The following is a 72,089-nucleotide window of genomic DNA, read 5'->3' on the forward strand; positions in this document are numbered from 1 at the left end:
TTTGTCAGAACTCTTCACTATGACCCATCCATCTTGGGTGACCCTGTACAGCAGGGCTCATAGCTTCATTGAACCACACAAGCTCCTTTTCCATGATAAGGCTGTGATTCATGAATGGGTCAAAATGGGATAAAACTCCAAACAGCTCTCCTATGCCTTACTCCCTCAGTCTTTCTCTTATTATTCAATAAAATTATCATCAATGAGGGCTAATTTCCACGACCTTCCTAACTGCCCATAGACCCTTAAAGGACCCTTTGTCTGGTCTAGTTATGAGGGAAGAGGAGGCAAGGACCAGTTTCTGGGAGGCCTTGCTTTCTTGGAAAAGGATTCATGTGTCTAAGTAGTCAGCACAACTAGCTCAGAGGCTCCCTCTCTTCTTAACTTCTAGCACTTTGCAAAGCTATAGAGAGGGGATTCAGTGTGGAAAGGAGTGGGACAGGGGTAGCAAATATCCTGCAATTAAGAGTAAGGGAGCTCACAAGGTAGCACCCAGGGAAAGGAAAAGTGAAGAACATGCCTAAAAATCTGACCACAAACCTCAGTGAGGTGGACTTGTCCTATATATGCCTCTCAACAACTGTTGCCTTTACCTTCTTCCTCATCTCCCCTGGCCCCAGCTGAGGGATTCCCTATATCTTCAAGAGAGCTTTTAGTCATCCAGCAGCCTCCACCTCTCAGTACCATATTTTTAGTGGGCTCTAAATTCCCAGATCCTGATAAATCCTAGCCTAAGCCTTTCCTTCGGAGAAGGCAATGGCAAGCCACTCCAGCACTCTTGCCTAGAAAATCCCATGGACGGAGGAGCCTGGTAGGCTGCAGTCCATGGGGTCGCTATGAGTCAGACATGACTGAGTGACTTCACTTTCACTTTTCACTTTGACACATTGGAGAAGGAAATGGCAACCCACTCCAGTGTTCTTGCCTGGAGAATCCCAGGGACGGGAGAGCCTGGTGGGCTTTCGTCTATGGGGTCACACAGAGTCGGACATGACTGAAGTGACTTAGCAGCAGCAGCAGCAAGCCTTTCCTTCAAGGTAAATAGCTTCAAGTGTCCAAATCAGATCCCTCCAAGGTTAGGACTCACCTGTCAACCACAATGTCTGGGCCTGGAAATCAGAGAGAGGCAAGTTTCATGGAAAGTCAAGTTCTAGGCAAAGCTAGTTCCAGTTCAGTAGCTGTGTACATAGTTGTAACTAGTAAACTTCAGAAGCACCTTAAACATTATAATGATAGAACACAGGAGCTATAAACAAACTTACCTTAAGTCCCTATTTCTTGTCAACCAAGAACGTTCTTCACAATCCTTGGTCAACACAGTTAAGGACTGTTCTACCATGAGGAAATCAAAGACCCAAAGATCAGAAGTGAAATGGTGGAGAGCTTCTGATCTAGTAATTTTCATACTGTACTCTGTGACTCTTTGGGGGATTTACAGAGGTACCTCAGAGACTACTACAATTTCTTGGTCTGTTTTTCCCTATTCCTCCAGTGAAGAACAGCTTAATTGCTTGGTATTATACATTAAAAAGGGCTTCCCTGGTGGCTCAGTTGATAAAGAATCTTCCTGCAATGCTGAAGGCCTGGGTTCAATCCCTGGCTTTGGAAGATCCCCTGGAGCAGGGCATGGCAACACACTCCAGTATTCTTCCCTGGATAATCCCCATGGAAAGAGAAGCCTGGCGGGCTACAGTCCATGAAGTCACAAAGAGTTGGACACGACTGAGCAACTAAGCACAGCACATATATAAATAAAACCTAAGATGACTCTGAAAGTTGGAGAGAAGAACACAGACCAGGAAGGAGTGAAGAATCTGAGGCAGAACCTGAGGGGTGATTCACTTGAAGTGAGTGCCGCAGGTTTCTGTTTTGCCTTAATATCTCAGAGTTGGTGATGGAGAAGCTGCTGCTGCTGCTGCTGCTGCTAAGTCACTTCAGTCGTGTCCTACTCTGTGTGACCCCATAGACAGAAGACTACCAGGCTACCCCTTCCCTGGGATTCTCCAGGCAAGAACACTGGAGTGGGTTGCCATTGATGGAGAAGCTAGAAACCCATAAATGGCAATGGGCATGACATAAAAAGCCCAATGAAATCTTTTTTTTTTCCTCTATAGCCAAAGAATCAGGAAAGCAACAGTCTAGAAAGATAGAAAAATTTTATATAATGACTGTTCTGCTACAGTCAAACACCACGGGAAAAATTGTGGCCCCACCACAGCCAGAAAAGGCAAAGTGGAGAGTCTAGATTTCCACCCTTATCATGCTATAACAAAGCACCACTCCTTTCTATCACCATGGTGGTGTCACAGAAAGTCAAATATAGAGTCCAGGTTTTCATCCCAGTCATGCAGAAAAATGTGGGAAATAGTAATGAGGCATCCCTGTCCCTTGAAGCCATGCAGATATCAGAGGAAGTCTAGTGGGTGCCTGAAATGAACTCATAAAAGCAGTAATGATAAGCCCTTCACCATCTGCATATCAATGAAGGCCCAGTGGAAACCTGGACTTCTGTTAATACGTCAACTTGACAGTAATGATGCAGTGTACCCTTTCTCTCACTGGCACACTGTCAGAGGAGGCCTGCTGAAACTACAACAAAGATCTAATATTCATGTAACCAGAATTCCAGAAGGAGAAGAGAAAGTAAGTGGGGCTGAAAAAGTTTTCAAAGTCATTACTTAATGACTGAAGACTCCCCAAATTGAGTAAAGGACATATTCTTACAGATTCAAGAAACTGAACAAACCCCAACAGGAGTAACTCAAAGAAATCTATGCTAAAATACATGTCAAATGTGAAAACTAAACACAAGCAAAAAACAGATCTTGAAAGCAGTGAGAGAAAAATGACACCATAATTATAGGAGAAAAAACAATTAGAATGACAGTATATTTCTCATCCGAAACTATGGTGGGGAGAAAGAAGAATTCATAAATTTTTTTCAAGTACTGAAAGAAAAAGAACTATCAACTCAGAAAAAAAAAAATCTTGAGTAATTAAAAAGAACTCAAGACATTCTCAGATGACAGAAAACTAAGAAAATTTGTTGCCAGCAGAACTACCCTAAAAGAATTGTCAAGGAAACTCTTCCAGTAGAAAAGAAGTGACAAAAGAAGAAATGTGAAATGTCAGGAAAGAAGGAAGTACAATGAAAAGAGCAAAAAATAAGTAAATACACAGGTTCCTCATATCATCTTCAGGTTTTCTAAATTATGTTTTAAAAAATAAAATAAATTATTTAACAATTGAAGCAAAAATTATAATAATATCTGATATGGCTCTCAGTGTATGTAGAGAAATTATTTAACAATATTATAAATGGGAGAGAGTGAAAAGACAAAAAAGGAGGTAAGGTTTCTACACTTCACTGAAACTGGTAAAATACTGATGCCAATTGGCTGTGATAAGTTATGCATATATAATGTAATTCTCACATCAACCATTAAAGAAGCAATACAAATAGATATTCTCAAAAATCAAATAGAATTCTAACCCACAGGAAGGCAGGAATAAATGTAATAAATAAAAAACAGAGGGAAAAAACAGAAAACAAACTATATATGTCAGACCTATGCCATAATATATAAATAATTATATGAAATATAAATGGTGTAAATACATCAACTCTAGAGATTAGCAGAGAAGGAAATGGCAACCCACTTCGGTATTCTTGCCTGGAGAGTCCTGTGGACAGAGGAGCCTGTTGGGCTACTGTCCATGGGGTCGCATAGAGTCGGACACGACTGAAGTGACCTAGCATGCATGCATGCATGTATTGGAGAAGGAAATGGTAACCCACTTCAATATTCTAGCCTGGAGAATCCCAGGGACGGAGGAGCCTGGTGGGCTGCCATCTATGGGGCTGCACAGAGCCAGACACGACTGAAGCAATTTAGCAGCAGCAGCCTAGAAATTAGCAGACTGGATTTCTTAGCACCGTGCTCTAACCAACTGAGCTAACCAGCTAGCAGATTAGAGTTATTTTTTAAGTGACACAACTATATGTTGTCTGCAGGAAACTCACCTCAAATATATAATGATAGGTAGGTTGAAAGTAAAAGGATGGGAAAAAGTATATCAGTAGATGCCAGTCCAAGTAAAATTATCAAAAGAGTAAAAGACGAAACATAATGATAAAAGGGTTAGTCTACCAAGAAGATATCAGTTCAGTTCAGTTCAGTCACTCAGTCGTGTCCGACTCTCCGCGACCCCATGAATCACAGCACGCCAGGCCTCCCTGTCCATCACCAACTCCCGGAGTACACTCAAACTCATGTCCACAGAGTCGGTGATGCCATCCAGCCATCTCATTCTCGGTCGTCCCCTTCTCCTCCCGCCCCCAACCCTTCCCAGCATCAGAGTCTTTTCCAGTGAGTCAACTCGTCGCATGAGGTGGCCAAAGTATTGCAGTTTCAGCTTTAGCAACAGTCCTTCCAATGAACACCCAGGATCGATCTCCCTTAGAATGGACTGGTTGGATCTCCTTGCGGTATAAGGGACTCTCAAGAGTCTTCTCCAACACCACAGTTCAAAAGCATCAATTCTTCGGCAATCAGCTTTCTTCACAGTCCAAATCTCACATCCATACGTGACCACGGGAAAAACCATAGCCTTGACTAGACGGACCTTGGTTGGCAAAGTAATGTCTCTGCTTTTTAATATATTATCAAGGTTGATCATAACTTTCTTTCCAAGGAGTAAGCGTCTTTTAATTTCATGGCTGCAATCACCAAGAAGATATAGCAAGCCTAAACTGTTGGAGCAAAAGCTGAGAAAATAAAAAGGAAATAAATATTATAGTTGGAAACTCCAACACTGTATCTCAAAAATTGATAGGAAAAACTAGACAGAAAAATCAGTAAGGACATAGAAGAACTAAAAATACTGTCAACCAGTAAGATCTAATCAACTTTAAAAAGCACTCTACGTCACAACAGCAGAATACACATTCTTTTCAAGCACTCATGGAACATATACCAAAATAGACAATATTCAAGCCATAAAACCAAATTCAACAAATTTAAAATAATTGAAATCATACATAATGTGTTTTCCCAGTGTAATGGAATCAAAGTAGAAATCATAATCAGAAAGACAACAGGAAAATCTCTAAACAAGTAGAAAGTAAACAATTTAGAAAGATGGTAATGATAACCCTGTATGCGAGATAGCAAAAGAGACACAGATGTATAGAACAGTCTTTGGGACTCTGTGGGAGAGGGCGAGGGTGGGATGATTTGGGAGAATGACATTGAAACATGTATATTATCATATGTGAAACGAATTGCCAGTCCAGGTTCGATGCATGATACAGGGTGCTTGGGGCTGGTGCACTGGGATGACCCAGAGGGATGGGATGGGGAGGGTGGTGGGAGGGGGGTTCAAGATGGGAAACACATGTACACCCAGGGCAGATTCATGTCAATGGATGGCAAAACCAATACAATATTGTAAAGTAATTAACCTTCAATTAAAATAAATAAATAAAAACAGTAAAAAAAAATAAGCAATGTACTTCTTAACAATGCATAGATCAAAGAGGAAGTCTCAAAGAAAATTTTAAAAAATACAGACAACTGAATGAAAATTAAAATAAAACACATCAAAATACACGGGACAGAGCTCAAGCAGTATTGAGAGGGAAGTTTATAGCACTGATTGCTTATCTTATAAATTAGGAATGGTCTCAAATCAATAATCTAAATTCCTACCTCAAGAAACTAGAAAAAGAAGTGCAAAATAAACTCAAAGAAAGCAGAAGGAAGGAAAAAAACACAGAAACCAATAAAGTTGAAAAATAGGAAAACAATAGATAAAAGCAATAAAACAGAAAGTTAGCTCTTTGAACACATCAATAATATTTATAAACTTCTAGTAAGATTGAATACAAAGAGAGACAATCTAAATCACCAATATCTGAGATGAAACAGGATATTACAGACCACACAGCTGTTAAAAAGGTAATAATAGAATACTTGAACAACTTTCCACTTATAACTTCAATAACTAGAATAATTGGACAATCTCCTCAAGCCCGACAAGAACTCAATCAAGAATTCAATCAAAACAGAACAAAAAATAGAATTCAATCAAAAGGAAATATATTACTTGAATAATCCTATAAATAATCCTATTAAAGAAATTGAATTTGTAATTTAAACACTCCTCTAAGAGAAAATTCTATATGGATTCATTGGAAAATTTTGCCAAACACCCAAACAAGAATTAACAGCAATTTTACACATTCTCTTCCAGAAAACTTAAGATGAAAAACACTCCCCAACTGATTTTAAGAGGCCAGCATTACCCTGATAATAAAACCAAAGATAATAACCAAAAATGAAAGCTATATACCAGTTTCCCTTATGAATATAGATGCAAAATTCCTCAACAAAATATTAGCAAGCCAAATCCAATAATATAAAGAATTGTACACCCTGCCCAAATGGGATTTATTCCACAAATGTAATGCTATTCCCATTTTTGAAATTCAATCAATATAATGTACCATATCAATAAATTAAAGATGAAAAATCATGATAATATTGGTTGGTGCAGAAAAAGCATTTGACAAAATCCAACAGTAATTCATGATTATGAGCTCTCCAAAAGTTAAGAATGGAAGGGAACTAATTCAATTTGATGATGATCATCTACACTCAACATCAAACTTATGAGGAAATATTCTATGCCTTCCTGCTAATATCAGGATAAAGGTAAAGATGCCCATTCTCACCACTGCTATTTAACATAGTACTGGAAATTCTAGCCACTGCAATAAAACAAGGAAAAAAATGTATACAGATTGGAAAGAAAGAAACAAAATTGTATTTGCTGATAACAGGATTGTCTACATAGAAAATCCTAAGGAATCTATGAAAATCTTACAAAACTAATATGTACAGCAACATCACGGTAGATAAGACCAACATACATAAATCAATCACATTTCTATATATTAATACTATCAATGAAGATGCAGACATTGAACTTGAAAGCAGTAGTATTTACAATCATTACAAAGAAAACAGGGGGGAAAGCTGGCTTAAAACTCAACATTCAAAAAACTAAGATCATGGCATCTGGTCCCATTACTTCATGTCAAATATATGGGGAAAAGTCAAAACGGTGACAGATTTTATTTTCTTGGGCTCAAAAATCACTACAGACGGTGACTGCAGCCATGAAACTAAAAGACACTTGCTCCTTGGAAGAAAAGCTATGACAAACCTAGACACTGCATTTAAAAGCAGAGGCACCACTTTGTTGATAAAGGTCTGTATAGTCAAAGCTATGATTTTTCCAGTAGTCATGTATGGATGTGAGAGTTGGATCATAAAGAAGGCTGAACATTGAAGAATTGATACATTTGAATTGTGGTGCTGGAGAAGACTCTTGAGAGTCCCTTGGACTGCAAGGAGATCAAACTAGTCAATCTTAAAGGAAATCAACCCTGAATATTCATGGAAAGTTTGATGCTGAAGCTCCATACTTTGGTAACACATGCTAAAAACTGACTCATTGGAAAAGACCCTGATGCCAGGAAAGACTGAAAGCAGGAGGAGAAGTGGGTGACAGAGGATGAGATGGCTGGATGGCATCACTGACTCAATGGACATGAGTCTGAGCAAACTCCAGGAGATAGTGAAGGACAGGGAAGCCTGGCGTACTGCAGTCCATGGGGTTGCAAAGAGTCCGACACAACTTAGAACAGAACAACAACAAAGAAAATTAAATACTTAGGTATACATTTAATGAAACATGTACTGTATCTGTATGCTGAAAATGTCAAAATGCTGTTGAAAGAAGAGCTAAAAAAAAATCAAAAGGCATAGTCTGTTCATGGATTGGAAGACTCAATACAGTAAAGATGTCTATTTTCCCCAAACTGATAGTTTTAACTCAATTCCAATCAAAATCCTAAGATTACTTTTTGGAAAAATGGACAAGATTATTCTAAAATGTACATGGAAAGGTAAAGGAATTAAAATAACTTCTTTGAAAAACAATAACAAAGTGAGAAGAATCACTTCCTCTGATTTCAAGACATTATATAGCTATAGTAATCACAGTGTGTAGTAGTAGCTATGTAGGTTAGTTATATAGATCAATTGAATAGAATAGAAAACCTTGACATAGTTCCACACAGGTGTGATCAACTGATTTTTGACAAAGGTGCAAAAGCAATTTATAATCTGTTTAACAAATAATGTCAGAGCAATTGGACATCTATAGGCAAAAAAAAAAAAAACCCTACTAAATATCTGGATCATAGATTTAAATGTAAACTTCAAAACTATAACACTTTTAGAAGAAAACATGGGAGAAAATCTTCAGGACCGAGAACTTGGAGAGGAGTTTCTTACACATGACATAAAATTTACAATCCAGAGGGAAAAATTGATAACTTGGACTTTATGAAAAGTAAAAACTTGCTCTGCAGAAGACTCTTAAGAGGATGAAGAGACAAGCTACACACTGGGAGAAAAAATTTACAAACCACACAGCTAACAAAGGGCTCATATCCAGAATATATAAATAAAACTCAATAGAAAAAATTTCTAATTGAAAATAGGCAAAAAGTGTGAAGAGATATTTCATCAAAGAGGATATACATTTGGCAAATAGTCACATGAAAAGATTTTTAACATTTCTTGCATTAGGGAAATACAAACTAAGATCATAATGAGATATCATTATATACTTATTCGATGTCATGTGTTCTCAGTCATATCCAACTCTTTGCAACCCTGTGAACTGTAGCCTGCCAGTCTCCTCTGTCCAGGGGATTCTCCAGATAAGAATACTGGACTGGGTTGCCATTTCCTTCTCCAGGGGATGTTCCTGACCCTTTTACAACTGTAGCAAAGATTTCTTTTTTAGTATCACACAGCACATGTGGAATCCTTGTTGACTCACACGGAAATTTTAAAAGAAGAACACAAGTTTTGCCACTTATCCTATTTTATCAGCCGAGTTTTTTTTTTTTGCTGCTCTGCCCTTGGTTTCGGAGAAGGCAATGGCAAGCCACTCCAGTACTATTGCCTAGAAAATCCCATGGATGGAGGAGCCTGGTAGGCTGCAGTCCGTGGGGTCGCTAAGGGTCGGACACGACTGAGTGACTTCACTTTCACTTTTCACTTTCACACGTTGGAGAAGGAAATGGCAACCCACTCCAGTGTTCTTGCCTGGAGAATCCCAGGGACGGGGGAGCCTGGTGGGCTTCCATCTATGGGGTCACACAGAGTCGGACACGACTGAAGTGACTTAGCAGCAGCAGCAGCAGCAGCAGCAGCCCTTGGTTTGCAGGATTTTACATCCCTGACAAGGAATTGAACCTGTGCCCTTCCACAGTGAGAGCACAGAGTCCTAACCACTAGGACCACTAGGGAACTCCCTGGTTGTTATTTTAGCTTGTGGGGTTTTATTGTTCATTAGTTTTGCACCTGGGGTATCTAATTATTTGCCTATCCAGACGCTGCTGTAGCCTGTAAATAGTGGCTAGGTGGTGAATAAGCAAAAATAAGAATTTGCCATAGCAACAAATCTCTAGCCATTGACTTGTTGCTTCCCAGGCAATTAGGGGTAATCCTGGTTTACCTGGTACCTGTAACATGGGCTTTTTTCCCCCTGAAAGTTAAAGTTAAAGTGGCTCAGTTGTGTCTGTCCATGGGGATTCTCCAGGCAAGAATACTGGAGTGGGTTGCCATGCTCTCCTCCAGGGGATCTTCCAGACCCAGGAATCGAACCAGGGTCTCCTGCATTGCAGTCAGATTCTTTACCAACTGAGCTACCAGGGAAGCCTTTATCCCCCTAGTGTCTCACAGTGGACAGGCCCCATCTCATTCTAAAACAACTGTATCTGTCCCCTGCCCGTCTCTTTCACACACACCTAGATTTTTTTTTTTTTTTTAGCATCCAAAGAATATTGGGCAAATGCATTCCTCCTTATTGAAGTTGTTTTCCAGGCCACAAGCTCAACATTTTCTAAATGTCTCAAAATTTCACAGTCATTGGAGGTTGGCTCAGCCACCTCTCCCGTACTATTATTAACTCAATAGAATGTCTCTCCTATTAAAGTACTAGGGAATTTACCTATGTGATTGTTAAGCTTCCCAACAAAGTTAGGCATCATTATCCCTGCTTTGCAGAAAGGAAGATTGAGACTCAGAGAAGATGTGTCATCTAAAAGCACACAGCTTGCAAGAGGCATATGAATCTAACTGGCTCTTAAACATGCGTTTTTTTCACTACACCTTTAAGTCCTCAAATCACCTCTCTCTTTGGCCATTTGCTCAATAGGAGCATTGCTGTTCATTATCGGTAAGGGCCTGAACACTTGTATTGCCTTTTAAATTTCCTAGGGCCATGTGTATTTATCCAGACATAATTCTTATCATTCAGTTGGATCTCCAGGTGAATAAATTCTTCTGAAGGAGCCAAGATAGAGGGAAATTTCAGTGGGGCAAAAGCTGCCGGGAGGTAAAATTCCTAGAGTGTCTTTCTTGCACAGGACTAGGGTCCATGTCAAATATGCTATTTGCAGTGTCCTTTGTCACACAAACTTATGTCAAGGTTAGAACCAGAAATTAAACTAGGGCCTCTTCCCAAAACTTGTTGCTTAATCTGAGGAGATACCTCTGCAAATGAGCAGGGCTCCATGTGCACTCACCTACAGCCCTAAACATCTCTGGACTTGGCTGGGTCCAGGAGGAATATGGCTATGAAGTCACCATTAGATCCATCCCAACAATTAGTGATGGCATGGAAGAGAGATGAGGTAGTAGGACTACAACATGGACCTACCAACTAGACTAATGAAGCAATGTGTGTCACCATAACGAGTAGAAAAATACCCAATTTCTGTGTATTTTGGCTTGTTTCCTATGCTATAGCCCAGAACTTCCTTTCCTTTGGCTTCTATATCTGAAACCGAGAAGATGAACTAGTAACTTGGACACTGAGGTTGGGACCCCTTTTCTCATGGTTAGGTTAGGGCCCTATGTCTAATAAATAACTGGAATCTTTCAATCCAGAGTCCCCAATTTTTAAGCTACCAATTCTTTTGGGATGGTTTAAATTTAGACCTGCCTAGAGGCAGACAGCTGAACTGAGAGACTGTCAATCGTAATATGCCAAGGCATATTAGCTAATCCATAAACGTATGTTAAATTTACTAGATTCACCTGAGCTTGTTGAATTTAGCCTACACAAAAATTTAAAACTCAGATGTCTCTTTGGCTTATTATATGGACAACCCTGCCCCCTACAGGTACTAGCAAAGAAAAACAGAGCAATGCTAGCCTAGTTTTCAGCGAGAAGAGCTTGTTACACTATATTTGTGGCATTGGATTCTATTACTTGAGAATTTCTCAGTGATGGCAGAAAACAGTCATTTGAATCAGATTAGAATAAAATAACATAAAATCCACATTGTTAGGAAAACAAAGAAACCTAGAAAGAGAAATCAAAAGCTTAATGTATTTCAGCAGGGTAGTATGGACTTAGTTTTCCAGCACTTACACTTGGAAGTAAAGGGGCAGGGAAGAGAGAGTTTTATGTGGTATTATGGAACACGCAGCCAAGATAGAGTCAGGTCTGTCTTTGATTTTGCCACTTAGGAGTTAAAATCAGAACACTTCACTCCCATGATCAAGACTCCAACAGCTTCTCATCTCAGAATAAAATCCTATCTCTCTTCCCTGGGCTATGAAATCCTCAAGAATTGGCCCTTACTCATCTGTTAAGGGTTTCCATACTCCAATATTGCTCCTTTTCCTCCCTCCAAATAATGAGCAGAGCTCATTTTCTGGGACTGAAATAACCCTAATCCTCTTCATTCACGTATTGGTTTGTATCACCTCCTCAGAGAGGTCTTCTCCAACCACCCTATTCCATCTCAGTCACAATCACATCATACAACTTAATTTTTCCCCAGCATTTAGTCATTGTCTTCATTTATATTTTTGAATGTATCTGCCCCTCCCTACTAAAATGTAAGCTCCATGAAGGCAAGGGCCTTTGTCTTGTTCACCATTGTATCCTCTACACTTGGAATGGTACTTGGGCTATAGATACCAATAAAAAAATTTTTTTGATGATCAGTACTATCAGTGGGACCTGGAGCAAATTATATTATTTAACCCATGATCCTATTTCAGTTATAAAATGCAAGCATTCAATTGCCCCCCAACTGTTGTATCAAATAAGAGGGGAAGTGTAGGGAAAAAAAAAGCTTAGCTCAATGGCCAATAAAGAGGTAGGTATTCAACACATTTAGGCTTCAGCAATACGTGAACTGTTCTTCAATCCATATCCATCTCTCCTTCCCTTTCCCTTTCAGGCCTATGCTATACTGGTGATTGGAGGGTGCGTGCTATAAGTCACGGTGTGCCTTTAAGTGGGTTCCCCAGTACCTCTCTGTAACAGTTGTGTGTAGATATTTCAGGTCATCCAAAGATGTTAGGGTCAGAAATCTTGCCCACTCAAGTTTCTAGGCTGATTTATAAACTGGCATTTTAAACAGAAAATAAGGTCTAAGCCAGGCATAGTTAATATATGCTGGACAGTTAACTTATAAGGTATTCAAAATCAAATGTGCCAGTAGTGTGAACTGAAGGGAACATTTTGGGGTGGGATGGAGAGAAAGAACAAGAATGGCTTCTCCATCTTTTTCCCCAGGTGATTTTGACCTGACTTAAAAAATAACAGAGAAAGGGCCTAGTCAGTGCCTATATCTGTACAATGCTGCTGTGCTGTGCTCAGTCATGTCTGACTCTTTCCCCGTGGACTCTGTCAGGCTCCTCTGTCCATGGGATTCTCCAGGCAAGAATACTGGAGCAGGTTGGCATTTCCTCCATTAGGGGATCTTCCCGACCCAGGGATCATCCTGCATTGGCAGGCAGATTCTTTCCCACTGCACCACCTGCGAAGTCAATATCTGTACAAGGGCTGTTAGATAACAGCACTAAAATGAATCTTGGAATATATTCCTATTTAGTAGATTAAGCTGAATGATTTTCCGGTTTAAAAATGTAGATGCTACTGGTCCTCACATGTGGAGAAAAGGGATTTACTCAGATGCTAGAGAAGATAGTATTATTAGGGATGTTTTCTTTTCAATTTGAGCAGGAGGGCAGAATTTGGGCTTAGTTGCCAAGTTGGTCTCTCCTTAGGAATAATTCTGTACTTTTGTATTAACAGAGCCTCAGACACTCTTCCATTCTTTTCCTTCTCCCAGGAAAGGGCAGGGCCAAGACAAAACAGAGTCTCTTCCTTAATTTTCATGTTTAATCTAGAGGGGCTACACCCAAGATTCTGAAAGAAGCTGAATGATATGCTCCTCTGGCTTCTTCCAAGAAAGCAGTCTGATTCAAGAGCTGTAGATAGGTTTGTCACCCATGCAGATGACACAGCAACTTCTTGGAAATTATTTGTATTACTTTAACATAACTGAACTAAGAGAATCTACATTAAACTTTGGGTGCTTATTCTACAATAAGTAAATGTAACAACTACTGTTTATTAGCTGCTACCTAATACTACAGTTGTGATGGGCCTAACTTTTAATCATAAGAGCTCTCAATCAGGTAAGGTCTTTTGCTAATTGCTTCAATATTTTATTTCAAACTTTTTTCCTTATTGCACGGCATGTGGGATGCATGATCTTAGTTCCCCACCAAGGACTGAACCCATGCCCCCTGCAGTAGAAGCTCAAGTCTTAACCACTGGACCACCAGGGGAAGTCCATTTTGCTAATTATTAATGTCCAAGCTTTCGAAGGCAGTGTATTCTTTTAACCTCAGAAGGGGAGGAGAAAGACGGTAGTTCTGTAAGCTTGGATAGACATTCTAAGCCACAGTTTTGATACACAATTAGCAGCATAATGTCTGTTTAGTTCCCAGGTAGTGTAGGTGAGCAGATGAAGTGTGCATATCTACAGGCACACTTTTAAAACAACACCATTTCCACTTTAATCAATCTCTAACACTCACTTTAATCAATCTCTCACATATTGTTCTAGAACTGTACTGTTCAATACGGTAGCCACTAGCCACTTGTTGCTGTTGAGCATTTGGAATGTGCCTTGTCCAAAATGAGACATATTTACACTATAAGTGTAAAATACCAGACTTTCAAGACTCACTATGAAAAAAAACCCAATGTAAGTATCTCAATTTTTATGTGGATCACATTTAAATATTTTTATTTAATGGGTGAAATAAAAGTATTAACATTAATTGCAACTATTATCTTTATTCCTTTTGTAACATGGCTGCTAGAGCTTCCTAGGTGGCTCAGTGGTAAAGAATCTGCCTGATGATGCAGGAGATATAGGTTCAATCCCTGGGTCAGGAAGATCCCCTAGAGAGGGAAATGGCAACCCACTCTAGTATTCCTGCCTGAGAAATCTCATGGGCAGAGGAGTTGGGCAGGCTACAGTGCATGGGGTCAGAGCTGGACACGACTTAGCAACAACAACAATGTAGCTGCTAGAGATTTTTAAATTACATGTGACTTGCATTTTATTCCCACTAGACAGCACTATTGTAGAACATTTGGTATAGATAGGGGAAACTGCATTTTTTTTCTATCAGTCAGCAACACTATCCACTGAGAAATTCAAGAATATTTCAGAGGCTTTGGGTCCACCAAAAACAAGGGGAAGAGAAACCTCGGACCAGCACAATGTGGGAGCACATTACATAGTACATTACACATTACACAGTACATAGTGGGAGCACAACATACATTTATCTATTAGCTGAGGAAACAAACTCAAAATTCAGATGGGCCCTTGTTCACTCCATTACTCCTCAATGCTCCCCTCTAATACCATGGATAATTACACTATGTGAATCTTTTAAGGTTTTTGTAATACTTGACGTTTCCCCATTGAAATACCTGCTTCTTATGAGTAGGGATCCTATTTCTCCACATTTAAATGTTGAATGAGACGTGATCATCATTTTAAAGCACTCACCTTGGCAGCAATTGACTTATTCTAAATCTAGTACTTGAAATGCCATGTTCTTGGTTGCTTTCAGAGTAGAAGTGAGAAATAGATTCAAGGGATTAGATCTGATAGGTGCCTGAAGAACTATGTACAGAGGTTCCTGACATTGTATAGGAGGCAGTGATCAAGACCATCCCCAAGGAAAAGAAATGCAAAAAGGCAAAATGGTTGTCTGAGGAGGACTTACAAATAGCTGTGAAAAGAAGAGCAGTGAAAGGCAAAGGAGAAAAGGAAAGATATACCCATTGGAATGCAGAGTTCCAAAGAATAGCAAGGAGAGACAAGAAAGCCTTTCTCAGTGATCAATGCAAAGAGGAAAACAATAGAATGGGAAAGACTAGAGAGCTCTTCAAGAAAATTAGAGATACTAAGGGAACATTTCATGCAAAGATGGGTACAATAAAGGACAGAAATTGTATGGACCTAACAGAAGCAGAAGATATTAAGAGGTGGCAAGAATAAACAGAAAAACTATACAAAAAAGATATTCATCACCCAGACAATCATGATGGTGTGATCACTCACCTAGAGCCAGACATCCTGGAATGCGAAATCAAGTGGGCCTTAGGAAGCATCACTATGAACAAAGCTAGTGGAGGTGATAGAATCCCAGTTGAGCTATTTCAAATCCTAAAAGATGATGCTGTGAACGTGCTGCACTAAATATGCCAGCAAATTTGGAACACTTAGCAGTGGCCACAGGACTGGAAAAGATCAGTTTTCATTCCAGTCCCAAAGAAAGACAATGCCAAAGAATGCTCAAGCTACTGCACAATTGCACTAATTTCACACTCTAGCAAAGTAATGCTCAAAATTCTCCAAGCCAGGCATCAACAGTACATGAGCCGTGAACTTCCAGATATTCAAGTTGGATTTAGAAAAGGCAGAGGAACCAGAGATCAAATTGCAAACACCCATTGGATCATTGAAAAAGCAAGAGAATTCCAGAAGAACATCAATTTCTGCTTTATTGACTATGTCAAAGCCTTTGACTGTGTGGATCACAAGAAACTGTGGAAAATTCTGAAAGAGATGGGAATATCAGACCACCTGACCTGCCTCTTGAGAAATCTGTATGCAGGTCAGGAAGCAACAGTCAGAACTGTACATGGAACAACAGACTGGTTCCAAATCGGGAAAGGAGTATGTCAAGGCTGCATATTGTCACCCTGCTTATTTAAATTATATGCAGAGTACACCATCCAAAATCCCAGGCTGGATGAAGCACAAGCTGGCATCAAGATTGCCAGGAGAAATACCATTAACCTCAGATAAGCAGATGACACCACTCTTATGGCAGAAAGCAAAGAATGAAAGAGCCTCTTGATGAAAGTGAGAGGAGAGTGAAAAAGTTGGCTTAAAACTCAACGATCAGAAAACTAAGATCATGGCATCTGGTCCTATTACTCTATGGCAAATAGATGGGGAAACAGTGGAAACAGTGACAGACTTTGAGGGGGCTCCAAAATCACTGCAGATGGTGACTGCACCCATGAAATTAAAAGACGCTTGCTCACTGGAAGAAAAGTTATGACCAACCTAGACAGCATAATAAAAAGCAGAGACATTACTTTGCCAACAAATGTCCGTCTAGTCAAGGCTATGGTTTTTCCAGTGGTCATGTATGGATGTGAGTTGGACTATAAAGAAAGCTGAGCGCTGAAGAATTGATGCTTTTGATCTGTGTGTTGGAGAAGATTCTTGAGAGTCCCTTGGACTGCAAGGAGATCCAACCAATCCATTCTAAAGGAGATCAGTCCTGGGTGTTCATTGGAAGGAGTGATGTTGAAGCTGAAACTCCAATACCTTGACCACCTGATGTGAAGAGCTGACTCATTTGAAAAGACCCTGATGCTGGGAAAGATTGAAGGTGGGAGGAGAAGGGGACGACACAGGATGAGATGGTTGGATGGCATCACCGACTCGATGGACATGAGTTTTGAGTAAATTCTGGGAGTTGGTGATGGACAGTGAGGCCTGGCGTGCTGCAGTCCATGGGGTCACAAAGAGTTGGACACAACTGAGTGACTGAACTGTGAGTAGGGATCCTATTTCTCCATGTTTAAATGTTGAGTGAGACGTGATCACCATTTTAAAGCACTCACCTCTGCAGCAATTTACTTATTCTAAATCTAGTACTTGAAATGCCATGTTTTGGTTGCTTTCAGACTACATAGTATTCTTCTGAATATGCTTATTGGTGGCAAATCTCCATGGAGAAAAAGAATTCTTCAAAACAGCCAAGATTCATCTCAAGGATACAAATAACATGAACGAACCTGAATAATGGCTGCTTCTCTCAGTTGCTCAAAAGTTCCAAATATCTTCTGAGCAACAATGACACTCTTTGAATGCCTGTGGTTGCCCAAAGCAACTTTAAAGGGCATTGACTTGGACGCCAATCAAGTAGTTGGCATACTAAGAGAAAAGGCTGCAATTTTTTTCCAGTCATTTCATATTTCAAATCGTTGTAACTAGGGCCAAGAGCACATTTAATGAGACTAAGATGACCATTAACATTACAGATTTGTAAAACGCATTCCTGCCTCCTTCCAAACTTTTGGAAATGAAATCCCTTGATACTCATAGTGCCCAAAGTGATTAACAAAATTTACACTATGTGATCTTTAATCCTCCTCAGATTTGCCCTTTAAATTTTCCTTGGCAAACTCCCCCAATGTTTATTCTAAGAAATGATACCTTGTAAGTAATTACTCTAGGACTTGTTGTTGTTGTTCAGTCGCTCAGTCGTGTCCGACTCTCCGCGACCCCATGAATCACAGCACTCCAGGCCTCCCTGTCCATCACCAACCCCCGGAGTACACTCAAACTCATGTCCACAGAGTCGGTGATGCCCTCCAGCCATCTCATTCTCTGTCATCCCCTTCTCCTCCCGCCCCCAACCTTTCCCAGCATCACAGTCTTTTCCAGTGAGTCAACTCGTCGCATGAGGTGGCCAAAGTATTGCAGTTTCAGCTTTAGCATCAGTCCCTCCAATGAACATCCAGGGTTGATCTCCTTTAGAATGGACTGGTTGGATCTCCTTGCAGTATAAGGGACTCTCAAGAGTCTTCTCCAACACCACAGTTCAAAAGCATCGATTCTTCGGCGATCAGCTTTCTTCACAGTCCAACTCTCACATCCATACATGACCACGGGAAAAACCATAGCCTTGACTAGACGGACCTTGGTTGGCAAAGTAATGTCTCTGCTTTTTAATATACTATCAAGGTTGGTCATAACTTTCCTTCCAAGGAGCAAGCGTCTTTTAATTTCATGGCTGCAATCAGCATCTGCAGTGATTTTGGAGCCCAAAAAAATAAAGTCTGACACTGTTTCCACTGTTTTTCCATCTATTTCCCATGAAGTGATGGGACCAGATGCCATGATCTTTGTTTTCTGAATGTTGAGCTTCAAGCCAACCTTTTGAGACAAGTATTAAAAAAAAAAAACAATTAGGGACTGTATTATGGTAGCAGAATTAAGAGCACAATGTGAAAACAAGCTCTCAAATCAGATCTGACTTGGAAATACTCTGCCACTCACTATGTGACCTTGGGCAAATTATCAAATAGAGTGGCAATAATATACCTCAGAATCAATGGAAGGATTAATTTATAACAATAAAATACCTGACAGCAATCAGAAAATATCATAGCTATTAGTAAACCATTGTACCATCTGATTTAAACATTGAATGAATTTAAAGACGTCAAAGAAACTGGACCCTAGCTTTCCTGTTTTTTAAATGATCATTAACAATATGAAAGTTAAAGTCACTCAGTTGTGTCCAACTCTTTGTGATCCCATGGACTATACAGTCCATGGAATTCTCCAGGCCAGAATACTAGAGTGGGTAGCCTTTCCCTTCTCCAGGGGATTTTCCCAACCCAGGGATCGAATCCAGGTCTCCCGCATTGCAGGCAGATTCTTTACCAGCTGAGCCACAAGGGAAGCCCAAGAATACTGGAGTGGATAGCCTATCCCTTCTCCAGCAGATCTTCCCGACCCAGGAATCAAAACAGAGTCTCCTGCATTGCAGGTGGATTCTCTACTGAGCTATGAAGGAAACCCTCATAACAATATAGTTTATAATCCACTCTGATGTACCAGGTTCTCTGTTCTAGGTAATGGTCCTTTTCACTAAATTTCCCTCAATAAGATGCCAGTGTACTGGCTTACTTTGTTATCTAGAATATGAACTTTTCAGTGGCATTCTTGAGCTACAAACAGAATCATGAAAAACACTAAAACCCTGGAAGGGTATGAGGCAAAGAAGCATTGAACACTCCAAAATTATTCTGAGGAACCATGTTCCTATGCCAATGATAGGGTTCTGTAGTTAGGCACTAGAGGAAATGAAGCTATGATAAAATTAGTTAAACGAATACCAGTATCAAGGGGAAGTCAAATCCACATATCAGAATATGATGACTTACTTAGAAACAAAGACTCTTAGGGGTTTAAGCAACATGTGTGAAAAGTTGGAAGTAGGAATGGAAGACAAAAGCTGTCTGAGTACACATGCACACCTAGACAAGTCTTTATACTTACAGAGGTCAGGCAAGGGAATCATCAGGTCAATAGTAATACAAGAAACACCAAAGATGCACCTACTTAAAATGTCATTTACACAAATGTTTCCAGGATTCTTATATACGAATAGACTTTAATCTTTTATTTTACCACTGAAAAATTAAGCCATTACATGATACAGGACGCAAGTTATATTTCATAAACCAGTACCTGCCCACACTCAAACAGTGAGGGGAATCAAAATCAAGGTTGCACTGTAATTCTACATGATTTTTAAAACCATGTCTATCTGGCATTGGTGTGAAGCAACAGAATCTTTATCAGATTCCTCTTTTAAAAGAAAAACCCAAGGAGAGATGATCAAGCACAAATGATCACTTCATGCATTTTATTGATAGTCTATATTTTAAATCTGCAGTATGACATCTTACATAGGGAAAAAGCTTCTTCCTAAAAGATAACTATTAATAATCAAACCAGCTTTAATATGACTGACCTTTCAAGGTCTTGTTTTGCTTTAAACAAGTTAATTTTTAGCAGGTGTAAAGAAAGCACTGTACAAAAAAAAAAAAAAAAAGGAATCTGGGTACATTCTCAAAATTTAATACAGGGCTTCCCAACCAGGAGTCTGCTGGATAGATATTGGAAAAGGGTGTTATGTTCAGCTTTAAATTCAAAGAAAATGAGAAACCAGATAAAGTAAGACAACCAAATTCACTTCACTTTTGTGCTCCTTTCTGCTTTTCTGAAAGTCTCTCCCAGAGGTCAGGAAGCCCTGGTATAACAATCACTATAGTCTTTACAGAACATACATTTATGTGCTTCATGTTCAAAGACATAAAGGCAGCCTTTATTACTGTTCCCCCTCCAAATCCCTTTAGATTCTTATAGGCTATGGAAAGCTTTCCAAAACCGCTGCCCAGTTCTTTATCCGAATCTAAGTAAACATCTATACCAAAGCAGCTCTTCTTGGGAGAAGACAAAACAGGCACAGATACATAATCAGGCCAATTGCGTACCTACTCAACTTGATACCGGATCACATGGCCCTATATCTTTAAAAGCAGCACCAGGAACAAATGGAGTTATAAAGAGGTAAAATCCAAACATTGGACAGTTAAAGCACATACAAATCACTCAGTTCAAATAATGTTAGCCAATGGGCATTGAAAAGAGTTAAGGCTGGGCAGCCGGTTCAGCCATATCTTGGTATTAAGAAAAATCTGCAATATGAGGAACTGATAGAGGAACCCTGAAATAACTAGGCACAGTCATACATTATGGGGGTTCACTTTCACTGCATGTCTTTAAGATATCAGTCTAAGCTTGGGGGTCTTTAGTAAACAAATCCTAACCAGATAAGTATTTTGGTGATTTTGAGACTGTTGGAGGGTGTGCCTATTTTCTTGAAATTTGAACTCCTATGTAGACATGAAAATAATAAAACTGATATAAACTGTTGTTATTCCTTGAACATTCCATCAGCTCAAATATACTGCATTTTAGATACAAAATGGAGTTACTCAAATCAGATTGCTTACTTGTTCCAATATTCCTATTTTAGTAATGTTCCAGTTAAGCACTCTTTTCAGAATGCTAAAATGTAAAGGGTAGGTATATAACTCACAGCTGTTTCTTAGCTGCTTTCTAAAAATCTAATTTGAAAATAAATGAAATACTAGTTACTTGGACCTTGCATTTTAACTTTCCAAATGAAGTGTAAGTTGATTTACATTTTCAAATGTTTTTTCCCAAAGTGAACAATTTACTCGCTAATGAATTACAAATTACTGAATATTGCTGAATAATAATTATTGAATAATCCATGGGATTTTCCAGCTAAGAATACTGGAGTGGGTTGCCATTGCCTTCTCCAGGGATCTTCCCCACCCAGGGATCAAACCTGGGTCTCCTGCATTGTAGGTGGATTCATTATCAACAGAGCTACCAGGGAAGCAATTATTGAATATTACACATACTAAAGAATTAAGGGAAAATAAATGCCTTATATTTGAACATGTGCCTTATCAATCTCTTGCATTACTAAGGTACAGTATACTTTAGTAAGTAGCAATCAGCATAGTCTTATAAGACAAAAGTGCCCGCAAATGTGGCTTCTATGTATTTAGTATTGGTAATATATTTGACAGGGAAGCCGGTAAAACTTAAAAACTCAAATAAGGCAGATTATAAATATTTCTTGTTCACAAACAGCAAAGAAAAGGGGTAGAGTAAAGTGGGAAATAAAAATATCCTCCATCTTTAAAAGTATCAAAAACAACCACAAGGTGCCACTGTATTCTAGCAAGCTGTAAAAATGGCTTTTTAAAAAGCATTTTGCAACATTCACTTCCCTATTATGTGGGTATTTTGAGAACTGCTGAAAAGTTAGGGCTGATGCTGCCCCATTTCATGTCATGGACATCTGAGAAGCAGGTGATTAAATACAAAGCATATTAAGTGATAACCCTTCATAAAAATAATCTGAGACACTGACATTAAGAGACAATACTTGGCAGGTAAAAAAACATGTTGTGGGGGGGGATTACTTGAGGTAACACTGGTAACAGTTTCCTAACCTTAAATTTTGGATGAACTCCCATGACCATGTTTTTAGAGATTTCATGTATACACACATACACACAATCCTGGTACTAAATGTTTTTTTGTAATTGTTTATACAAACACTAACATGAACACTTTTCTCAATCCCCACCCTCCATTAACACCACTAAGGTATAACTAATTTGTTCTTTTTAGAGCAAATATTTCAAATTAACAGTTTGGCTCATCTTCTAGTGTTGCTAAAGTCTGCAAACTTTAAAGCTAACTTGTTCAATTTTGTTTTTAGTACTAATAAATCTCAATCATGTCAGCTGCTTGCAGTTAAACACCTCAAACGTTTCAGACTAGTAAATGAATTTTTTAAAATAATCTGAAATATTCAAGAAAATTCAGTTTTTAGTACTTTTTCCCTATGCATTGAACAATGTAATGCCCCAACATTGTTTTTTCTTGTTCCTATTATTGCATGAAGTTCAAACTAGGTCCTCAAGACAGAACCTTTCTGTAATAAAGAAAAAGTGCAAAGGTACAAAATGAAATGTAAAGTCTTTTGCAAGAAAATGCTCCCTCAAGAGAACAGTTGTTTGGATGCAGGTGGGAAAAAAGATTTTTGTTCTCCACTGTACATCTGACACCTACAAATGACCTTGTCTTCAATGTCCATACTAGTAAGTACATATTGGTCATGAACCTTGCAAAAAAAAATAATCAAGTAGCAAATTCCACTAAAATATTTGAATCCATTCTACACAGTCCAATGGAAATTAATGAGTGCTACTGAAAAAGGTTTTCACATGCACATGTCCAATATGTGCATTGAAGGCTAAAAAGTTAAAATTCTATTTCCAGTGTTTATGAATAGCTTCAGTATCTACATTCATAACCAGCATTCTGCATGAGTTAATCTTAATACTTCACAAATGAGTAATAATACATCTTGGGAGGTTAGGAAGGTACCTGTTAATAACTTTCTTTTATGCTTAGAATGTGATACAGTTGTTTTTAAACTATTTAAAATGAACACCCCTATTATAATGGGACATTTTATACCAAGAGGAAAATGAGTTTGTTTTTAGCCAATCAGGACTACCCTGCAGATCTGAAAACCGTAGATTACACCCTTAGTAAAGGATACAAGGAGGCTCACAAATATAAACGAATCCTGACTTTTACATGGACAATTTTTTTAGAAAGATAAAATGTATTACATAAGCGCCATAAACAGTAAAATCTGCTTATATTAAAAAAAAATAAGTGAAGCTTTGTTTGGACATTATTTTCTTGCAAGAGCAGTACATATCTTTAGTAAACAACTACCATATTTACAATTTCCTTGATACTTAGGTAGGATTGAAAGCCAGAGGAAAACATAAAAGAAAGAGCTTTGAAATAATCTTTACAGCTGGGTTGGTAACAGTTAAGGTAGCCAGATAATTTCTAAAGCAGACTTGTTTATTGTGTAGAGCATCTGACTACGTACACCTGGGTAATCAGCTCACTTTGTTAAGAGCCAAGGATGTGTTCAATCCCTCTTTGGGCCCACTAGCATTTTCCAGAAAAAGACAGTCCTCCACAGTCAGACTAATCCTAACCCCAACCAGCCTCAAGAGAAAGTCGGCAAGAGTACTGGGGTTCATCACAAAGCTTACTAAGGAAACAACATAAAGTGCACATCCCATAGATTGTGAGTCAGCCCTCTCATCTTCAAATATGGGCAGCACAATTAAAATCTGAATTTCAAATAACCCAACACGACTCACTTTCCACAAAAAATAAAAATCCTTAGTTCTTCATCTTGTCTTTAGATATGAGATATTAGGTCTGTATTAGAGATAGCAACAAGTGTGCACTGGTACCTTGAATAACAAATACCAAAAACAATGCAAAATTTGAGACTTTCCTACTAGTATACACATCTGTGTCAACCTCAATTCTTATGCTAAATAGGTGGTTTATAGTCTCTTTCCTCCATTTTTTTTTGAGAAGCAAACTTGCAAAAACATCAATGTAACTTGTGCTAGGGGGTAGTGGTTTGTTTTTCTTAAACCAAAACTCTGCTAAATTTGCTTCATCTGCTCAAGTAGAATACTGTGCCAAGGATCTCACCATATGAAACTAGTTCAAGTCTGTGGAATTACTGTCTTCCTGAAAAGTTTAAGTTCTTCCAAGCAGTTTTCTCTATCCTCCCTCTTTCATTTCCTGCCTAAATCCATACTCTGTCCTTTCCTTTGCAGGTCACAGTAGCTGTTCACATACATTAAATATTATAGATATGTTCTGCTCTTACATCTACACACTTACAAAAGCAGCTTTGTACTTTGTTTGGTGTGTTTTTTTTTTTTTTACTATGTTGGCTCACAAAAAGCAGTTTTTTCATTTCTAAGCATGGTACTTTACAATTAATGCATTAATACAACAGTGCATTGGAAAAAGTACTGAGCCTCTACAAAATAGCTTTACATTTTTAAACAAATGAATGTGATTTTTTCACTTACACAAGCATAGGCTTTTTTTTTAATATTTCCACAAGATAAATATCTCAATTAAACTATAAGCTCACTCTACAGTGTGCCACAGTGATGGGCTTAGAAGACAGTTATACACTTAGAAGATCCTAATCTTAGTGTTATTTACACTGATAAGTCCAATATCACCTTGTCTGAAAGGTGAACAAATGATATTCAGAATGTAGCTGAATGTGTGCCAACTAACAACTGGGAACGGTATAGCTTTAAGCAGTCACTTAGGAAACGTGTACTGTAACTGAGTCTAAACTGGGAATTTCCTTCACCCCTCTTTCCTATGGCATATGAAACTTTAAAGATCAATATGAAACAGGTAAGAGTCATTGCTAAGGCAGACCTTTTAAGATAACAAAGGAGAAACTGACAAGTATATGATAAATCATCAGTAATAACAATTACTGATACTGAAATCAGATTTTTATGTCCTAACATGTTGCTTTTTAAATATTTCCTTTTATTTTGGAACAGAAATTAGAGAAAGGACAATGACTAATTCAGAAAGCAATGACTCAATTCAGGTTGCTACTTTACATTTAAGCACCACTCAAAAAGTGGACAGAAAGCAAGTGATTCCTGTTTGCCCATCACTATACCAGCTACATAGCTGAGAGTTCAGACCTTAATCACACAACACTTTCTCTGTTACCAGAAGCTAAGACTGCTCTGCGACAAATAGGACAAGTAGAATTCTCAGATAACCAGCGATCGATGCAGTGGACATGGTACTCATGGGAACAAGGTAGTTTACGAAGTTTGTTGCCTTCTGTGTATTCTGTAATGCAAACACTACAGGTTTTTAATGCATCGTTTTCACCAAAACTTCTCATTGCCAAGTTGTCAATCTGTTCTTTGGTGAGTCCTCTAGGTTGGTCATCATCATCCTCATTTAAGAGGAAAAACTGAGCGAGACTAAGGAATGGCAGAGAGCCACTTTCATCAAATGTTACTGGGGCCCTGTGTCGACCCTCTCGCCTGGCACCTGATGAGCCTGATGATGAGCTTCCTTCATTACTGCCTTCAAATACCTCTGAGCTAGTCTCTGAACTTTCACCATTGGAACTGGAACTAGGACTCGAACTGGAACTTGAACCAGAACCGCTACTGCCACCAGAACCCCCTCTTCCATTCCGTGACTCTGACCTTTCCGTATTTCGACTCGAGACTGAGCCACTAGGCTCTGAATCACTATCACTGTACATAAAGTAGCTTAACTCACCAAAACCTGTCATTATCTGCCTTAACATGGTCTGAATTGCAACAGATGTAGTCTCACTTAAACCAGTATTTAAGATTCTACGAATGGGAATTCTGATGGTACTGACATAGGTTCTCACACCTGCTCGCTCAGAACGTGAAAACGTACGCCTAAAACCTCCTCGTTCACTTTCATAAGTGACGGTGTTGTTTGGTGTCTGAGACCTTGACCGAGTTCTGCTAGCTATGCTATCTCTCTGCCGATACTCTCCGGGACGAACTCTTCTTACTTGAAGATCAAGGACTATGGTTGGAGGTCTCTGGCCTGATCCTGTAGATTCACCATTGCCAGTTGTGTCTGAAGATCCTGCTCCTTGTGAGGCATTTCTTGTTCCAGAAGCTGCGAAAAGACCTCTAGTTAGTAAGTCAGGTCCACTTATTTGCTGTCTTAATGTCACGTGGTGCCGGGTTCTAGAACTTCCTTCAGTTTCATTTACCAAAGGATGCTCGAAAGTCTGAGATGAGATACTATGATGAGATCTTCGCGGAATTTCACTCATTGGATGTAGAGGTGATCTACTTCTTTCAGCTCTTGCTCGGGTTCTCCGATGGTCTGGGCTCCTACTTCTTGCCCTTCTCTGACCTCTGGTAGGTGGGGCTTCTGTTAATGCTTCAGTTGAATTTCGTTCTGATCTGGGTGGCCTTGCAGATGTTGATTCAGAGCGTGGATTTTCCACTTGTCTTTGGCTGTTGTTGTCCATACTTTCTCCACTAGAACGTCTTGTAGATGGTTCATTTTCATTCTCTGGATTTTGGCTCCCATTATTACGGTTAACATTGATCTCTAAACTGAATCTGAAATCACCACTGTTTGGATTAGTCCGGCTCACTGCTCTCCAAGATTGGTTTCCTCTTTGCCCACTTCTTGTCGTATTTCCAGTTTGTCTGACTGAGTTAAGCCAGTCTATTATAGAGTCACCATTAGATACATCATCTGAAGAGTCTCCACCTGTTTTTTAAAAAGGGGAGGGAGAAAAGTAACTATTAAAAATAGGAAATTTTACTCTGAAACTTCATATTATTAACAGAAAAACATTCTGAACAGATTTCAATTTACAGATTTTTTTTAACTATACTGGTACTGATTGGCAAGTAAAAGCAGGAAACTTTCAATTCCATTTTAAAACAGCAAGCTAAGCCTAGAGAAATTTAAAGCATTTTTTAAAAAAGGGAATTGGGAGGAAGTCTATTTTTAGCATTGTATAGAGAGCCTAGTGTACCACTGGGAACTGACAGAAGACATTTTTTCAGTCCACTGTCAAAACACTAACATAATCAAATAAGGTAAAACACCAGTTAAGGTACAGGGCTAGTATTTTAGTTCAAATTACATTTTTTTGGTTAAATTTTTATTAGTCTACAACATTTCTTTGGGCTCTTGACTTAAGTGCCTTAGATAATACAGGACATTTACAAACTATAAGACTGATTTAGATTTTGCAAAAATATAAACAAGATTTACAGGTTTCTTCTTCATGTTACCAAGATTTTAAATTAACATGAAATTAGAGGTCAGAACAAGTAAAGAGTCTGAACCCAGCACAGTATATATACAGCACATTCCACAACCTAATTGCTATCATATTTCACACTGAAGGAGAAACACCAGACCTAAGGAAAGAACAAGATTTCTTAACAGTGGGACTATTTACATTTTGAGCCAAATAATTCTTTGTTGTGGGGGCTGTGCTGTGCATTTTAGGATGTTTAGCAGCATCCCTTACCTCCACCCACTACAGCAAACAGCAAACTCCCAACCAAAAATGTCTCCAGACATTATATCCCACTGAGAACCACAGACAATGCAACCTTTCTGCTGGTGAGGAACTCAGGTTTATAAGGAAGGAATAATTCAGTGGGTATGGGGGAATTTCAATGAAAGTGGAAAATAAAAAAAAAATGATCACATTTAAGACAGGACATTCCTATATCCCAATTAAAACTCAAAAAATCCCAAAGGTGAAGCAGGGAAAAAAAAAGTTAACATTCTCACCAAATATCAAGAAAATGCCAATTCAAATTAATTTGTGCTACTGCTGGATTATCTTTGGCTGACGTTTATCATTAGGAAGCTCCTTATCCATTTCATCCTTTACACCCCTATCCCAAGAAAAACTTACCTCTATTTTCATCTGAGTTTTGTGGTGGTGGGCCCTCTTTAATTTGCTGTAGTCTCCTTAGCAACTCTTCCTCAGTACTTTCACCTGAAAACAGTTTCAAATGTTTGCGAAGTTATAAATAAAATCCAATGACTTTTCCATCTGAGATGACAACCAAAGAGTAGGAACCTGAGTAAAATTCACCTATTTGAGAGCGTGACATTACAACTTATATTTATTTGTATTCCTTTCCAGTTTACAATATGCTTTTGCATACAATACCTCATTCTTTAAAAATGCAACTCTGGAAGATAGATATTATCTGCATTTTAAGACAAACAAACTCAGAGTGAATAAGCTGATTTGCTAATATATAGCAGGGCAAGAATGCCAACTCTGGCATTCTGACTCAAGTTGGGTACTCCTGGCTCAAAATGCATTCTGTCTCATAACAACCATGCTAACACCTTACATTTTAAAATTTAAGCAATCACTCAAACGTTAATAGAATTAAATAGAAATGAGGAGGAAGTGATATAATGAATTTTAACTAGAATCAAATGGGACCTAATGAGGCAAAAGAGAATAACCAAGCACAAATTTCTGAATAACCAACTATTTTACCCAAGGCCAGCTCTGGTTGATTATGATTGGGACATATTCAGAGAATGAGAGATGACAAAACAGAGTTAAGTCTGTCCTAAGAACCAAAGTTCCCATTAGCTTTTCCAGACCACTGTCTAGTAAGTTAAATAAAGATAAATAACAAAAAGATTGTTCAGCTCCACTCTTTTCAATTCAGCTTACTATAAATTCATAATATAATTCCTTACTAAAAATCCTGACATAGGATAATTCCAAATATGAGTGAACAAAATCAAGTAATGAACCAGAGGGATGGGATGGGGAGGGAGGTGGGAGGGGGGTTCAAGATGGGGAACACATGTATACCCGGGGCAGATTCATGTCAATGTATGGCAAAACCAATACAATAATGTAAAGTAATTAGCCTTCAATTAAAATAAATAAATTAAAAAAAATAAGTACAGCAGTAAATTTCATTCTATATCCCTGGTATTAAAATCATACTTCACAATGGTAAACAATACATTTTAAAAATAGTTGTTTTTTTAAAGACCAGCAATTTATATATATAAATCTTTAAACTACACATTCCATACCTGGGGTGCCTAGCAAATTGTTATCCCTCATAAGCCTATAATCTTCTTCACTGAGGTTATTTACAAATTGATAGAAAGCTTCTTCCCGATCCAATCGGTCCATCTGACTTCTGCGCTGTGCTGCAGACTGATCACCACTTCCTTTATCGTTACAATCTGAGCTTTCCATCTTGACGAACAAGTGGAAAATTATCTAAAGGAGAAAGGAGATCACTCTTGAAAACAGAAGTCAGCGTATCTTCTATAGAACAGTTTTAATTATGTGAAAATCCAGAATTCAGGTTGAGACATGGATTAAAAGACTAGGTCAGGGGTTGGCAAACTATGGCCCATGGACCAAACTTAGCCCTGGTGACTATTTTTTCTCCTTGAGATCTAAGAATGATTATTACACTTTTAAATGTTTTTCTAAGAGAATATTTTGTGATGTGTGAAAATTATGAGATCCAATAAATAAATTCTTAGCTACTTGTTCAGAGTAAAGTTTGGTTAGAGAAATACAGATAAGAATTCAGCAGTGTAGCAAGAATTGAACGGTGTCTGTTCAACAAGGTTAGACCCAAGCAGCTTACTGAATTCTTGGCACTATTACAATTGCTTTTGTTTTTTAGTCTTCACAATGACACTGTGCACAAACACGGTTGTTATTCCTTTTTTACAGATGAAGAAACTAAAGTATAGAGAGGTTATATAACTTGACCAGGGTTACACAACTAACAAGTGACAGGGCCAGAAGCTGAACCCAGACAATCTGAATTCAGGTTTCTCTATGCTCTATTGCCTCTCACAGAGATATGACATGTAGAATAGAAGTTCTAAAAATGCTAATGGTCAAGTCCACTTTCTCCATTTAATACAATGAGTGTGCACTGGTAATTTAGAAAAATGTTACAGTATAAGCATGGCACTTGAAATGCTGTCAAGTTATAATTGCATCACTGCGACTTGCAGTGCACAGATTGCCAGTGCAAAGCAGTGACAGTGCCACATAGTCTCTGTCACAACTACTCAACTCTGCCATTACAGGAAGAAAGCAGCCCACAGACAATATGTAAATGAATGTGTACAGCTGTATTCCAGTAAAACTTGATGAACACTGAGTACCATCTCTAAAGGCATAGTGGTGTATGGATTATTTTATTAGAGTAGATGGCAAATATTATATTTATAATGCAATAATACTAAAACTGTGCTAAAATAATAAAATATGCATTATTATTAGACTAAGCACTCATCATAGTATTTCCAATTCACAGGAAAGCTACAGTCTGAAAAATTAGAAAATTTAAAATAAATATCACAAAATATTTCCTCACAAAAATAAAAAATGAGGCTTCAACCAGAGTAAGTCTCTAAGTGGCTCATTTGTTCGCTAAGCAAGGAAAGACATTTATCAATGCTATGTTAGCTAAACTGTGTTTGACTGCAGAAGCTAAACAAATAATCCACAGAAAATAAACTGATTTAAGATTATTAGCCTTTTAATGAGAACAGTTGTTCAAAAAGTGATGATACTGGGATATATCAATCATCAAGTGAAAAACAAGGAAGCAAATGAGTAGTTCCCTTTGGTTCTTGATGAGTTGACAAATATAACTGATACTATTCAGTTGCTTATTCAAAGAGTCAAGTTATTTGAGGAGTTTGAAGTAACTAAAGAAGTAGTCTCTATGAATAGTTTGCATGGAACTAACTACAGGTGATAACATTTTCAAAGAAGCTGAGAAATACTAATTCAGCACAACCTGAGGTGGAATCTGCGAAGATGTGTTACAGCTGAAATGGTGGTAAAAAAAAAAAAATATGCGTAGAGCAAAAATATATCTAGTCAGGCAAATTTACAATTAAAATTATATGCTTGTGTATTGATTAGACAGCGTACTTGTATCTGTGAAGACATTTTCAATGACGAAATATGTAAAATCTCATTTCAAATCAGAAAACACTAAATGGACATCTGCAAATGATTCTGATGATGAAGAATGTTTAGCCCCAATTAAGTAAAATGTTATCCCACCAAAAAGAATACCATTCTTCTCACTAGTAGACCTATATTATAAAACATTGTACTCATTTATTATTACATCAAGAAAAACTTTGTGGAAATTTCGCTTCTCTCTTTTTATATAAATAACTATGTAATATGTTCAATTCTGATTAGCAAAGTTAAAAAAAATTTACTATCTGGCCTTTTACATAAAAAGTTTGTCAACCCCTACTCTGGATAGTACATAAAACTAGCCAAAACTTAATTGTCACTCACTAGTATATTCTTTTCCTTCCAACCCCAAATTGACTTAAGTTCACAGTGACAAAAAAAAAGTTAATTCAGAAACATGTGAAAATCTGATGTGTGGAAAAGCAGTAATGTATGTTGGTACTGCGATTTAATCCAACACACAAAACACAAAGCATCTGGATGTTTATGTCAATACTAGAGAAAAATAAAAACAAACCATCTTTCAGATATTAAAAAAACAAAGAAGACTGTCTACCTGTCTGATGAGTCTAAACAAATTTTAGTCTATACATGGGCACATCTCCATTGTTTTTCTTAGATCATTATTCTTAGAACTAGTCTATCATTCTTTAAAGAAACAAGATGAATTATCTCAAGGAAAGGGAAAGGGAGAGAGACCTTAATAGTTTTTGGAGTTTCCTAATTTCATAACTAAGATTTCTTAATTTTGGTAAGACTGCTGCTGCTGAAATTTCTGAAAGATGCTGTTTTTAAAATAACTTGAAACTGTAAGACTAGACGTCAACAGATTAAATAAAACACCCATTAACGTTATATGGGCCAGGCAATGAAAAAAAAACAAGCCAAAATTTTCTACAACTTAGTATTGGTAATAAATAGCACACAGTTAATTAAAAAAAATACAGAAAAGTACAAAGAAAGTTCAGCCATGATTTCCCAAACCAAAGAAAATCACACTTGGCTAATATTAAGCAGTTAATATTCTGAATAGTAGCAACATGAAAGGACCAAGTCCCCTTACGAAGGAATAGATCAATAAATAGTTCTGAAAATAATTTGGAAAAACTGAAAACTCAGTAGGGTTGAAAGGGTTTAAGAATGTAAAGCTTTCAAAGAAGGCAAAAATTTCTGATAACTTCTGACATTTGAAGGACAGGAACCAAAGATAACAGAAAAATCACATATCAAGGACTGTAGAAAAATCACATACCAAGGACTGTTACAAGAATGGCACTAAGTCTTAAAAATAGCGTCAGAGGTTAAAGCCCACAAGGAACAGAAACTTTCAAAAGTATGGGAAAGAGCTTTTAAATGGCTTTGAAAAACAAATATGAAATAAGAATGAGATCTCTTACTAAGCCTCTGGTACAGATGGTATATTAATAGAAGATGGTAAGTAGAGGCACTCAACTTCTATCTTATTCAGCAAGGAGAATCATCTTCCAACTGGAAGTAGTGGAAAAACCAAGTTTCTCAAAGAAAAAAAAAAAATCAAAATCCAAACTGCAAAATTTCCAATCTTTCAGAAATCAGAGAACAGGGGATACCAGATGATCTAATCTGCAAAGAAAGTGACGTCTATAAGCTATAACACAGCAAAACCTGGGGGGGGGGGCTGGCACGCGTGGAATTCTGCTATAGACTATCAGATATATTGCAAACATGTAGAAAAACATGTTCACCAGAAGTGGAATTCACTGTCAAATTAATCTCATTTGCATTATATAGTCTTCGTTCACATAGAACTTGCTTTACAAGATTCTCACATTAAAGTCACCTAAGGAGCTTTCTCTGGGGCCAATCAGACAGCAACATTTTAAAAATTCTGCAGGTAATTCCACTGCACAGTCAGGGTTGAGAAACTTTTTGATAGAGGCATCAGGATAATACTGCTGAAACGTCTGGCTTGGTTTTTGTACAGAGTCTGAAAAGTTTTTGCATCCTATTTTATGGAGAAATATAGGCTAGGTTCATGCTTCTCAAACTTCAGCATACAAACGAACTACCTGGAAATCTTGTAGAAATACAGATTCTGATTCAGTAGGTTGGGGGTGCGGCCTGAGAGCATGCATTTTAAATAAGCCTTCACGTAATGCTGATGCTGCTAATCCTAGAATCAGTTTGAGTAGCAAGGAGCTTGATGACAATACAATTTAACAGATTCACAGTTGCTGAATACCTCTCTCAAAGATTATGGAGCAATGTTAACCTGCAAAGAGCCCAGTCAAGCATTTTGAAAAGAACCAAGTCAAAGACATACCAACCAAATCTACAGACAACTCAACACTGGGAGTTAGTAATGAAGATGTATATAGTAAAAAAAAATCCTGAATTCTCAGTGGACTGTGAGGATGAGTGGAAATCAACACAAATGATGGTAAATGTGCTACTTTTAAACACTTTAAGGGTTATCAAGCTGATGGGGAGGGGGACCCGTCCTGGCAACATGAAGATGACCTGAGGTTTTTAGTTAACAAAAGCTCAGTTAAAAGCATGTTTAACTTGACCGTTAAGAAACCTTGGAGTCACAGGTTGACAAACCTTTCCCAGGTCACAGTGTTCAGATAAAAATAGGTAGTAGTGTCAATGCTACTTGCTGTTCAGACTATATGTGGAGTATTTGAAACATTAAAAATACATCCAAAAGGACATTGACAACACAAGAAAATATCTAGAGTGACTAGGGAATACCATAAAATAAATGGCTGAATTACTTGAAAATGTCTAGCCCAAAGACAACACTAAAAATGGACAGGATTACCACCTTCAAATATTTGGAGTTATAACATATAAGAGAGCAAACCACAGGGTCAAATTAGAGCCAAGAGTTGAAGAAATATGAAGCAAATAATTCTGTCTTTTAACAGTCAAACAAATAAGACTGTCCAAAAGTAGAGATGCAACCAGCCTCTTGAAGCAAGCTACTACCAATTTCTGGAGTATTCAAGTAGAGGCTAGATATTAGGTAGGAGTTTGAATAGACTGATTTCAAAAGACCTTTTGGGCTAAAATGTCATTAAGGATAGACAGACCCTTGGTTTCCTTATTCTGGGTCTAGGGTCATACTAAGCCAATAACATATTCCCAGTGACACAATTTTGTTATAACATTTTCTTGACAAGACCAATCCACTTATATTGCCCCATCCTTTCCCTCCAACACACCTTGTACTTTACTACCTTCACACTTCTAAGGCTCTCCCTTTAGCCTTCTGTTTGCTGTTAAGTCACTTCAGTCGTGTCCGACTCTGTGCGACCCCATAGACGGCAGCCCACCAGACTCCACCGTCCCTGGGATTCTCCAGGCAAGAACACTGGAGTGGGTTGCCATTTCCTTCTCCAATGCATGAAAGTGAAAAGTGAAGTTGCTTAGTCGTGTCCAACTCTTCGCGATCCCATGGACTGTGGCCTACCAGGCTCCTCCGTCCATGGGATTTTCCAGGCAAGAGTACGTACTGTAGTGGGTTGCCACTGCCTTCTCCGAGCCTTCCGTTTAGTCTCTCTCCATTTCACTCACTCCTCAAGGTTCAATGAAATCTTACCACCTAAGAAGCTATTACTGACTACCTTTTTCAACGGTCTCTGCACACAGCATTTGCCTGTGCCACTAGTGTCACTTCCTGCCTCACAAGGTCTTTTATATATCGGACAGTGCAGCTTTAAAGAATTTGTTTGTAAGGTAGAGAAACTCCACATACTGAAACAGCACTAAAGTGTTCCCAATATATTGTTTCTGCTCTATAAACCCACTATTTATGAATCCCCTTTACACTTTTCAAAAGTAAAATAATAATGGTGAGGGTGAGGTGAGTGTTAGTCACTCAGTCATATCCAATTCTCTGTGACCCCATGGATTGGGGCCCGCCAGGCTCCTCAGTCCACGGGATTCTCCAGGCAAGAATATAGGAGTGGGTTGCCATTCCCTTCTCCAGGGGATCTTCCCCACCCAGGGATCAAACCTGGGTCTCCTGCATTGCAAACAGACTCTTTACCATCTGAGCCACTAGGGAAGATAATGGTGACTACTCTACAAAAACACATGGAATAAATGATTCTTAATTACAATCACCAATCTTCAAGTTCACTCTTGACCTAGAAATTCTAATATTTCCTACAATGGAAACTAGAGACAAAACAAACAAACAAACAAACCATACCTCTATTCAAAACCCTCTCAACACTGTGATTTTGGAGACCGCTAAATCCTAAATAGCTCCTGCCTGATGAGTTTATAAGTTGGGTTATTCTATTCAAGAGGGATTTTTATTTTGGTTTATTTTTTAATTCAAAATTTTAACAATGAAACACACAAAGTAACATGTGAAAAAATCCAAATTACTATTACTTCCATAGTAACATGCTGCTCTCCCTTCCCCCTGCCTATACCAGAAAAAATAAAGGAAATTATTTTCCCCACATGGCATCCTTGCAACATACTCATTTATTTCAAAATTGCAATCAAACTGGCAAGGCTTCATTAAACAGAATACACCATGTTTTTTGCTAAGATATAGATGTCCATTTAAAATGCTGTTCATTTCTTGCAGTTGATTAAGGAACAGGGAGAGAAAAAGCCTATTTGCTTCCCTACTTTTGCCCAAAGCATTCATTTTTTCTGCTTTATTCTGCATTTCCCTGGGTTGGGAGTGGAGGTCAAGAGAATCTAGCACTGGCAAGGCACATGTTACAGCTTTAACACTTGCCAAGGTCCACTGAACTAGAAGTTAATTACATTTTGTTAAAAAAAAAAAAAAGAAAAGGAAATCCTGAATGTAAGCAATGCCTTCAAATGCCTTGTAAAATCATCTTACGAACATACACCCAGTGAGTCTGGTCTCATTTAAGCAGTGCCTTCACTACCTAAGTGGTAAAAAAAATGAAAAAAAATGTAATAATTCTAAATCACAAGTTCAGAAAGTTAAAACATGCCAGAGAAGTCAGGAGATTGCAGTTCAAATGATCAAATACAGATCTCTCTCCATTTTGATGTGAAAAGATCAGTGAAAGATTATGTTAATAAAATGGGTCTCTAGATTCTACTCTGTGGTGAACAACACTGTGGTACATTTCCAGTCTAAATTAGGTATGAGAAAAAAAGAATCCCCATACCCACTGGGCTCCTTCTATCATCATAAATGAGAAAATTTTAAATCTTTTCATTCAGTTACCTTATACTGAGTTATAATATTCATGTGCAGTCTGAAATTTTGGATTAAATATACAGTTATCATTAGTCAATTTTAAACTTAGATATTTTTATGGAAAACTTAACCAATAAAACTTAAGAGAAAAAATGTGTACCTGTTCTTAAATCACTTAGGTCTCTTCCTAGTTAAAAGTAATATCCATTGCCCTATTCATACAGCCCTTTCACCTATATTTCACTTAAGCCTTACAACAATTCTATGAAGTAGGAATCACAAACTCTATTTTACAGATAGGAAACAGAAGCACAGAGAGAGTAAGTGATTTACCAAAGGCCATGAGGCCGAAAGGGCCAGCAATTACATTCCTTCAATCCTAACAGGCATGTCCAATGTATTCAACCTCATTATCAACTTTTTAGTTGATGGTTGGGGCTTGCCTGGTGGCTCAGAGGGTAAAGGAGACCCGGGTTCGATCCCTAGGTTGGGAAGATCCCCTAGAGAAGGAAATGGCAACCCATTCCAGTATTCTTGCCTGAGGCAGGCTACAGTCCATAGGGTCACAAAGAGTTGGACATGACTGAGCAACTTTATTACTTTCACTTAGTTCATGTTCACTTCTGGTATGAAAACTTCCAAAATGACAAAACATCTTTTGTAAGCAGTATGAACCCAGCAGGGCTTCTTTTTAAACAAGTCAACTTTTACTATTTTTGTTTTAAATACAGTTGCCCCTCAGATGCATAGCATATTTTATTAACCTTATTTCTTTCAGAGTACTGTGTGCCAATACAGCCAAATCCATTCCTGGAAAGTAAGTAGCCAAATTAGAAAATTTGCCCAGTCATTTCAAAAACTACTCATCTGGTCAGTAACTGTATGACTGTGTCAGGTAAATTTAATTCTGGGGAGGAAAAGCCAGCAAGAAAACCAAACGAGATTTATTTTATAATTAGGGAGTTTAAAGCAAATTTTATTCACCTTGAGAATTTTAAAGCATTTTTAGTGATTTCAATTCTTCTACAGTAATTATCATATATTAATATAAATTATGCACATTACTATGTTTCTGACCACTGCTATGTGTTTAATTCTCCTAACCCACGTACACTAATCTTTAAAACATGTATTTCTGTTATGATGTTAGGGCAAAAAGTCACTTAAAACATACTGTTCAGTATTAATGGGTCAGGAGACCTGGTGCTTGGAGAAGGCAATGGCAAGCCACTCCAGTACTCTTGCCTAGAAAATCCCATGGGTGGAGGAGCCTGGTAGGCTGCAGTCCGTGGGGTCGCTAGGGGTCGGACGCGGCTGAGCGACTTCACTTTCACTTTTCACTTTCACACATTGGAGAAGGAAATGGCAACCCACTCCAGTGTTCTTGCCTGGAGAATCCCAGGGACAGGGGAGCCTGGTGGGCTTCCGTCTATGGGGTCACACAGAGTCGGACACGACTGAAGTGACTTAGCAGCAGCAGCAGCAGCAGACCTGGTGCTAAAGATAAGCACACATACTATATTCAATGGACATACTCCATCAATTAAGATTTAAGGCACCAAAATATACAGTTAAAAAAACAACAGACATAAAAAATGAATTCTGAAATTCAAAAGGTTGTATGAGTATCAATTTTAAAATAAACCACATCTATTAAGTCTGGAAGAAATCACTTCTTTTTAAAAAATCAGAAAGTACAGTGGGAGGGAGGAATCAAGATAAACTAATGTCAACCAACTACTGAAGTTATCTTGGGCACTGTCACCTTTTGGATATGTTCAAACAAGCTCCAAAATTCAATAGTATCCTAAAGTACAACATGCCAAATAAAAAAAAATCATAGGTATCAACATAAAAATGTGTCATACTGAAAAAAGGGCAAGCATTATTCTGTTTGCAACAGAGCCTCTTTCTTCATTAAGAACGTCATAGAGCATATGAGAATTAACGCCAGGCAAGCCTTGTGTATAAAGAAAATGTCAGGTCAATAATACCATCATCAGAATGAAAAATACTTAATATAGTTAAAAACAACAAAAAAAGCCAAGTCACAAAGAACTACTGAATTTGAGGTCTGGATATAAAATACCATCGTATAATGTAGTTACCAGAAGTGTTGGGAATTTTTCCTATACAGAATGACTAAAACTTTACAGCATTTGCAGCCAACAAATTAAAGGTTGACTGAGTAGCAGGGTGGAATTTAGCTCTGTGAAAATGAAAAAAGAGAAGATACTAGGTTTTAGTCTTGGCTATAAGATTAACTATGTGAATTTGGCCAATTATTTAACCTTTTGTGTCTCAGGATCTCCATCAGTATTAGTGTACTGGATTAAGCTATCTACAAGATACCCTTCCAATTCTATGAATCCAGACTATGACATAACCCACATCACATTACAATATTAGATTGGAAAAATAAATGTCAAGAAACAACATGAATAACTAGGATGTAAGCTTAAAAGCTGTGCTTTTCTCACTGCTATTTCACTCATACACTTCTCTTTTTATGACTATCTTATTTTTAAAAAACAAATACAAAGCATTCCTCTTTAAAATATAGGGTAGGGTTTATGTTTCACTGCCTTATTGCACAGTACCTCTCACCACCCACACAATTTATTTCCATTATTGGCCTATTGGAGGATGGTACTAAGGCCTCTGCCACTGCTGATACTACTAGAGCAGTATGAGATTATAAAATATGTGCATGGCAATGTTAGCTTAGCCTCACTTGTATTCTATCTTTATCACTTGAAAAGGACATCAGGAAAAAAAAAGAATTCAGCATGTGTTTAATCTCTTGGCAGGAATTCTGCAGCTCACAAACAATTCTAATGACAACAACCTTCTAAAACAGTTAAATCAAAAGAATATTAAGAACGTCAACAAATCAAAGGATGGAGACCAAGCCAAATGCTGCCAATTCACAGGAACAAGTTAGTTTAAAAAGGAAACCATTATGACATTTCAATTCACTCAAGTACTTAAGACAGGGAATTTAATCTTCGATTACCCAGTTCATGTTCTTCTAGTACCAAGCTATGCCACTAAATTAGAATTTGGTCTTATGCACACTAACTCAATTCTGATTTCTCATTATTCTCAAGAAGTCAATGACTCAAAAACCCCAAAGGCTCATGTGCTTATTTTTAAAATGTTTTAATGCAAAAGTCATTGATTACTGGCAATTCTGGTGTTAGTAAATAAAGTACTATTTTTTAAGATATAAGTTTTCCACCAAAAATGAACTATTTTAAAATCACGTGACTGAAAAGTATCATCTACACAAATGACTCCTATATTGTCTGAGGAAAATAATTTGTGTTACAGAACCAAACACATTGACAACTGTGATTTCTGAACCAGTGCTCCTACAGAGAAATGATGACAAAGGTGACCAGATATACCCAGTTTGTCCATATGAGTAGCAGTCAACAACTGTTGTCCTGTACTGATTATTAATATGGCCTTCTTTCACTCTTAAAAGTGTCCCAGTTTGGATAAATTATAAGGTGACCTCAAATGTAATTGACACTAACAGGAACTTTGGTCAATACAAAATGAAAAATGTAATTACGAGTTAAACCCTTTCTTCACACAATCAAATGTAGAGCAAGAGGAAAGAGATAATTTTTCATTTCAGAAAAATTTGAAAACACTGAACACAAATATCTACTTCCCACCACAGAATGGATCATGTTCATCATCATACAAATGCTATAATAGCATTCCAAACTGCTGCTGTGAAATTATTGCAGTAAGTCCACAAATCTATATACACACATGTACTGTCTACAGATATTAGTCTTCCAAACATATGTGTGATATTTTGACAAATGAAATTAAACCCTTGAGCTGAAGCACTAAAATACAAGAATTTGTTGTTTTTCAGTCTCTAAATCACGTCCGACTCTTTTGCAACCCCATGGACTGCAGCCCACCAGGATCCTCTGTCCATGGGATTTCCAAGCCAAGAATACTGGAGTGGGCATTCCCTTCTCCAGGGGATCTTCCCGACCCAGGCATCTGAACCACTTCTCCTTTACAACTGGCAGGCAGATTTTTTTTTTTAACCACTGAGCCACCAGGGAAACCCAAAATATAAGACTATGTACAACAAAAACATCAAGTATCTATTTCAGGAGCAAAACCACAAGTTCACAAATATAATCCCAAACTGTTTAAGACTGTCAAGATTTTTACCTCTAAAGTAAATGGCTTTATTATCTGGGGAATTTCTGTTTCAAAAATATGAAAGAAAAAAAATAGAAGTGTTACTGCTTTCTTATACCGGGTATCAAAATGTCAAAGGATCATATAAACTGTATACTTTTAAAAATCAATGGGCTATAAGGTTTGGAAACGTCTGTATTACAAAGAAATGTTATGGAAATAGATTTACAGAAGAAAAACATGTCGCAGTCCTAGGCACTGGCCCAAAATTCTAGCATCTCATTGGTCTGGTATTGACAGAGCACTTTTCATATTCGAATTTGTTATCCACTCTATGGTAAATCAAGGTAACAGGAGGTTGGTGAGTGGTTTGCTTTTTCCCAATCCGCTAGAGCTACGGAAAACGTAATACACACAATGTAACTCGAGAAATGCAAATGTCCCATTTGATCTACTGTATATAAGGCCTCACTACATGTTCATGACTAACATGAAAAATATATCCAACCAGCCTAACAATTCTAGATATCACTTCATTATTAAGCTACTTCTTAAAACCACTTCTAATTTTAAATTGTTTATCAAATTATATTATAGGCAGTAACAGCTGAAACAAGAACCCTGACAGACTGAAAGAGTGCAATCGTTAGATAAATCTCACTTGCTTCATAAAGCAAATCTCCTTCCAGTGTTAACAGAAGTTTTTGATGCAACTTAACCTATAGATTTTTTTTTATTACTACCTTTCATTTTCTTTGCATTTCTAATCTAATAACAAGTCTAAGGACATAAAAGTTTATTGACTTTGGCATCAGACAGACCTGGGTTAAAATGGGGGCTCCTACCACTTATTAGCGTTTTGAGAACAAATTATCTAATTTCTCCTCTGAGTCTCAGTTACTCTGTAAAACAGGTAACATCCTCATGAAGCTTGGCTGTAAGGATTACAAAATCACGCATGTGAAGCACAGGAACTAGCACATAAGTATTCAATACAAATTAATTATGAATTTAGGCTAATTACCCATCCCAGTTTGCACGGGACAATCCTGGTTTGCACCTGTTGTCCAGGAAAATAATGTTCCTTTTTCTCTTAAAAGCATCCTAGCTAGGACAATAAATTATGTGGTTACCTTAACGATGATGAAAGAGGTTGATATCAATTAAGAGTATTATATATTATGACTTTTCGGATCTTGAAGGAAAAATATCAAATGTCACACAAAATAACTTGAGATTATATTCCTGTAATACAGTCTACTGTTAGTTCATTTAGTTATTCCATAAACATTTAAATACTATTTATTTCTACCCATCCCATTCCAACAATGATTAAAGGAAGCAAATTTCCATTTTGTTCCTTCTGTTCTATACAGGTACTGATAAATTTCAGACATTATTTTAAAAGAAGAAAATTGACAGAGCATTAATGAGGTTCCAGCTACTCAGAAACACTACCCTTTGAATTCCCAGTGAAAAACACCCATTCTGACCATTAAGAATGCCCGACACCAACTAACATATATCAAAGAAGCCCATTCAATTACAGGGCCCCCAACACAATAAATATTTCAAACATGCATTCTAAACATAAATCATCAGGAGACGCAACAAAAAATAAAATTACCTGACTGTTATGACATAGTATTGTATACAATAAACTGGATTTTAGTTTTCTTCACTCTCTGCTCTAGAAAAAAAAAGAATCCATTATTCTTCCTCTTTTATAAGATAGACATTTTCTTTGAAACAGACACATCCTAAAAATTACATATCCTATGTATTTTCGATACACACCCGCCATCATTCAACCTAATTCCACATTAGTATTAGGATATTTGGGGAGACTAAGAAGGTCAGAGGGAACCAACAATCTTATATGTTAGATAGACGGTATCTTTTAAAGGCTGACAGCCCATCTACCTTTTAATATAAACTTACTTAAAATGGGCTTTTACGCATCATATCAGTAATTATTTTCAGATTCTCACAGTTACTTTCAAGAACTTATTTAGTATGTTACACTAGCCTAAGGCAGGAACTAAAGTATGAAAGATCATCAGGACATCTTAGGCTAAAGAAAAACACTTTTTCAGTAAGATAAGAGTATCCTAAAATAAAATTTAAAAATATTTAGATTGGTCTTCCTGGGTATTTTATTTCTACAACTTAGAAAACTGATTCTGGGGCAGCGATAACTGCGATGCCTGCTCTCAAGTCATCCAGGACGGACATAATGTACATGATGGGGTGATAAGAGCATTTTGTCTTTAATAATGACAAGAATTTTTTAAAAATGACTAGTAGTAGTGTATTTCTTCCTCCTTTCAATCATCCAAAGCCACTGCGGTTAATTCTGATTCAGGAAATGCGGACGACTCATTTCCAGCAAAAAAAAATGATTGCGGGGCCTTGCTAAGAGTGAATGACAACCTAATATAAACGCTTCCTCTTTCCGCAAAACGAAAGAACGACCTAAATAGACAAGCCTGCTAGGCCTCAGATTCCCGGACTAACCTGTGGAATAAGTATGGTGAAACTGTCTAGGGAAGGAACGTGGCTGTCTCCTCCATCTTGAAATTAATCAGCATAAGGGAAAAAGGGACGGAGTATTCAGGAAGCAGAAGCCCAACCGGTTAATACTAGTTACTAAAGCTATGGCGTACGTGGCAGGTACCGCCCGCAGAAGCCGAGACCCTTAGGCATTTTTTGAGGGGGGAGGGGTTGGGTTGTGCACGGATTGAACGGAAATTAACTTCAAAATCATTTGGCCCAATTCCCACCCTCAGCCAAGGAAAAACAACAAACACGCAACGGCTTTTCCCTCCCTTTTGGGGGCAATCCGTGCAGTGGTATCTGGCAAAGGATACGCCAGGGTTATTCAAGCAAGGGAGTAAACCACATTTGTCTTAGATCCTCAGGGAAGATGTCATCGTGGCCTCAGGGGGCGCCTAATTGATAGTGCCCTTCAGAAGCAGGAGGCTCAAAATGGGGTTTTGCAAATCCTGGGAAATCTAAAGGCCCAAGAGTTCCCAGCATCTAACTTAGAGCAGCCTGATTTTTTCCCCGTTTCCTAAACCCAAGCCCGCCATGTAAAAGAGAGGGGGAGGAGGAGGAGGCGAAGGAAGTCTCCAGAGAACTGAGGAGAGGAAAACCTGAGACGATCAAAGATTCTCATGCCTGAGGCCAACACTCGAAAATCGCCTCCCCCAAATTCTTAAGGTTCTGGAGGGCCCCAGCTGCGGCTCGCGCGGCCACGGAGAGGAAGTACTACCTACCTCCTTCCCCTTCTTCAAAAAGCCTGTCGACTATACACCCAACTAAAATGGCAGCTGAGACTACGCCACGGAGGCCCCCGCAGCAACCGGTGCCTGGGGTCCGGAGGCGGCGCTGAGCCTCCGCCACGATGCACCACTCAGGCCATTTTGAGAGAAAGCAGCAGACAGGGCTTCGCTGTCTTCCTCTCGCTCTCCATCCGTTTCCCAAGGCTTCACTTACTCGGTTTTGGTGTCGGGATCCGACTCGGTCGGTTCGGCCGCCGCCGCCGCCGCCGCCGCCGCCGGGGCTCCTGCGCGCCTCCCCTGCCGCAGCTCTCAAGCCCGCCTCCGATGAGTCGCTGGTCGAGACCCGCCTCTAGCCCAGCGCCTGCTCGGAGACGTTGCTCAGGCAGCCATTATCTTCCCCATTGTTACCAAGCAGCGACAGGAAACGCCTGCCCACAACAGGAAGTGATGATGCCGCGTCCTGGCCCCGCAGCCCCGGCCGATTACCCACTCCCAGCCGATTATCCAATCCCAGGCGATTCCTCGAAAAACCCTCGGTGAGAGGAGGAGGTGGCCGGCTGACGACGCGGCAGGGCGGGCCGAGGCCTGGAAAAGGAAAGCTGCTGTGCCGCCCACCATGTGACAGGCCCCACCCTCCTCCGCCATTTTGAATTGTGGCGAGAAATTCGCGTTCTGAGCACTGTGAGAACCTTTCCCATTTTGAAAACTGGAGGACGTCACCGTATGACTGCTGGAAGCCCTTTTCAGAGAGTGAGAAACGCGGTATTAGTCTAACCTGACGTCGATTCACACAGTCAGGACCGGTTAATACATTATCCTACCTTTATTCTAATACATTTATCGAATGCCAACTGTATGTGTCAAACACTAGTATAGATGTTGGGGATACAGCGCAAATTAAAGCAGACAAAAATCCCAGTTCTTGTGTATCTTTATATTCTTGGGGGAGCGACAATAATTATATATATATAAAATACATAAAACTAACGATAAATGCTAGGGAGAAAAATAAGGCGAGGGAAGGTGGGTAGGAGAGCGCCCGGTGGCGGCAAATGGGAATTGTAGTTTTAAAAAGAGTGGTCAGAGGTGGCCTCTCTCAGACGGTAATTCTGATATTCTTGAGAAGGGGCGGTGTTTGTAAAAGGGTGGGAAAATCTGATAACGTTGGAATTTAAGGGCGGTTTAAGGAAGGCCTTTTTTATTCTTAGTTCTTTAGTTCTTCCAGCGAACTAAACTTGTTCCCACCTCTACAACTTTACTTAGGCTGGCATTTTCCTCTTCATATCTTTGCTCTCATCATCCAAACTTTTTCTCAATTGTCATCTCCCTGGAAAACACGTCCCTAACCACCCTATCTGAAATTAAAACTTCCCCCATGCCCTTATTGGGCTTCCCTGGTGGCTTAATGGCAAAGAATCAACCTGCCAACGCAGGAGACACATGTTCCATCCCTGGGTCAGGAAGATTCCTCTGGAGAAGGAAATGACAACTGACTCCAGTATTCTTTCTGGGGAAATCTCATGGACGGGGTACTCTGGTGGGCCCCAGTCCATGGGGTCTCAAAGAGCTGGACACGACTTAGCAACTCAACAACAACAACCACATCCCCTTCCTAGCTTAATTTTCTTTAAAGAAATTGATCTGAAAATATTTGTTTACCCCTTCCCCTTAACAGTAAGCCTCTTGTTCACTGTTATATCCCCAACAAGCTCATAGTAGGCCCTCAAATATTATTTGAGAGAGTGCCAGCCTCAGCATGATGGCCATTTCATCAACCAGACGTGTATTTCACTCCAAGCAGTTACAATATCCCTCATACTTACCTGCTCAACTTTCAAGCATTCTTGATATTAATATTACCATTTTTGACAGTATGGGAATGTGGATTAGATACTGTGTCTCTGCTCAGCTTTTGTCTTATATTACCTAATCATATACTAGAACTTTTACCTTTTTACCTAGTGTAAAGTGAATTCTTCAGTGGCCAGCAATTGCTGTTAAGCTTGATATTGAGATTATGGCAATAACATTAGCCACTCCTTGACATATTCTTGAGACAAACATGGCTTAATGTAAAATATAAAATCATAAAAGAAGTAGAAAACGTAAGTGTATATGTCCATAACTCTGGGGATGTGGAAGGACTTTCTAAATATGACACAAAATCCACAAAAGGAATTACTGTTAAATACAACTTCATAAATGAAAGCTTCTGAATATCAACACACAATGTTAATAAAATCAAAAGACAAATGATACATTAGGAAAAATAATTTCAGTATGATAGCTAAGGATTAGTACTGATTTATAATAAAAAGGGAAATTGGTAAAAATGCTGTATATATCATAAATATATGATAAGCATGTATGGCTAATATTACTACAGTGCCCAATTTATAATGGTTGGACTTAAACAATTTTTTGACTTTAAGATAGTAGAAAGTGATACTTATTCAGTACTTCAAATTTTAAATTTTGATCTTTTTCTGGGCTAGCGATATGCTGAGCAGTGATATGCTGGTTATGCTGGGCAGCAGCAGTGAGCTGCAGTTCCCAGTCAACTACATCTTGAGGGTAAATAACCCAGATACTGTTAACAATTCTGTACCCAGACAACCATTCTGTATTTCAGTATTCAATAAATGACATGAGATATTATCACTTTATGATAAAATAGACTTTTTGTTAGATGATTTTGCTGAATTGTAGGCTAATGTAAATTATCTGAGCATGTTTGAGGTAGTCTAGGCTAAACTAATGGCACCCCACTCCAGTACTCTTGCCTGGGAAATCCCATGGATGGAGGAGCCTGGTAGGCTACAGTCCATGGGGTCGCTAAGAGTCGGACACGACTGAGCGACTTCACTTTCACTTTTCACTTTCATGCATTGGAGAAGGAAATGGCAACCCATTGGAGAAGGAAATGGAACCTGGTGGGCTGCCGTCTATGGGGTCGCACAGAGTCAGACACGACTGAAGCAACTTAGCAGCAGAAGCAGGCTAAACTATGCTGTTTGGTCGGTTATGTGGATCAGATGCATTTTCCACTTAGGATATTTTCTACTTAGGATGAATTTTTTGGGGACATAACCCCATCATAAATTGAGGAAGATCTGTCGTCTATGAAGTGCTATTATAAATGTTTTTAAAGGTAAGTGCCCCAATTAAAACATATGCAAAGGACATGAATAGACAATTCGAAGGAGAAAACTTTTGACTGGTAAACATAACAATAATAGTAATCAGAGTGAGTAATCAACCTCACAAGTAATCAGAAATAAAAACAATGATATCTCATTTTTTGCCTAGCAGAATGTCAAAGATTAAACATTTTATAATATTAAGTGTGGATGAAGATGGTGTGAAATGGGCACACTTGTATGCTACTGGTACAAATTGATAGAACCATTTTAAGGTAATCTGACAACATGTATCAAAAGCCTCAACATCCATATTGTTTGACCAACAAGTTCACATATAGAAATTTATTTTAAGGAAAATAAGTGGACAAATTTGCAAAAATGTACCTACTAAATATATAAAGATGTTAATCTTGATTGTATAATATTGAAATACTGAAAAATCAGAAAAAATAACTTCAACAATAATTAGTTAAATACAGTACATCCACATAATGGACTACTACATAGCCATTAGAAATGAGTAGCTAAAAAATGGGTAGATCTGGAAATATGTTTTTTAATAGAAAGGCAATCTATAAAATAGTACATATTCTATTTTTATATTAAGATACATAGAAAAAAGTCTAGATGAGTATGCATGCAAATAAAATGAAAGGATTGTTAGTCATTTTGACTTCTTCACCTCTTTCTGTTTTGTCTTGAATATTTACAATATGCATATATTACTTGGTATTGGGAGAGGGGCAATTTTTATTTTGAAAGAAAAGTTGGTTTGAATCTGGAAAAAAACAAAAATGAATATCTCCCCAACAACTTATTCCTTCCATGTTTCAACAAGTCTACTCTCTTCTTTCTTTCTTTCTTTCCTCTCCCCTGTGTATTCTTTCAAGCTTTTTATAAGCCAGAGAGTGCTTACTTCTAACGTCTAGGAAATGAATTCTCAAAACAGTTTATCCCATGATGACATTCAGTGCCACACTAGAACCCAAGGAAGCAACCCCTGAATAATTCTCATTGAGTTTCTCCTCAGCCTAATTACATCTCTCTCATGTGCTTTTTACATATATGTGATGTTCACTTAATTTTTATCACTTCCTTAAAAGAATATTCCAATTTTCCTTCTGTTCATTTATTCAGCAAAATGTATTGATCATCTACTATATGATGATCATCTACAGTAGAATGACCATCTGCTATATTTCCCAGATATAAAATGGTGGCTGGGAATAGATCAGTGAATCACAAACCACAAGTCCCTGCCCTTGTGGCAAGACAGACATTGACCAAAGACTTATAAACGTAATGAACATTACAAAGGAGACATGGGATATATAAAAGGAACATTTAACCCAGAGAAGTTGCCATTTTTAGCTGCGACTTGAGCTGAAGGCAAAGTGATGGTTAGAGAGGGAAGGAAGATACGGGACGAGCCCCGAGGGAGGGAATAACCTATACAAATTACCTGGGGTCAGAAAATGGAGACTAGGAAACCGAAAGAATAGCTTGTTTTCTCTAGAAAATCATTCTATTTTATTTTCTTCATAGCACTCATCACACTGGAATTTATCTTGTCTATTTGCTTATGATGTTTACTGATTGTATTTCTATGTTTATAGTCTGTCAGTCTTCCCACTGGCCCACTCTCAGTGTAAAGTTCTGTGGGAACTGAGGCTTAGCCCCACTCCTTCACCACTGTATTTTCCAAGCCTGAAATACATAATAGACACTCATCAGTATTTCTGGACTGAATCAATGAATTGCTGTGGTGTGCTTAGTTGCTCAGTTGTGTCCGACTGAGTGGGTTGCCATGCCCTCCTCCAGGGGATCTTTCCAACCCAGGGACTGAACCCATGTTTTCCACATTGCAAGCAGATTCTTTACAGTCTAAACCACCAGGGAAGCCCAAATCAATGAATTAACTTGTAGTTCAACTTAGAGATTTTGGAACTTATCCTCAGAGCAATGGGAAGTTGTTGAAGAGTTTTAAAAGGGTTACTTAAAAGCAATCTTTATGGCTGCTATGTGTTCATTTATTTTTTTTGCATTTTCTTTATGGTGGATTTATTTACTGTTTTAAGAGTCCAAACTCCTTTATTTTTAAGAAATTCAACAGGCTTTGTGGTATCCTCCCAAATATCGTTTTATTTAGTTTGGATACTGCCGCTAATGTCTTTGTTAAAAATTTTTTGCACAGGAATTACTGAACAAAATCAATTAACCAGAAAACCTCTATCTGCTTCTTAGCACTTCCATTTTGCTTAAGTTCATTCCTTTAGGCGTTCATAATGATACTCAAAACATGAATGGATTTTAAATGTTTTCTTCAGTTTGCCCTGAGAAATGGGCAACAGGATGGGAAGAGACAGCTGAGCTCATTCATTCATTTATTCATTGATTCAGTTAAGTCTTTCATTCAACAGTATTTACTGTGTGCCATGGCACTGTGCTAGGTCTTGGGGCTACAGATGTAAAAGACATAGTCTCTGTCTTGAGGAAGTTCAGAATCTAGAAGAAAGGCATCCTGGGAGGATATATTTCATCTGCAGTCATTTTGTGACAATATGTGGAAGCTAAAGCTGATCTGTTGGTTCCATTATAGGGGCGCCAGCAACACTTTTTAGGAAGTCAGCCGCAAGTTTGTATTTATAGAGTGTTTGAGGTCTTAAAAATAAATGAAAGATTAGAGAGTAAAGCACACAAAGTGTAAGAGTAAATCCCTTTTATTCCTTACCATCTGTGGAAGATATTTTTAACCTAAAAACCTTAAGAACATCTGGTATATTTGCCTTAGACTAGTTAAAAAAAATTACAGTTGGTCTCATTCCTAGCAGCACAATGCCATGTTTATACCAGCATTGCTATTTAAGACCTAGTTACTCTAAAACTCAGTTCATCTCTTTGAAAAGATATATAGTGATGTGTATGATTTCTCCAACCAATGCCCTGTAAGTTAATTAACTGAGGTTGCTTTCCTCCAGTAAAATATACTCTAGAAAAAAATAAGAAGTGTTATTGCAAATATTCAAACATAATAGAAATAAAATATGTACTAATGCCTGGTTAATTACATTAGTAGTGGGGTAACTGAGTAGATTCACTGTCATATCTTTTTTCCCCAGATATTACAGCAACAATTAAAAGAGTTCCCTTTCCATTCTATGCTTTTGGGGGATATAAAAAATAACCTGCCTAAGGAAACAATATCAAGCACCTTATGTACATCAACGTTTCAGATGTTCTGGTTTAGAAAGCACAGGGCAGTTTTCCAGCTCGTGCCAGAAACAACCAGGAAGTGATCTTCCTGTAACAAATGAAGTGCAATATAGCAGAGAGAAGACAGAAAGCTTGGATTTAGAGAAGAAATACCCATCTTATCGCTAATTATTAATCTATTTTAATAAATACTTTTTCACTTATTTAAAATGGCAAATAGCTAAATGTTTTAAATAGATTAAGCTGACTATGCACTTTCCCTGGCATCAAGCAACTTTATACCAAGTTTCTGTTTAGAGAGATAACTCTGTCCATGCTTATCTCTGTCCTCTTCAGTCATCATGAAAGCTTCAAGCTCATCTGGTCCCACACCCATTTAAACTTTCATTTCCATAGAGATCAGCTGTAAATACACTTCTACTACCACCTATCCAGTTTTACAGCCTCTCAACACTTTACTCGGAGCCCTCTGGGACTGCACACTCAATACTAACACACTCCCTGCTTTCTCAGTCTATTCATAGAAAGATCTCTCCTTCTCAGCACTTTGAAAAGTGCCAGCTTCCAAAAGACCTCCTCTCCCCTCCAGACTCACTGAGAAATAAAAAATCAAGTACAGACTTGTTTTTCCTCACAAAGCCTTTATATCTCCCCAGAAAGAGAGTTGGGAGGGGCACTTAGATAAAATACAGATTCCTAGGCCTTGCCCTAATAATCTGATTCAGAAATTTTAGGATAGAACCCAAGAATCTGCATTTTATTTTATTATTTTGCATTTTATTTATTTACTATTAATTTTTATTGGAATTTACAACTATACTCCAATAATTCTGTTAGTTACTGCTCTACAGCAAAGTGAATCAACTATATATATATATATATATATTTATTTCCTTTCCATTTAGGTCACCACAGAGCATTAAGTAGAGTTCCCTATGCTATACAGTAAGTTCTCATTAGTTATCTATTTTATATTAATATATAGCAGTGTATATATGTCAATCCCAATCTCCCAATTCATCCTACCCCACCTTCCCACTTGATATCCGTATGTTTGTTCTCTACATCTGTGTCTCTATTTCTGCTTTGCAAATAAGTTCATCTATATCATTTAGATTCTACATATAAGTGATATTATATGATATTTGTTTTTCTCTCTCTGACTTACTTCACTCTGTATGACAGTCTCTAGGTCCATCCGCATCTCTGCAAATGGCACATTTTCATTCCTTTTTATGGCTGAGTAATATTCCATTATATGTGTGTGTGTGTGTGTGTGTGTGTGTGTGTGTGTGTGTGTGTATCACATCTTTATCCAAGGAATCTTCATTTTAAAGAAACTCTCTAGGAGATTCAGATGCAGGTTATCTGCAGAGAAGTGTTTGGAAGATGGGCTTTAGTTAAAACAATACTGTGTCCATAATATGTGCCAAGAACATTATGCACATTATCTCATTTAACTTTTACCAAAAAATTCTTAAGAGATGTTACAAGCAGTTTATAGTTGAGGGAAATGAAGCTTAAAGCAGCAAAACCAAAATTTGCATGAGATCACACAACTGGTAAATAATGGAGATAGATTTGTACTACGTAAGTGCATGCTGCTTCTAACAACCCATATCTCCAAGCTCCTAAACCAGAGCTCAAGTGAATAATACATTAAAAAATGTGTTCTTAAAGATGATTGAAAAGACAGAAAACCTAACTTTGCTGGAAATCATATTCCCCAGAAGGTCTATGTATCTTACAATACTAAAGATATTGAATGGGAATGGTCTTTTCAAATAAAAGTTTTCACCTCCCTCCACCCCGTCCTCACAGATAATTGCAGAAATCAGGTAAAGTCACATATTTCTTTGGCTTAGGTTAATTCCTTGTTTTGTGTTTGTTTGTGGGTTTTGTTTGTTTGTTTTTTATTTTTTTGGCAGGACTTAAAGCACTTGGAAATACCTATGGAAAGGGTACAGTCTCTGACTTCAATAAGGCCTGAACAGTGCTCACCTGCTTCTTTGGACACTGGTCACTTTCCATTGGTGTAGAGTTGGAATTGTAGAGTTTGACTGGTTCATGTTGCCCGTTGAGTAAATGTATTAAAAGTCAGCACAAGGTGATGTGAGGAATCTAAGAGACACCAATACAGTTGGTATTAACTCTTACCCTGAGCAAAGCTTGCCAGACAAACAAGTTCATTTTATTTTTCCCTTTGGCATTCCTCCCTAACTAAATTTCCAACCATCTACCCCAGGAATCTCATTGTCAGAGTTTAGCGAACTTCAGTTATTTCTAATCACAGTCAAAAGTTTATTATATCCCCTTACTATCAGTGATGTTTTCCTTTAAACTTATCTACCTTTTAAAATGTTCAGTTCAGTTCAGTTCAGTCGCTCAATCATGTCCGACTCTTTGCGAGCCCATGAATCACAACACGCCAGGCCTCCCTATCCATCACCATCTCCCGGAGTCCACCCAAACCCATGTCCATTGAGTCGGTGATGCCATCCAGCCATCTCATTCTCTGTCATCCCCTTCTCCTCCTGCCCCCAATCCCTCCCAGCATCAGGGTCTTTTCCAGTGAGTCAACTCTTCACATGAGGTGGCCAAAGTATTGGAGTTTCAGCTTCAGTATCAGTCCTTCCAATGAACACCCAGGATTGATCTCCTCTAGAATGGACTGGCGGAGAAGGCAATGGCAAGCCACTCCAGTACTCTTGCCTAGAAAATCCCATGGATGGAGGAGCCTGGTAGGCTGCAGTCCATAGGGTCGCTAAGGGTCGGACACGACTGAGCGACTTCACTTTCACACATTGGAGAAGGAAATGGCAACTCACTCCAGTGTTCTTGCCTGGAGAATCCCAGGGACGGGGGAGCCTGGTGGGCTGCCGTCAGTGGGGTCACACAGAGTCGGACACGACTGAAGTGACTTAGCAGCAGCAGCAGCAGCAGCAGCAGCAGAATGGACTGATTGGATCTCCTTGCAGTCCAAGGGACTCTCAAGAGTCTTCTCCAACACCACAGTTCAAAAGCATCAATTCTTCGGCGATCAGCTTTCTTTATAGTCCAACTCTCACATCCATACATGACCACTGGAAAAACCATAGCCTTGACTAGATGGACCTTGGTTGGCAAAGTAATGTCTCTGCTTTTTAATATACTATCTAGGTTGGTCATAACTTTCCTTCCAAAGAGTAAGTGTCATTTAATTTCATGGCTGCAATCAGCATCCACAGTGATTTTGGAGCCCCCCAAAATAAAAACTGACACTGTTTCCACTGTTTCCCCATCTATTTCCCATGAAGTGATGGGACCAGATGCCATGATCTTAGTTTTCTGAATGTTGAGGTTTAAGCCAACTTTTTCACTCTCCTCTTTCACTTTCATCTAGAGGCTTTTTAGTTCCTCTTCACTTTCTGCCATAAGGGTGGTGTCATCTGCATATCTGAGGTTATTGATATTTCTCCCAGCAATCTTGATTCCAGCTTGTGCTTCTTCCAGCCCAGCATTCCTCATGATGTACTCTGCATATAAGTTAAATAAACAGGGTGGCAATATACAGCCTTGTCATACTCCTTTTCCTGTTTGGAACCAGTCTGTTGTTCCATGTCCAGTTCTAACTGTTGCTTCCTGACCTGCATATAGGTTTCTCAAAAGGCAGGTCAGGTGGTCTAGTATTCCCATCTCTTTCAGAATTTTCCACAGTTTATTGTGATTAAAATGTATGGTTTTTTTAAAGGTATTTTGTATCACTATTATAAATGGAAAACCAGTGTCACTTGTTATAAATGTAAAAAAATCAGAAAAATCAGTACATAATTAGTAAAACAGTGTTCACCTGAATATCACCTAAGATCATGCTGATTGCACTTAATATGCTGACTAACATGAGCAAGAGAAACTTTGTCTATGGACTGGTATTCCTAGCCTGGAACCCAATGCTGTTCAGATGGTATTACTGTATTATGTTCCTTCCTTCCCTTCCAAATTAAGCCAGTTCTATATTTTTCCTTTCAGGGCTCAAGCCTCTGGTGGCCTATTCCAAGGGGATAATTAGCTCAAATTGAATAAACCAATTTATAACATAGGAGAAGGATTAGAAGTCTCCAGATAATACATATGGGTTTTAACTCTTGCCTTCTTGAAATAACTGTTAACTTTTTTCTAGAAACCTGTGATTGCCAAACCTCAAGTCACTGGGGCCAGAGCCTACCCTGGTGAATCTGACTCCGGTAGAACTAAGGTGGAGTCCAGATATCTGTACTTAAAAAACAATCAAACCTCCCCAAGTAATTTGAATGTGCAACCTGTTTGGGAACTTTGGAATAACCGAAAGAGAGGTCTTTTGGGGGAGAAATAACAAGTTGATTGGGAAGATATTTTCATATGAGAGTGCTTGATGATATTTGTCAAATCACAGTGACTACAGACAAGGTTAATTCTGTAGACTTCAGTACCCAAGGAAGAATTTAATTGGAATCAAATGATGTATATTCTTATCACATTATTAAGAGAATTTCAAAGTAGTGCCAAATACAAGTTTGGGGTAGAGGGTATAGACAGCCTGAGCCATATGCAAATATTCCGAGTAAATATCTGATAAAGATGAAATTTCAAATCAGCTGAATGATAGACTACTTTTTAATCAGTGATTTTGAGACAATTAACTTTGAACAAAATGGTAGAAAAATAATATCTGTATGGATGAAACCATTTTATGTATAAAAAATGAAACTCCTGAAAAAAGTGAAACACAATTAGTGAAAGTATACATTGGTCCATCCTTTTTAAAGTAAAATTTGACATTATATCCCCCAAAACTTACAAATGCTTTTACTTAGTAATTCTGCATTTAGAAATTTATCTTGAAGAAATAATCACATAAGTGTACAAAATTGTAGAATTCTCAGAAAACACTGTTAATAATAATGCAAAACTAGAAATAAAATATTCAGAGATATGGTTTGGTTACAAAACTTATGGTACACTTGTACAGTGAAATGTATTTCAAGAATGAAACATGATTATGCCTATTTATTGGTATGGAAAGACACATGATATGTTATAATATGAAAATCCAGGTTACCAAATGCAATATGCTTATTTTAAAATGTATATAGTTATATATTCAAAGAAAAAGCCTGGATAGTCTCCAAAATATTCATAGTCTTTGTCTCTGGATAGTGGAGTTAAAAGTAAGTTTTGGTTTGGTTTTTTTTTAATATTTTTGGATATTTTCTGAAAAAAAATGACAAGCACAAATTATTTTTAAAATTAGGAAAAACAATAAAGATATTTCTATTTTTTCACATACCCTTTAGCTTAGCAGTTCTAATTCTAGGAATTTTTCCTATAGAAATAATCAGAGATATATGCACATGCATAAAAATAACACTCAACGATTGTTCACTATGGAATTATTCATAATAATAAGAAATTAAAATACCCTCTTCTCAATAATTAGGGGTTTTTTTGGTTTGTTTTTAAAGTTATTTTAACCATCTTAACTATTTTTAAGTGTATAGTTTAGTAGTGTTAAGTATGTTCACATTGTTGTGAATTATGATATTTGTTAATAAATTATGGCATACTTTATGATGAAATATTATTCATGTGGAAAACTCTGTGACATAATGTCAGGTAAAAAAATCATTTCATAGCAAGGTATGCATAGTATGATTCTATTTACACCCGGAGCAGATTGATGTCAATGTATGGCAAAACCAATACAAAAATGTAAAGTAATTAGCCTCCAATTAAAATAAATAAATTAAAAAAGAGAAGAATAAATATTGTAAAAATGAGTATACTACCCAAAGTAATTTATACATTCAATGCAATCCCTATCAAGCTACCAACAATATTTTTCACAGAACTAGAACAAATAATCTCACAATTTGTATGGAAATACAAAAAACCTCGAATAGCCAAAGCAATCTTGAGGAAGAAGAATGGAACTGGGGGAATTAACCTGCCGGACTTCAGGCTCTATTACAAAGCCACAGTCATCAAGACAGTATGGTACTGGCATAAAGACAGAAATATAGATCAATGGAACAAAATAGAAAGCCCAGAGATAAACCCACACTCCTATGGACACCTTATCTTCGACAAAGGAGGCAAGAATATAAAATGGAGAAAAGACAGTCTCTTTAACAAGTGGTGCTGGGAAAACTGGTCAGCCACTTGTAAAAGAATGAAACTAGAATACTTCCTAACACCATACACCAAAATAAACTCAAAATGGATTAAAGATCTAAATGTAAGACCAGAAACTATAAAACTCCTAGAGGAGAACGTAGGCAAAACACTCTCCGACATAAATCACAGCAGGATCCTCCAAGACCCACCTCCCAGAATATTGGAAATAAAAGCAAAAATAAACAAATGGGACCTAATTAAAATCAAAAGCTTCTGCACAGCAAAGGAAACTCTAAGCAAGGTGAGAAGACAGCCTTCAGAATGGGAGACAATAATAGCAAATGAAGCAACGATAAAGGATTAATCTCCAAATTATACAAGCAGCTCCTGCAGCTTAATTCCAGAAAACTAAGTGACCCAATCAAAAAATGGGCCAAAGAACTAAACAGACATTTCTCCAAAGAAGACATAAAGATGGCTAATAAACACATGAAAAAATGCTCAACATCCCTCATCATCAGAGAAATGCAAATCAAAACCACAATAAGATACCATTTCACACCAGTCAGAATGGCTGCTATCCAAAAGTCTACATGCAATAAGTGCTGGAGAGGGTGTGGAGAGAAGGGAACCCTCTTACACTGTTGGTGGGAATGCAAACTAGTACAGCCACTATGGAGAACAGTGTGGAGATTCCTCAGAAAACTGGAAATAGAACTGCCATATGATCCAGCAATCGCACTCCTGGGCATACACACCAAGGAAACCAGAATTGAAAGAGACACATGTACTCCAATGTTCATTGCAGCACTGTTTATAATAGCCAGGACATGGAAGCAACCTAGATGTCCATCTTCAGATGAATGGATAAGAAAGCTTTGGTACATATACACAATGGAGTATTTCTCAGCCATCAAAAAGAATGCATTTGAATCAGTTTTAATGAGGTGGATGAAATTGGAGCCAATTATACAGAGTGAAGTAAGCCAGAAAGAAGAACATCAATACCGTATATTAACGCATATATATGGAATTTAGAAAAATGGTAACCTGAACCCTGTATAAGAGACTGCAAAAGAGACATAGGCATTTAGAACAGTCTTTGGGACTCTGTGGGAGAGGGTGAAGGTGGAATGATTGGAGAGAATGGAATTGTAGCATGTATATTATCATAAGTGACCAGTCCAGGTTCGACGCATAAATTTTCCTCTGTTCATTTCTTTGCATTTGTGCTTTTTTAATAAAATTCTTTTTTAGAAATAAAAAAAATAAAAATAAAAATAAAACTTTGTTGGCAAAAAAAAAAAAAAAATCCAAAAAAAAAAAATAAATTAAAAAAGAAAACAAGACATTTAAAACAATTTTTTATTGAAGTATTATTGAAGTATTTAACAACGTTATGTTAATTACTGCTGTACAACAAAATGATTCAGTTAGACACACACACATATATATTCTTTTTTCTTCTTTTTGGCCATGCCAAATGATGTGCGGGATCTTTCCCAACCAGGGATCAAACCCATGCCCCCTGCATTGGTAACATGAAGTCTTAACTATTGAATCACCAGGGAAATCCTATACATTATTTTTAAAAATTATTTTCCATTATGCTTCATCATAAGATATGAACATAGTTCTCTGTGCCATACAGTAGGACCTTGCTGCTTATCCATTCTACATATAAAAGCCTACATCTACTAACTCCAACTTCCCACTCCAACCCTCCCATAACCCCCTCCCCCTTGTCAACCACCAGTCTGCTTTATGTCTGTGATTTTGTTTCTGTAAACAAACTTTTAAAAAAAGAGTTTACTTTTTGGAGAAGTTTTAGTTTCATAGGAAAATTAGGGGAAGATATAAATCTTTCCCATATACCCACCCTGTCTGCACACACGGCTAACCTTTCCCACTTCAACATCACTCACCAGAGTGGTACTTTTTTTATAATTGATGAACTGGCACTGACACATCATTATCACCTAAAGTGCATAGTTTACATTAGGATTCACTTCTCATGTTTTACAGTCTGTGGTTTTGGACAAATGTATAATGAAATGACATGTATCCATTGTTATAGCATCATAAAAAGTGTTTTCACTCCCTGAAATTCTCTGTGCTCTGACTTCTCTGTGCTCTATTCATCCCTCCATCCTTCTCCCTCAACCTCTGGAAACCACTTATCCTGTTATTATCTCCATATTTTTTCCTTTTCCAGAATGTAATATAGTTGGAATCATACCATATGTAGCCTTTAAAGACATTTTATAAGCACAGAAAAAACAAGTCTGGAAGGATATATATTTAAATGTATACGTACATATTTCTGGATACTGGCATTACAGGTGATTATTTCCCAAAGTTTTTGCAAGAAACCTGTATTACTTTTGTACTCAGAAGGAAAAAAAAGCAAATGTTATGAAAGAGAAAGAGGTTTTTATCTCTAGAGTAATCAATTTTTGTTTATCTTCCTGCGCATCTCAAATTGTCTATTAGAGTGTAACTATCATGTGGGCAGAGATTAGGTGTTGTTTTTTTTTTTTAATTTCCCTTGGTTCTTCCTGCTATATAGAGTTCTGCATTCAGTTAATGTTGACTAACTGCATTCATGCATGTGCATGCATATAAGCCTGTGTACCTATGTGGGCATTCATATTTAAATATGCCAACTTCTTTCTCATCAATAATGAGAAAAATAGTGACAGGTTTTTGTTGTTGTTGTTTGTTTGTTTTTTAAGTGCCATAGTTCTACTGACTTTTCACCATATGTTGAGAAAAGAAAATACTTGCCAAGCTAAGAGTACAAAGTGACCATTAAAGATTTGGGGGGCATACCAGTAAAACTTGTCAGTTTTAGCCCAGTTATTTTTCTGCGTGTGCTATCTCACTTTAGATAATATTTGCTCTAGTTCCAGTTTTCTATAATTCTATTAATTGGTTTATCTGGGCATTTTATTTGTAATATTTAAATAAAACTCCAACTGGTAAACGGTCTATCTGTACCCACTCTGGGCTCCTAGTTATAAGCAAGTGTTAAATCAGCTGAAATGATAAGGGCTTTGAGCTGTTGGGAGGCTGATAAGTAGGACAGGTGTATATGTCTTTAGTCACATTTCATTTCTCATAGCCAAAACTCTATATTTCATATCAAAACTGAGACAAGAGTACAAAGTTTGTGCTTTAGGTTATCAGCAGGTGCCCAAGAGAGAATTAATATTAAAATCCCTAAAACCACTAAATTATTTAAAAAGATTTCTTAAAGTTCTGCAGAATCAGATAGCAGAGCTTAAGGATTTATACATTTAACCTTAGAAATAAGACAGAATAAAGACCCAATTTGAGTCCTTGATGATTTGATTTTTTTTTTAAATAGTTATGGCTGTGCAAGGAAGGCTTGGAATGTGATGGACATTTTAAAGATAGATTGTGGTTTATCCTTAATTATAGCTGTAGGTGAGCCTAGTACTCGGGTTGGGGCCTAATCATGGCTCAGGCCTTTCCTCAGAGATACGGCCGGTAACTGGGTAGTACTTCTGCTTTCTTAAATCCTCTGATAGAGAATTATTTATTCTGAAATCTCCTGTAGGATGTTTTTACACAAGGAAGTGGTGACTAAAGAGGTGGGAGTTTAGAAATCTGGGCAGATGGACCGTCTGTGAATTTATACTGCCTCATTATGTTAACCCATTAGAGGCTGTATCTGAGTTACAGCCCAGATACATCTACCTCTGTTTCATGGACTACACTAAAGCCTTTGACTGTGTGGATCATAACAAACTGTGGAAAGCACTTAATGAGATGGAAATAGCAGACCATCTTACCTGTCCCCTGAGAAACCTGTATGTGGGTCAAGAAGCAACAGTTAGAACCCTGTATGGAACCAACTGATTGGTTCAGGATTGAGAAAGGAGTACAATAGGGAAGTCTGCTGTCGCCCCTTTTGTTTAACCTATATACTGAGCACGTCATAAGAAATGCAGGGCTGAATGAGTTACAAGCTGGAATGAAGATAGGTGGGAGAAACATCAACAGCTTCAGATAATGCAGATGATATCACTCTAATGGCAGAAAGTGAAGGGGAAATAAAGAGCCTCTGAAGAGGGTGAAGGAAGAGAGTGAAAGAGCTGGCTTAAAACTAAATATTAAAAAAAAAAAAAACTAAGATCATGGCATCTAGTTCCATTACTTCATGGCAAATAGGGATTTGACAAAGTGACAGATTTCCTCTTCTTGGGCTCTAAAATCACTGCGGACAGTGACAGCAGCCATGAAATCAGAAGACGATTGTTTCTTGGCAGGAAAGCTATGACAAACCTAGACAGTGTGTTGCCTAGCAGAGACATTACTCTGCCAACAAAGGTCCGTATAGTCAAGGCTATGGTCTTTCCAGTGGTCACATATGGTTGTGAGAACTGGACTATAAAGATGGCAGAGTGCTGAAGAATTGATGCCTTCAAACTGTGATGCTGGAGATGACTCCTGAGAGTCCCTTGCACAGCAGGGAAATCAAACCAGTCGATCTTAAGGGAAATCAACCCTGATTACTCATTGGAAGGACTGATGCTGAAGCTGAAGCTCCAGTATTTTGGTCACCTGATGTGAACAGCCAACTCATTAGAAAAGTCCCTGATGCTGGGAAAGATTGAGGGCAGAAGGAGAAGAGGTCGTCAGAGGGTGAGAAGGCTGGATGGCATCACCGATGCAATGGACATGGACTTGGGCAAACTTCAGGAGATGGTGGCCTGGCGTGCTGCAGTCCATGGGGTTGCAGGGAGTCAGACATGACTGGGCGACTGAAAAACAACAATGTTAACACATTGGAGGCTGTATCTGGGGGACACACTAATACCACTGTCTTCTTACATATTTAATGCACTGTCAAGGTATAAAATGTCCCTATGAAAATCCAAAGTGCTACTCAGTAGACCTTTTATTCTTTCTGTTCATCAGCAAGCCCTATAAGTCTCACACACCCAAAACCTGGCAGTAGGATACCTACACTTAGCAAAGATTTAATAGCAGAAAGCACTAGTGAGGTCTCATGTGACCCAGATGTACTCCTTTTTCAAATTAACCAGGAAGTGTTAATTTGTGAATAATTAAAACCCTAACCCACTTTGAGGCTCCTCAACCAGATATTTTTTGGGGAGATACAGAAGGTACCCTTGTGATGAAAACATGGGAACTGGCACAGGAGTCAGTGAGAATTACAGGTTTATAAGCAACACATTCCTAATGCAGGATGCTATGGTCCCACTCACACCCTTGTCCTGTGAAACCTCTATACCACAGCAAGGTCTGTACCCTTATAGAATATACTCACAGCCTCTAATTTAGTGACTCACCCTGTTTCACCCGATGAATAAATAAGTGACTCTAGAGAAGTGGTATTTTTAAAGTGCCTGGTAGTGTTAAATTGTGTAAATGAACTTTCAAAATATAGTCCATCATAAAATGTGTGACCAGTTGTAGGGAGTGGACCCCTGAAAAGAGAGATTGTCTAAAGGTGACCACTGAGCATCAGTTCTAGATATGTTTCTTTAGCAGTTCAGTTTCTAGGCTGAGCTACTCACTTTGCCTTTTTTGTTACTTATCCTACAGATTTTGGAAGAGTCAGAAATCTGGCGTTTGCAGTTCTTTGTAGAAATCTGCACACTGGCTACTTTTATTGCCTCCTGGTTGAATACTTTTAAATTCTGTTATTTTATTTTCATGTTGTCATTGGTCTAGCCAATGCCTATTCCTTGTTTATTACTCTTTGTCCTCATATAAGACTCCTGTTTCACTTTCACACTGTCCATATACAATTATCCTAACTTTAGTTTAGTGTGTATCTTTTCACTTATAGGTATTCTTGCAAAATGTTTATATGAATATCTTTTCAGTTGATGTTAGTGGCATTATGTTGTATATCTCATTTCTTCCTTAACATTATTTAAAAGTTCCATTCATGTTTCTATGTGCACACTGAACATATAGCTTTTATCTGCTGTATTTACTCTCCTAGCATCTTCAACTTCCCACTACCACAAACCATACTACAGTGAACATAACTCTGCATAAACCCATGTAAGAATCTGGGATACCAACTCAGGAACAAAAATGCTGGGGCATGGGACATGCAAATTTAACTGCCTCCTAGTTAGTTCTTCAGAGTGATAGTAAAAATCTACACTCTTACCTTCATGAGAAGGTCTCCCGTAGCATTTTGCCTGACCCTACTTTCTCATTTTTATCAGTTTAATAGGTACAAAGTGATATTTCATTGTTTTTTAAATTTACATCTCTCTGATTACAAACGAGCTTCAGCATATCTACATACGCTTTATTAGTCTTCTGGGCTTTCTGTTATGTAAATTGCTTATAAATATCATTTGCCTATTTTTCTACTAAAGTTGCTGATCTTTTTATTTTATTTTATTTATTTTTTTTTTCAAAAGCAAGAATGGGGTTTATTTCTAGCTCGAGCAAAATAAGCTTATTTAGTTATAATTTACGCACAGGGAAATTTTCACTTTTCAGTGTATAGAGTTTTGTCAATGTACACTGTCATGTAACCAATAGCACAGTCAAGATATAGAACATGAAGTTGCTGACTTTTTGTTGATTTGCCAGTTCTTGTATACTTCAGGTATTCCTTTATCAGTTTCAGACATTGAAATTTTTTCTCTAACCTTATCATTTCTCTATTAGTTTTCTGCATGGAACTTCATGTTGAATAGAAATCCTTAATCTTAACATATTTGAATTTATCAAAGATTTGCCTTATGTTTTGATTATTAGGATACTGTTTCCACTCTAAATTCAGAGAAACAAAGAATTCTTCTTAGGGAACCCATAGTTCAGCTTGAGAAACAAAAGGCTAACTTAAATGAGAATTAAATATTAGGAGGACGAGGAGGAGTTAACACAAACAGGCAGTTACCCTGATATAACTGCTGTTCATTGGGTGCAAAATAAAAAGTAAGCAGGTCATTCTCATAATCCTGAGAATGGTCCAGAGGTAGAGCTATGTTATATCAGTCATTTAAATTTATTTTATTAAAAATATTTTGTTGAGAAAAGATTGACACAAGGATTACTACATTAATACATTGTTGTTCAGCAGAAGACATTAACAAGAGGTGGCAAGAATACACAGAAAAACTATACAGAAAAGATCTCAATGACTCAGATAACCACGATGGTGTGATCACTCACCTACAGCCAGACATCCTGGAATGTGAAGTCAAGTAGGCCTTAGGAAGTACCGCTACGAACAAAGCTAGTGGAGGTGATGGAATTCCAGTTGAGCTATTTCAAATCCTAAAAGATGATGGCTGCACTCAAATTGCCAGCAAATTTGGAAAACTCAGCAGTGGCCATAGGGCTGAAAAAGTTCAGTTTTCATTCCAATCCCAAAGAAGGCAATGCCAAATAATGTTCAAACTACCACACAATTGTACTCATCTCACATGCTAGCAAAGTAATGCTCAAGATTCTCCAAGCCAGGCTTCAACAGTATGTGAATTGAGAACTTCCAGATGTTCAAGCTGGATTTAGAAAAGGCGGAGGGACCAGAGATCAAATGGCCAACATTCGTTGGATCATTGAAAAAGCAAAAGAGTTCCAGAAAAACATCTATTTCTGCTTTGTTGACTACACCAAAGCATTTGACTATGTAGATCACAACAAATTGTGGAAAATTCTCCAAGAGATGGGAATACCAAACCACCTGACCTGCCTCCTGAGAAATCTGTATGCAGGTCAAGAAGCGACAGTTAGAACTGGACATGGAGCAATAGACTGGTTCTGAATAGGGAAAGGAGTATGCCAAGGTTGTATATTGTCACCCTGCTTGTTTAACTTATATGCAGAGTATATCATATCAAATGCTGGGCTGGATGAAGCACAAACTGGAATCAAGATTGCCAGGAGAAATATTAATAACATCAGGTATGCAGATGACACCACCCTTATGGCAGAAAGTGAAGAAAAACTAAAGAGCCTCTTGATGAAAGTGAAAGAGGAAAGTGGAAAAGTTGGCTTGAAACTCAACATTCAGAAAACTAAGATCATGGCATCTGGTCCCAATACTTTATGGCAAATAGATGGGGAAACAATGGAAACAGTGACAGACTATTTTTTTGGGGTCCAAAATCACTGCGGATGGTGACTGCAGCCATGAAATTAAAAGACGCTTGCTCCTTGGAAGAAAAACTATGATCAATCTAGACAGCATATTAAAAAGCAGAGACATTACTTTGCCAACAAAGGTCCATCCAGTCAAAGCTATGGTTTTTCTAGTAGTCATGTATGGATGTGAGAGTTGGACCATAAAGAAAGCTGAGCACCGAAAAATTGATGCTTTTGAACTGTGGTGTTGGAGAAGATGCTTGAGAGTCCCTTGGACTGCAAGGAGATCTAACCAGTCAATCCTAAAAGAAATCAATCCTGAATATTCATTGGAAGGACTTATGCTGAACCTGAAACTTCAATATTTTGGCCACCTGATGCGAAGAGCTGACTCACTGGAAAAGACCCTGATGCTGGGAAATATTGACAGCAAGTGGAGAAGGGGGCGATAGAGGATGAGATGGTTGGATGGCATCATTGACTTGATGGACATGAGTTTGAGCAAGCTTTGGGAGTTGGTGATTGACAGGGAAGCTTGGCGTGCTGCAGTCAATGGGGTTGCAAAGAGTCAGACACGACTGAGGGACTGAACATGTCTGATTCTTTGTGACCCCATGGACTGCAGCACATCAGGCTTCTCTGTTCTTCACTATCTCCCAGAGTTTGCTCGAACTCACATCCATCGACTCAGTGATGCTGTCGAACCATCTCATCCTCTGTCGTCCCCTTCTCCTGCTGTCAATCTTTCTTGGCATCAGGGTCTTTTCCAATGAGTCAGTTCTTCGCATTAGGTGGCCAAAATATTAGAGCTTCAACTTCAGCATCAGTCCTTCCAATGAATATTCAGGACTGATTTCCTTTAGGATGGACTGGTTTGATCTCCTTGCAGTCCAAGGGGTTCTCAAGAGTCTTCTCCAACACCATAGTTCAAACTCATCAATTCTTTAGCTCTCAGCTTTCTTTATGGTCCAACTCTCACATCTGTACATGAATACTGGAAAAATCATAACTTTGACTAGACGGACTTTTGCCAGCAAATTGATGTTTCTGCTTCTCAGTACTCTGTCTAGGTTTGTCATAGCTTTTCTTCCAAGGAGCAAGTGTCTTTTAATTTTGTGTCTGCCATCACCATCTGCAGTGATTTTGTAACCCAAGAAAATAAAATTTGTCACTGTTTCCACTTTTCCCCTTCTATTTGCCATGAAGTGATGGGACTGGATGCCATGATCTTAGTTTTTTGAATGTGGAGTTTTAAGCCGGCTCTTTCACTCTCCTCTTTCACCTTCATCAAGAGTCTTTTTGTTCCTCTTTGCTTTCTGCCATTAGGGTGGTGTCATCTACATATCTGAAGTTATTGATATTTCTCCCATCAACCTTGATTCCAGCTTGTGCTTCATCCATCCCGGCATTTTGTGTGATGTACTCTGCACATAAGTTAAATAAGCTGGGTAACAATATACAGCCTTGACATACTCCTTTCCCAATTTTGAACCAGTTCATTTTTCCATGTCCAGTTTTTACTGTTGCTTCTTGACCTGCATACAGATTTCTCAGGAGGCAGGTATTATGGTCTGATATTCCAGTCTCTTTAAGAATTTTCCGCAGTTGTGATCCACACAGTCAAAGGCTTTAGTGTAGTCAGTGAAGCAGAAATAGATATTTTTCTGGAATTCCCTTGCTTCTATTTTATATATATTTTTATATCAACATAAAGTCCAAAAAAGTCAAGATAATAAATATATTTATCCATCCCAAATTTTCCTTATTCCACATTTTAATACCTCCCTTCCAAACTTCATCATTTCCTCACCTCCCTCCCCCATCCCCTGTCTATAGACAACCAGTGTCACAATTTTTTATTATCTTACATTTTTAAAGTTTTATGTAAATGGAATCAAACAGTAAGTACTTTTTTTCTGACTGTTTCACTCAGCAAAATTATTTTGAGACTCATCCATATTGTACTGTGACTCGTTTGTTCTTTTTTTCCCTAAAAACTACTGCATTGTATAGATAGAGCATGTTTCATTTATCCACTCCTCTGGCAGTGGACATTTAGGTTGTCTTTACTTTTTGGCTGTTATTGATAATGCTTCTATGAACATTTGTATGAAACTTTTAAGTAAATTCCTAAGAATGAATGGTAGAACACATGATAGATGGGTTTTACCTTTATAAAAATATTCCAAAGTGATCACACCAGTTCACATACACAGCACCATAAGAGGGTTCTAGTTGTTCCACATCCTCACTAACGTTTAATATGGTTAAGAAATCTGTTGCATTTCTGCACACTAAAAACAAACTATTAGAGAAATTGAGGAAACAATATTATTCGTCATCTCATTGAGAAGAATGAAATACTACCTAGGAATACCTACCTAAGGAAGTAAAAAGCTTGTATTCAGAAAACTATGACACTAGTGAAAGAAATTGAAGACAACACAAACTGATTAAAAGATATATCATTTTTATGGGTTGGAAGACTTAATATTGTAAAAATGACCATATTACCCAAGGCAATCAACAGATTTAGTGCAATTCCTATCAAAATATCAAAGGTATTTTTCACAGGACTAGAACAAATAATTTTAAAATTTGCATGGAAACACCAAAGACCCAAATACCAAAAACAATTTTTAAGAAAGAACAGAGTTGGAAGAATCATGCTGCTGAGTTGCAGACTATATTACAGAGCTACCATCATCAAAACATTATGGTACTGACAAAACAAAAACAAACACACAGATCAGTGGAATCAAATAGACAGCCCAAAATTAAACCCACGTACTTATGGTCAATTAATCTATGATGAAGGAAAAAGAATATACAATGGAGAAAAGACCATGCTTTCAGTAAGTGGTGCTGGGGAAATTGGACAGCTAAATGTGGAAGAAGGATACTAGAACATTCTCAAACAGCTTATAGAAAAATAAACTAAAAATGAATTAAATATCTACATGTAAGACCTAAACTCATAAAATTCCTAGAAGAAAATATAGATGGAATGCTCTTAGACATAAATCATAGCAATTTTTTGGATCTATCTCTAAAAGAAAAGGAAATAAAAGCAAAAATAAACAAGTGGGACCTAATTAAACTTAAAGCTTTTGCACAGCAAAGGAAACTATTGCCAAAAAAAAAAAGACAATCTACTGAATGGGAGGTTTATGCAAACTATATGATATTAAGAGGTTAATATCCAGCACACATCCATCATACAATTCAACATCAAAAAACAAACCCAATTTAGAAATGAGCAGAAGACCCGAATAGACATTTTTCCAAAGAGGAAATGCAGATGGCTAATAAGCACATGAAAAGATGCTCAACATCACTAATTATCAGGGAAATGCAAATCAAAAACACGTGAACCTTACACCTGTCAGAATTGCTATCATCAAAAAGAACAAAACTGTGGAGCAAAGGATACCTTCATTCACAGTTGGAGGGAATGTAAATTGTTACAGTCATTGTGGAAAGCAGTATGAAGGTTTCTCAAAAAACTAAAAATAGAACTACCATGCTGTGTTGTGCTTAGTCACTCAGTCGTGTCCGACTCTTTGTGTCTCCATGGACTGTATGTAGCCCACCAGGCTCCTCTCTCCATGGGGATTCTTCAAGCAAGAATACTGGAGTGGGTGGCCATGTCCTCCTCCAGGAGATCTTCCTGACCCAGGAATCTAACTAGGGTCTCCTGCATTGCAGGCGAATTCTTTACCAGCTGAGCTACCAGGGAAGCCCAGAACTACCATTTAACCCAACAATCAATTCCACCCCTGAGTATATATCTTAAAAAACAACAACAACAACAAACACACTAATTTGAAAAGATAAATGCACCCGAATGTTCATAGCAGCATTAGTTATTCACTATTGCCAATTTATGGAAACAACCTAAATGTCCATCAACAGATGAATGGATAAAGAAGATGTGATATACTGTAAAGAACTGTGTGTGTATGCTGTGTTTGTGCTCAGTTGCTTCGGTTGTGTCTAACTCTTTGCAACCCCTCGGACTGTAGCCTGCCTGGCTCCTCTGTCTGTGGGATTTTCCTGGCAAGAATACTGGAGTGAGTTGGCATTCCCTCCTCCAGGGCATCTAACCTATCTAACTCTAAGGCATCTAACTTGACCTAGAGATCTAACCATTCCTTCTGTGTCTTCTGCATTGCAGGCAGATTCTTTACCGCTGAGCCACCAGGGAAACCCCAGAGAATAGTGTGGAGATTCTTTAAAAAACTTAGAGCTACTATATGATCCTGCAATCCCACTCCTGGGCATATATCCAGAGAACACTATAATTTGAAAAGATACATGCACCTCAGTGTTCATTGCAACACTATTTGCAATAGCCAAGACATGGAAGCAACCTAAATATCCATCAACAGGAATGGATAAAGAAGGTGTGGTATATTCATTTAATGGAATATTATTCAGCTAGAAAAAGAATGAAATAATGCCATTTGCAGCAATATGAATGGACCTAGCGATTATCATACTAGGGGAAGTAAGTCAGAGAAAGACAAATATCATATTATATCACTTATAAGTGGAATCTAAAAAAAATTGATATGAATGAATTTCTATACAAAGCAGAAATAGACTCATAAACATAGAGTCTATATCAAAGGGGAAGGGGGGAATTTCCCTGGGGTCCAGTTGTTAAGTATCCATCTGCCAATTCAGAGGACACAGGTTCAATCCCTGGTCTAGAAAGATTCTACATGCTATGGAGGAACTGAGCCTGTGCACCATAACCACTGAGCCTGTGCCCTAGAGCCCACAAACCACAACTGCTGAGCCTATACACCACAACTATTGAAGCCCACGTGCCCTAGAGCCCATGCTCCACAACAAGAAAAGTCACTGCAAAGAGAAGCCCATCCACAGCAAATAGAGAATAGCCCCCACTTGCTGCAACTAAAAAAAGCTCACTCACAGCAACGAATACCCAGCACAGATAAATAAATATAATTTTAAAAAGTTGGGGAAGGGAGAGGGATAAATAAGGAGTTTGGGATTGACTTATACACTTTACAATATATAAAACAGATAACCAATGAGAACTTACTGTATAACACAGGGTATGCTTAATAGTTTGTAATAAACTTCATGGTAAAAGAATCTGAAAAAAATAGATATATATGTATGTGTAACTGATCACTTTGCTAAAACTAAGACATCATTGTAAAGCAATTGTATTTTTGTTTTAAAAACCACCTCAGTCCAAAAAAAAATGTAATATGTATATTGGCCAACTCAGTGTATATGGAATACTACTCAGTCATAAAAAGAATGAAATTTTGCATTTGCAACAACATTGAGGACTTGGAGGGTATTACACTAAGTGAAATAAGTCAGACACAGAAAGAAAATACTGTGTGATATCACTTATATATGAAATTTTAAAGCTAAAAGAAACTATTAAATATAACAAAATGAAGCAGATCACAGGTATAGAGAACAAACTAGTGTTTACAAGTGGAGAGAAGGAAGGTGGGAGGGGCCCATTAGGGGTAGGGGTAGGGGATTAAAAGGTGCAAGCTTCTATGATAAAATAATTAAGCTACAAGGATAGATTGTACAACATGGGAAATATAGGCAATATTTTATAGTAACTATAAATGGAGTATAACCTTTAAAAATTGTAAATTGCTATGTTGTACACCTGAAACATAACATTGTACATCAGCTATTCTTCAATAAAAAATAAATATTTAGTGTGGTTAACATTTTTTGTTTTAGCCATTTATTTATATATTGGCTATGAAATGTTATATTAGTTTCCTATTGCTGTGGTAAAAACTAACATGAATTTAATGCCTTAAAACAAATTTATTTATCGTACAATTCTGAAAGCTTGAAGTTTGAAATGAGTATCATAAGATTAAAATCAAAACACAAGACAGACTGTATTCCTTCAGGAAACTGTAAGAGAAACTCCTTTCCCTTGCCTTTTCCATCTTCTAGAGGCCACCTACATTCCTTGGCTCATGCCTGGCTTGTTTCTCCATCTTCAAAGCATATCACTCCAATCTTTGTTTCTGTTGTCACATCCCTTTCTTTCAACAGATACTCCAGCTTCTCCCTAAACAGGATTCTGGTGGTTATTTTAGGTTCATACAGATGGAAGCAACTGTCAGAACTGTACATAGAGCAACAGACTGGGTCCAAATAGGAAAAGGAGTACGTCAAGGCTGTATATTGTCACCTTGCTTATTTAACTTATATGCAGAGTACATCATGAGGAACGCTGGGCTGGAAGAAGCACAAGCTGGAATCAAGATTGCTGGGAGAAATATCAATAACCTCAGATATGCAGATGACACCACCCTTATGGCAGAAAGTGAAGAGGAACTAAAAAGCCTCTTGATGAAAGTGAAAGAGGAGAGTGAAAAGGTTGGCTTGAAGCTCAACATTCAGAAAACAAAGATCATGGCATCTGGTCCCATCACTTCATGGGAAATAGATGGAGAAACAGTGGAAACAGTGTCAGACTTTATTTTTTGGGGCTCCAAAATCACTGCGGATGCTGATTGCAGCCGTGAAATTAAAAGATGCTTACTCCTTGGAAGGAAAGTTATGACCAACTTGGATAGTATATTAAAAAGCAGAGACATTACTTTGCCAACCAAGGTCTGTCTAGTAAAGGCTATGGTTTTTCCCGTGGTCATGTATGGATGTGAGAGTTGGACTGTGAAGAAACCTGATCGCCGAAGAATTGATGCTTTTGAATTGTGGTGCTGGAGAAGACTTTTGAGAGTCCCTTGTACTGCAAGGAGATCCAACCAGTCCATTCTAAAGGAGATCAATCCTGGGTGTTCATTGGAAGGACTGATGCTAAAGCTGAAACTGCAATACTTTGGCCACCTCATGGGACGAGTTGACTCACTGGAAAAGACTCTGATGCTGGGCAAGGTTGGGGGTGGGAGGAGAAGGGGATGACAGAGATGGCTGGATGGCATCACCGATTCTATGGACATGAGTTTGAGTGAACTCCGGGAGTTGGTGATGGACAGGGAGGCCTGGCGTGCTGTGATTCATGGGGTTGCAGACAGTCGGACACGACTGAGCGACTGAACTGAACTGAACAGATAATCTGGGATGATCTCCTCAGCTCAAGATCCTTGACTTGCTTGTATCTGGAAAGCACCTTTTACAATGTTAGATAATAGTCACAGGTTTCAGGGATTATGATGTAGGCAAATTGGCGGAGAGGAAGCATTATTTAGCCTACCACAATTGACACTTATTTTATGTGTATGTTCTTAATAACTTGAGATAAAATTCACATACCATAGCATTCACCCTTTTAGTAGTTTTTAGTTTCAGTAGTTTTTAGTACATTAACAAATTTGTGCAACCTTCACCACTAATTCCAGAACATTTTTATCACCCCAATAAAATATACTCATACCAATTAGCATGTTTCCTCCTACTTTCCTCTCATTCCATTTTTTCAGCCTTAGGCAAACATTAATCTGCTTTCTGTTTTCATGGATTTGCTTGCTCATTTAATGTACGTGGAATCGTACAATACATGGTCTTTCATGACTAAATTCTTTCACTTAGCATGTTTTCCAAGTCCATCCATTTTGTAGCATGCATCAGCACTTTATCATTTATCCTAATTTTATTTTTACTTTTTTTAAAGCACAAAAAAAAAAACATTTTATACTGGGGTATAACGGATTAACAATTTTGTGATAGTTTCAGGTGAACAGTGAAG

At 37.9% G+C, this 72,089-nt stretch overlaps 1 protein-coding gene across 2 annotated transcripts; it reads right to left on the reverse strand.

The window, feature by feature from the left end:
• Positions 1-19,679: 19,679 nt before the first annotated feature.
• On the reverse strand, positions 19,680-44,179 carry RLIM (ring finger protein, LIM domain interacting). Of its 2 annotated transcripts, XM_055438397.2 has the most exons (5): positions 43,972-44,179; positions 42,101-42,163; positions 29,177-29,369; positions 28,017-28,100; positions 19,680-26,845 (listed from the first exon to the last, which is right to left on the reverse strand). In XM_055438397.2, the coding sequence occupies exons 3-5, from the start codon at positions 29,343-29,345 to the stop codon at positions 25,266-25,268; spliced, it is 1,833 nt and encodes a 610-aa protein (XP_055294372.2). In that variant the 5' UTR covers positions 29,346-29,369; positions 42,101-42,163; positions 43,972-44,179; the 3' UTR covers positions 19,680-25,265. The 2 variants fall into 2 exon arrangements, with proteins under 2 accessions (XP_055294372.2, XP_055294373.2); XM_055438398.2 differs by lacking the exon at positions 42,101-42,163.
• Between the last annotated feature and the right edge of the window lie 27,910 nt (positions 44,180-72,089).

The sequence above is a fragment of the Moschus berezovskii genome, chromosome X (genome assembly GCF_049115385.1).
Source record: "Moschus berezovskii isolate FMDL1 chromosome X, NW_MosBer_1.0, whole genome shotgun sequence".
NCBI lineage: Eukaryota > Metazoa > Chordata > Mammalia > Artiodactyla > Moschidae > Moschus > Moschus berezovskii.

What these genes read in the sequence shown, in the direction of transcription:
- RLIM (XM_055438398.2), bottom strand. Translation starts at nt 29,345, where the DNA reads ATGGAAAGCTCAGATTGTAACGATAAAGGAAGTGGTGATCAGTCTGCA. An exon ending in CAATTTGCTAGGCACCCCAG is followed by an intron (nt 28,101 to 29,176) that starts GTATGGAATGTG and finishes AACTGTTTTCAG; the next exon opens with GTGAAAGTACTGAGGAAGAG. An exon ending in AAACTCAGATGAAAATAGAG is followed by an intron (nt 26,846 to 28,016) that starts GTAAGTTTTTCT and finishes TTTAAAAAACAG; the next exon opens with GTGGAGACTCTTCAGATGAT.